General features: G+C 45.1%; 1 protein-coding gene across 1 annotated transcript; it reads right to left on the bottom strand.

Annotated features, from left to right (window-relative positions):
• Nucleotides 1–40,918: 40,918 nt before the first annotated feature.
• Nucleotides 40,919–61,946, bottom strand: LOC138299388 (keratin, type I cytoskeletal 12-like). Its single transcript, XM_069237615.1, has 8 exons — nt 61,503–61,946; nt 51,283–51,365; nt 48,913–49,069; nt 46,356–46,514; nt 45,819–45,944; nt 44,040–44,257; nt 43,761–43,804; nt 40,919–41,550 (listed from the first exon to the last, which is right to left on the bottom strand). The coding sequence occupies exons 1-8, from the start codon at nt 61,896–61,898 to the stop codon at nt 41,447–41,449; spliced, it is 1,287 nt and encodes a 428-aa protein (XP_069093716.1). The 5' UTR covers nt 61,899–61,946; the 3' UTR covers nt 40,919–41,446.
• Nucleotides 61,947–72,089: the final 10,143 nt, after the last annotated feature.

Below are 72,089 nucleotides of genomic sequence, written 5' to 3'. Positions count from 1 at the left end.
ACACGTCTTGGGGTAGACACTTTACCTCACAGACACTTCCTGGAGAAGAAACCTGAACCAGAACCGGAACCCTGACAAGAAGAACTGCCTGGCTGCCCAAAGGACTCACCTGATTGCTTTCTGAGAAGGACTGCTGCCTGCATTTTCACTGCTGTCTTTCTGCTCTTTTGCTGTGCTGCAGAAGTGCTCTCCAAGGGCTTGGATAGAGCTTGCTTCCTGTTCCCTGAAGTCTCATGACCAAAAAGACTTCTTTCCTGCCCTGCAACTGGAATCCCTGTGCAGGGAAAATCCGATGCACCGCCTGCCAAGAACGACGCACAGCCTGCTCGTGGTGAAAAATTCACCGCACGCCGAGTCCGGAATGACGCAGCCCAACTTCGCAACAGAAGATCGATGCAGTGCCAGCAACGCGACCGGAACTTCAACGCTCGGCTCTACTGGATTTACGCAAGCCGACTCAGAATGATGCAGCCCGACATCCTGAGAGGAATCGACGCAGCGTCTGCCGTGTGGTAGAAGATTCCACGCATCACCCACCGAAATCGACACAGTACCTGTGACTTCGATCTGGAATCCCAGGATTCCACGCATCGTCCCTGGGGCATCCGAAAACCCCGCAACCCGAAGAGGATCCAAGTCCACGCGCCGGAAATCAATGCAACATCTTCCCCGCATGGAAAATAACAACGCAATCCAAGTTTGAAGAGGCAAAACTAACGCACACCTACTGTTTTCCACATATCTCCTCCTCTGCGGTCCCTTGTGAGGATTCTGCAACGCAAACCAGGTACTTTGCCCTGCAAGAGACACTTGTTGTTTCTGGGAGAACTTAAGACACTTTTTATTGCTTTTCCAGTAATATTTCAATTCTAAGACGCTTTATATCACTTTTCAGTGATATCCCTACATTTGCTTATTTCATCTTTAATCGTTTTGACCTGCATCTTTTCAGATAAATATTACATATTTTTCTAAACACTATGTGGTGCATTTTTGTGGTGCTATATTGTGTTATTTTATGATTTATTGCACAAATACTTTACACATTGGCTTCTAAGTTAAGCCTGACTTCTCAGTTCCAAGCTACCAGAGGGTGGGCACAGGATAATTTGGATTGTGTGTGACTTACTCTGACTAGAGTGAGGGTCCTTGCTTGGACAGGGGGTAACCTGACTGCCAACCAAAGACCCCATTTCTAACACAGATTTAACAAACCTGCATGCTGTGCAACATAACTACATTGTAGGAGCCAGAGCACATATTTTCGCTAATCATTAACCATTGAGCAATACACCTCTTTCTCAACCTTTGCAGTGAAGGGCTGAAGGCTGAGCAATAGAGCATGCCCAAGGATCATGCAGAGTAGGGGTTGGAAACATGCTGAGGGTTGGGTGCAGGGACTGGAAACAGGTCAAACCCACCACCCAATCCTCACTCTTTATAGGATGCAGAGTATCGTGTGACACCAGACCTTGCAGTCGACAACCTCCACTATCTATGTCCAAGATCTGTCCATAGTGCCTTTTGGCCACTTGGGGAGATTAAGCCCTGTGTCAGACTTGTTTTATGTATTGATGAAAATTGTGTGCAGTGAGGTTTAATGCTTGTGAGGGTTGGAAGACGGCTCTTGCTGGAACCTAGGCACTGAGTCTAAGTTGCAATGCAGATTGAAAGCAGGGTCTGGCCAGAGGCTATAACGTATCAAATATATTTAATTATATGTTATTAGTTTAGAAATAGAATGTTTAATGTTTAAACTTCTTTATACTAATGTTAACTTAGTACATTAATTTTTAAAAATGTATTTATAAGCCATAAAATAATAATTACTTACAAATATATTCACTATAGTTTTTTTTTAATGAAGTATAAGCAATTAAAGCCTTTTGTCAAAAGAAAATACCACCCAATGTATTCCCTTAATAAATCAAATCCCTTAAGAAAAAGTTGTAATTCCTTTTTTTAATATTTAAATTAATAAAATAAATGACCATGGATCATTTTTGATCAGGCAATCGAATAGATGCTTTCACTTCCTGGCACAGGGCATTCTATCTCTGGGCTCTACCCGTCAACTCCCTCTTTTTCCTCCCTTGTGGGAGGGGTATAATCGCAATATTAGTATTAAGAAGGGTCAACCTCTGGCGTGAGGTGGAAAAACCTGGACATTGTGGAAGACAGGAAGATGGCATCTTAGACTTAGGTTAATGGTCGTGTTTTTCAAGGCAGGTGGTTCAGGAAGTGTGATATTTACATCTGGGTCACCATGGGTATAACAGCATAAAAACACATATAGAACAGTCAAACTTTGCCTCTCAGTAGTGGGACTTGCTAAAGTGTTTTTGCTATCATCAAGCTGAGCACATGGCCTACGCTTCCCTCATCTATGTTTTGTTCTCATATTCTTTTTCTTTCATATCTGTTTATACATAGTAAGATTATTGTTCCATACGTTTGATCCTCCCTCTACGTTTGCTGGCTTACACATCTTTGACTTCTGCCTGATTGTTGAGACTATCTCTTGGTCTTACACAATGATTAACACAGTACCACTGGCAGAAGTGGAGTGAAGAAGGATGCTAATTTTGTGTTATAGCGGATGAATGTATGTCGGAACAACGCATGCTGGAACAAGCATGCCTGAACAACGAGGTCGGAACAACAACCACATTGTTACCACTAATGCCTTTACCACGAATGCCTTAACGATTTTTCATTGTAAAGGCATTCCTGGGAAAGGCATTAGTGACCGGCATGCATGGTTTCAGCATGCGTCTCCCGAGCCCCCCACCCCCACCCCTAAAAATTACCATAACCCCCCACCCCTACCATAAAACCATGCCAACCCCCCACCCTTGCCCCTAAAACTACCCCAAGCCCCACCTCATCCCTAAAATTACCGCGACCCCCACCCTGCCACTAAAACAACCCCAACCCCCACCCCTAAAACCACCCCTGCCCCTAAAACTACCCGAGACCCCCACCCTGCCCCTAAAATTACCTGACCCCCAACCCACCCCTAAAACCTAAAACTACCCCAACCCCCCCTAAAACAACCCCAACCCCCACCCCATCCATAAAACCTAAACTACCCCAACCCCTACCCCTAAAACCTAAAACCACCCCAACACCCCGCCCCTAAAACTACCCTGAGCTTCCCATCCCGCCCCTAAAACCTAAAACCCCTCTAACCCCCCACCCCGCCCCTAAAATTACCTGACCCCCCAACCCAACCCACCCCTAAAACCTAAAACCACCCCAACCCCCACCCCTAAAACCACCCCAACCCCACACCCCTAAAACCTAAACCACCCCAATCCCCCACCCCACCCCTAGAAACCTAAACCACTGCGACCCCCCACCCCCAAACACTAAAAATACCCGACCCCCACCCTGTTCCTAAAAATACACTTCCCCCAAACCTAAACCGCCCGACCCCCCACCCTCCCCCTAAAACTAAAAATGCCCCTCCCCCAAACCTAAACCGCCCAACCCCCACCCGAAAAACTAAAAATACCTCGACCCCCCACCCCGGCCCTAAAACTAAAAATACCCCTCTCCACCCTCCCCTGCCCAAAACCTAAATTGCCCCGACGCCCCCTCCCATAAATTAAAAATACCTCGACCCCCCCTCCCCGCCCCTAAACCTAAACCGCCCGACGCCCCTCCCCTAAAACTGAAAATACCTCACCCCCTCCACCCGCCCCTAAAACTAAAAATACCACGACCCCACCTTCCCCGCCCCTAAACCTAAACCACCCCAAAAACAAAAAAATAACCCAACCCCCTCCCCTAAACCACCCTGACCCTCCAAATCTAAAAATATCCCAACCCCTCACCCCCGCCCCTAAAACTAAAACCCCAACCCCCCACCCCACCCCTAAAACTAAAAATACCCTGACCCCCCAGCCCCTAAAACAGCCCCACTTACCTGACTCATCACATCGTCCTCCTCAACCAACTCCCTTCTTCTGTGCCTTAACTACACATGTGCGTGGTTCAGCACATGCTCGGTTAAGGCACAAAACAATGAAGTCGTGGTTAACTAAAGCGTTGTTCTGCTTTCGTTGTCCACGACTTCGTTGTTACGGAGTCGTGGTTCAGGGCGATTCCCATAGCAGATATTGCTTTTAGACAGAGCTTCTATTGATGTGCTATTCCTCTGGATTAAAGGTGTCGTTGCACCAGTGTACACTATAAACTTCAATGCCTGTCTGCACAAAAGAAGTCTTTGAGCATTTTAAGGAGTACTTATCGGATCAACAAGCTGTCCCAGAAAGAGAGAGATCTTCGTATATCATCCTCTAAAATGACTTCATTGTAGCTGTGTTTCTCTCTTTCTCCCCTGCTCATTCTACCACTAATTTGTCTGCGAAATTTAAGGAGACAAAGGTGAGGGTCGGGTTCACATCTGATTCAAAATTATGTGGTACTTAACAAATGTACCAGCCTGTCTCCTGATTTTAGGAAAATGTCTGCTAGGAAGGTTGTATTGCGTCAATTTAATGGCAGTTCCCATGCCGGGTGTTTAATGGGCTTTTCTCTCCCAAGGGATTGTTTAATCAAGAGTTATCCCACCAATCTGCCGACTCTGCGGGGGATGGAGAGGCTGTGGAATTGTGTGATGGAGAGATGTGGAACCTGTGCTCGGGGGCCATTCCGCCAATTGATTCTTCAATGCATCTGGGTGCACCTTTCCCAGCTATCCATTTCCAGCAGCAGCTACCAATCTGTCATCCATAGCAGCAGAAAGTCTGGAGTTATATTGTGCCTTTAATAGGCTTCATCCCTATGCTATATGAATGCTCACCTCGTTTTCTATTTCACTGGTGTCCAGTGGGCTTCCTCCAGACCTTGGGTTTTTATCAGGAGAGCAACCCCCCTCTCACCAACCTAGTTCTTTTCAGGAAAATTCTATTGCAATTTTTGTAGTGCAATAATTTTTAGTTTATTAACCTTTAGTGGAAACACAGTGCTTTCTCCTCAAAAAAACAATTATTACACACTTTGTCTTCTGAAATTAAAAAATGAACATTTCAATGTTAGAAAAGGGGTTTCTTGTTGGCTAGGTTATGCACCTAAGCCAGGCAGTACCCACCACTCTAGTCAAGGCAAGTAAGTTACACATCAAGGAAAACGTGTGCTCACCCTCTGGTAACTTGGCACAGAAAAGGCAAGCTTATCATCAGGGACAATGTGTAAAGCATTTGCACAACACACTTGCATCAGTAGCACGATGAATACACCACAAAAGAGACTCCACACAGGATTATATAAAACATAAAATGCATCACAAGACCAAACCAACATGAATCACAATGACTGTGCATATTATGCAAATCCTGAGATAATACTCATTATCCTGACAGTGCAAGACAAAGTGACATGTGTCATACCATCAGGGGATGAAATGCAGCAGTTGGGTTAGGGACATTGACTCATAAATCACCAACAACCATCATAAGTACATAAATCACCTTGTATCCTCACAATTGCTTAAATCCTCACAGAATACAATAATTATGTCACTCCCCCACATGTCACCATAGACATGGGATAAATAATGGCATACATTAGAGGCACTCATACACAATGTGACAACTTTCCCACCAATAGTATTCTTATGCGCATAACATAGGTGCTGCAAATTAACAGGTAGCCTTCTGCACTGTGCAGCACTCATGGCAATGACATTTTTAAGAAACTATGGGCTGCAGGAGTACCTTTGCTCCTATTCGGTGTTGTATGGTAATTTGTATGGTGACTCCATGCCTCTCCTGGTGGGTCGCTCCAGTGATTCCCCCAATTTGCAGCAGGTAATGACCCCGGGTCCTCCACAAGGTTATGAAAGAGGGGGGAGACACATTTCTGTTAGAGTATCATTGAGGTGACCCTTCCTGGGCCCACCAAATGCAGGATCATGAATACAGCTGTGGCCTGAAAGCACACAGTGCGGGTTCGACAGAAGAAATTGACGGGAGCCAGTCTACTTATCAACCCAGGTGGTACGTAACAAGGCGCACAGCACTCAGGGACGGCTGTGCAGCTTCAGTAGTCATGCCGGCCAAGGACCGTCCATGGTGTTTGAAGTGTGGGCGAGCCTCTGGGTCTGCTCTTTCAGCCCTGTTCTCCGTCAGTGTTCATGTTGTTGTGGAAGCCTCCAACACGGCTCACTGGAGCGACGTCCACGTCGCAGTACTGCGGCTCACAAACCCTGCCCTCCACGTCCCTTGCAGCAGTGGAGTGGCCTCACTAGGGGGGTCTTGAGTAGTGATGGTCAGTTACTGCAGGCAGGTGATGTCTTCACTCGACTCGCTGGGCCCCAGTGTCAGCTGTTGCATCTCCCCTTGTATTGAAGTGGAGGGCCGTGCTAAAGAGGGTTTCCGTCATTGCACGTTGGCCATGGAAACTCAGGTTGGTAAGCAGATCGGGGATTACTCGTCCCTCTGTCTCAGGGCTCATTGCGCTGATACTAACCAAGAGCGCAAGACCCCCAGTGTTTGACAACCAAGTGGCATACCCGGGGTACACTTCAATCACAGCTCCTAAGTGCACAATGTGATATGCTGACAACACGCTGAGTGTCAGAAAGTGAAAAATTAAGCCTTCACCATGTGCTGCGTGAAAATGATTGCGGGGGCCAGTCTGAGAGTCCACACCCAAATTCTGGGGCAGCCCCCAGTCGCAAAATAACATCTGGGGCAAAAGCAGGGGGCAGTAGACAGACAGACCAGCACAGCTGTAGGAAAGTGCTTCTTTTTGCCCTGGTCACCCCCAAATCTTTTGGACAGATACTGGTGGTTACTGACTCTTGGCTGTGCCCTGGGCACTGCTTACCAGTCCTAGGGGCCAGTGCTCTGTGAAAAGTGGATATGCAAATAAGGCTAATTAAATTGGTATTATCAACCTACCTATAAGTCCCTAGTATATGGTAGGGCATGTAAGTTTACGGACCACAGCATAGGTAGTGCACACATAGGTGAACTGCTGAGGTGCCCAGTGTCATTTTAAAGGCAGGCGTGCCTTGCTGTCTGCTTTTAAACAAAATTTATATGCAAATTCGACTTTGAAATTAAAAGTACTTCCAAAGTCCTAAGCTACCTTATTCGTACATTTACGTCACCCCTTAGGTGTGCCCTTTGTGCTACTAGGGTTAGGTGCCATTTAACTATAAGCAGGGACCTTATAAAAATTGTTTTATAAGCCCTAGTGAAATGAAATAGCCAAATTCGTTTTCCCTCAGTGTAGTGAATGGCCTCCATAGGCTAAAATTGGGAGACTTTATTTTAATTAATAAAGTCCCTTAAGTGTCAGATACCTTGAGGTTGGTATCAACGTAATTGTTATAATAAATCCTACAACCTATAATTGTTTGATTTAATATAACTAGTTCAGATAAAACGTTTTATACCTCTACCTGAAAGTTGCCAACTTCAGCTCTGTAGTGCCCTTCTCTGATTGGCCAGCCTCTGGCAATCTAGCCAGGCTGCCTTGATGAGGTGTGAAGTGGCTTGGGCTGAACACAAAGGATGTTCCTGGGGGAGGAGATCTGCCTCAGCAGATGGGGAAGTAGGAAGGGGGAGGACCGCCAAACTGGTCTTCAAAGGCAGGGAAGGACATTTAGAGCATCCCAGTACCTCCCTCACATCCTGCACCCCCAGACAATTAGGTGCCCTCTTGATTAGATTAGGAAAGGCCAGGAGAGGGGGGTGTTTATGACTTTTAGCCACACCAGTGGGTGGGCTCAGACGGATCTAACCTCCACAAATCACTTTCAACCATGTTGGATTTTTGAGGAATGTTGCCCCACAGGGATTGATTTTTGCCACACTTCCCAGTAAGTGGTCATCAATGGGGGAAGGAACCTGCCTGTGATTGGATACCCAGGACCCCCCTGTTTTTCACCCAGGAGCAAGGATAAATATGGCAGAGCTGCACCCACCAACACCTCAGATCCCTACAAAGAAGAAAGTCAGAAGAAGAAGGACTGCCCTGCTGGACCCCTGACCTGCACCTGGACACTGCACTCTGAAGGACTGCATCAGCTGCACACTTGGGCTTCACCACAAGAAGGACTTTGTCTGGCTTCAACTGGTTCAAGAAGGGACTCCCTCTTTACTACAGGTGAAAACAGCTAACCAGAGTCCCCTGCATCAAATCCTGAAGAAACTGACCAGCTGACCACTGTCGAGTGACCGTTTTGGAGTTTGAGCCAGGTGCATTCTCGGAGTTGGAGTCCGCACCCTCAAGGAGCAACTCAGAGCTTTTGGAACCTTGGGGTGAGCTGTGGACTCCTAAAGGACCTTCAAAGACCTTCTGGAAGAAGATCCAGAAGTTTGGGGAAGATTGGTCAACTTTTTGGAAAAAGCTCCCAAGAGGGACCGACCTGCTGTGGTGAGTCTAACTGACTTACCTCAACCACGACCCTGCCTGACTTGCAGGTTCATCCGGCTGAAGAAAATCTCCAGAAAAGTGACCAAACCCGAATGTAGAAAGTTGACCGGGACCTCCCAGCCTCGACCGTGACGCTCTTACAGATGTGGACAGATCGTCACATCACAAGTTGTGGGGTTTGGCAGACAACAAACCTCCACAACGCCACCTGGCCCGCCAGTGCGGTTACACCGCTGTGGCCGGAGGTGAGCACCTCCGACCCGGCAGCAGGCCTCAGCCTGCTGGCCGGATTACAAGGCTGAAGACTGCCAGGCTTTCTGTGGTGGTCACCGCACCACAAAAACCCTGGCGGAAACGCACCCGGCGACAGGACTCCCCATTCCTGACGTTGGCACATGCACGCTACACGTCCACACACATGCAGACATCTCCCCACCCATCCACACACTTACAAACACCCCCGCCCCTTGACCCACACATGCATTCAAATACATGCCCCTCAGCATATGCATACATTCACACAGACACCCCACGCACTCACATACATGGACACACGACCCCCCTTCACTCACATACATGCACACACACCCCCATTCACTCGCATACATGCAGACACACAGGCCCATTCACATGCACATACATGCACACAAATATTCAAATTCAATCACATACATGCATGCATTCACCACCCTCTCCCCCCTGCACCTCATACTCACACCCGCAAACACCTCCCCAACTGTACACATCCATTTACACACCGGCACTCACACATACACACCCCCCTCATCTGCTCACTTGCACACAGACACCCGCTTCTCACTCGCTCACAAACACACACTCATACACCCCCATTTGCACACATACACGCACACACCACACACATGCACCCAACACTCCTCTCCCCCTTTCGGACGATCACTTACCTTCTCCATTGAGGAGGTTGTCCAGGAGGGGATGGGTCCTGACAATCTTGCATCGCCAGAACCACCATGCCAGCAAGACTCTGCAAAGCTGTATTACTGGCGTTGCATGGTGGTGCTGGTGATGCAATCACCTCTTCGGAGTCAGACTTCTGCCCATAAATGGGCGGAAGTCCTCCAATGACTCCTAATATGGGGGTCAGAAGACTGCCAGCACTGGTGGTCTGTTGGCTGTTGCAGCTTCGGCAGTCTTTCAAAAAGACCACCAAAGTTAAATTGAGGGCCTTTATCTCCTAAGTTAAGCTTTGTCGCTCATTGCCAAGCTACCAAAGGTTGAGCTGAGGTTAATTTATTGAGACCTAACTGAGCCTAGTCGGGGTTAGTGGCCTATTGTTAAGTGAAGGTACTTACCTGCCCTTACCAATGATCCACTTTCTAACAACAACAAAACAAGTAGTTCCAATGACAATCTCTCCTGCCAGCACCACAGCGTCCTGGCAGAACAGAGTCGGAGAGCAACTGGCAGCAGGGCAATAACAGAAAAGCAATCCTGTGAGTCCTTTAAGCCACCCAGCAAGTAGCAGGCAGCAAGGCAACAGCAGAAGAGCAGTTTGGATTAGTTTTGAGTAGCGCAGTAGTCCCTCTGTCAGAGGTTCAGTCCCAGTTCCAAAAGTACTCTGAAAACATGGTATCAGAGCCCCTATACTTATACTCAAAAATTCCTTTGATGTATGGTGTGACTTCAAAGGAACCCTTTGAAGTGTACCACAAACCCCTTTCAACCCAGACCAGGCTCCAGCCATCAGCAGGGGGCAAATTAGCCCTTTGTGTGAGAGCAGGACACAACCTTTTGACATGTAAGGTGTGAATGACCTCATTCTCTCCCCGGTCAGGAAGACTATGAGTATGCAGATGAATGCAGTTGTATCTCCTGTCACACCCAGCCCTTCCTCCGTTGTAGCTGTCTGGAAGGTATGCACAAAGTGAAACTGTCACTTAACCCTAGAAGTGGATTGGAGTCAGGCTGCAAAGCACATACAGTTATAAGTAGTTATAAGCACAGAGAAATGCCCACTTTCTGTAAGGAACGTTTCTAAAATACTAATGTAAAATCCAACTACACCAGTTAGCAGGATTTCTCACTAGCCTTCCAGATATAACAATTATGCCAATGCTACTCCTTTTAGATCAGGAATTACCATTTGAAAGTATATAAGGGGTGTTGGACTTTTGCTTATGCAGGGTCATCCTGAATCTTTTTGCCTCCTACCTCCTATTTTTTTCTGACCTGTCGCTGTTGGCTTTTGAACTCTGAGCACTTTCCCACTGCTAACCAGTGCTAAAGTGCATATGCTCTCCGTGTAAATTGTATGTAATTGGTTTATCCATGATTGGCCTATTTGATTTCCTAGTAAGTCCCTAGTAAGGTGCACTAGAGGAGCCAGGGCCTGTAAATCAAATGCTACTAGTGCCACCCACATTAGTAGCTCTCTAAACCTTCCCTTTTCTTACATGTAAGGCACCCCTAAGGTAGGGCCTAGGTAGCCCCAAGGGCAGGATGCTGTGTGTGGATAAGGTAGGACATATAGTAATGTGATTTATATGTCCTGACAGTGAAATACTGCCAACTTAGTTTTTCACTGTTGCAAGGCCTGTCTCTCTCATAGGATAATATGAGGGCTACCTTTAAATATGATTAAAGTGTACATTCCCCTAGAGAGTAGATGGACATGTGGAGTTTGGGGTCCCTGAACTCACAATTTAAAAAAACATATTTTAGTAAAGTTGATTTTAAGATTGTGCGTTTGAAAATGCCACTTTTAGAAAGTGAGCATTTTCTTGCTTAAACCATTCTGTGACTCTGCCTTGTTTGTGGATTCCCTGTCTGTGTCAGTTTGACAGTTGGGTTGTTTTTCACCTCGCACTAGACAGTGACACAACGGGGGCTGGGGTGTAACCTGCATTTCCTGATTAGCCATCTCTGCTAGGAGGGAGGGGTGGAGTGGTCGCTCTCATCTGAAAGGACTGTGCCTGCCTCTGACAATGCCGGCTCCAACCCCCTGGTGTGTGTCTGAGGCCTTGCCTGGGCAAGGCAGGATTTCACAAGTAGGTGTGAGTCCCCTTTGAAAAAAGGTGACTTCAAAGACTAAAATGGGTATAAGAAGGGCACCCAAATCTACAGACTTGAAAAACACTTCTGGAACCAAGAGGAACCTCTGCCTGGAGAAGAGCTGATAGCTGAGGAAGAAGGGCTGCCCTGCCTATGACTGTGCTTTGTGGAGCTTTCCTGCAGTGCTGCTTCTGCCAGAGTAAGAGGGCAAAGACTGGACTTTGTGTGCCTTCCATCTTGTGAAGAAACCTCCAAGGGCTTGAGTTAGAGCTTGCCTCCTGTTGTTTGAAGTCTCAGGGACAGCAAAGACTTCTCTCTGCCAGCACCTGGAGTCTCTGGAGAAAAGCTGGTGGAATCCAAGGAAATCGACTTCGGACAACTTCGGACCGACGCTGCTGCTGAATCCGGTAACGCCGCCTGCACCTGACGCCGTGACCTTCGCTGGAACGCGACGCTCTTCGCAGGCCCGACGCCGCAGCAGCTCCACTGAAGTCCGCGACTGCGTGGAAGTCACCGCGCCACGTCGTGACCGACACCGCTCGAAGTGCACGGATTCAACGTTTCGCACAGACGCCGCGATCCCCGACTTCGCGCATCGGCTTGTTTTCACTCTTCACCAAAGGTACTGTACTTGGGGGTCTACACGACTCTGTGTCCGGCGCCGCTGGTGTCAGCTTGTTGGAACGACTCCGTCATGACGCCGTGTTAACATCTCATCGAAGCATTTTTGTTTCTAAGCGCTATTTTTGAGTTTAATCTTTAAAAATTCATAACTTGACTTGTGTATGTCGGATTACTGTTGTTTTGGTCTTGTTTTGTTTAGATAAATATTTCCTATTTTTCTAAACCGGTGTTGTGTCATTTTGTAGTGTTTTCATTAAGTTACTGTGTGTGTTGGTACAAATACTTTACACCTAGCACTCTGAAGTTAAGCCTACTGCTCTGTCAAGCTACCAAGGGGGTAAGCAGGGGTTAGCTGAGGGTGATTCTCTTTTACCCTGACCTAGTGAGGGTCCTTGCTTGAACAGGGGGTAACCTGACTGTCAACCAAAGACCCCATTTCTAACATTGGTGATCAGCGGTTGGGATTTGGACTTGTATTTGTACTTGACATACAGTGATTAAGTGTACACTACTGTTTTGAGTTCAGACCACTACGTGACCACATACTACTTGTCTTGAGATTCTGCTTTTTGTTCTCTGATATCCTCCTGGAAGTATTGCTAATATTTTTGGACTTTGGTTTTTGGTTGTGAAGCCTTTGCAGAATGGAAGTCAATTTCTGGCACCTATTTATGTATAAAAAGTGGCAGCTTAAAGCATTCTGCATGGAAAGGGGACTGGCTGTGAACAAGAAATCCAGAAGGGAGGATCTTGAGTCAGCCCTGTTTCAGTATGAATTGAAACGTTGTCAGGCAACACCAACAAATGAGTCTGAGGAGGATAACTACTCTGAGGAGGAGGACTACTCTGAGGAGGAGGGCAGTGGCCCTGAGGAGGGAATAGAAAGAGATGATTGGCTCCTTGCTCGAATCCGGAGTCTGGAAGAGCTAGATGCAGAGCTTGAGAGGGCTGAGGAGAAGAGAGCCTTAGTCCTGGAAAAAGAAAGGATTACAGCTCAAGAGCTGAGCTGTGAAGAGCTGAAGCTGGAGGCCATGAGGGCTCTGTCCAGTTCAGATGGTGGCAGCAAAAATCTTGTATCCAGTACTGCTGAAGAAGTGCACATGCCCAGAGATGTGGTGCCCTACTTGAAGGGGGGAGTTAACACACGCCAGGAGGTTCAGGGGTATGAGGTAGCTCCATTGATGCACAGGGTCCTTGAGGTGGATTGGTGAACTGGCATGGGGAGTCATATTCCTACTGGTGGGAGGGACACTCTACTGACTCTAGGTGAGAGTGACAGGGAGAGGGGTTCCCCCCAGGTAGAAGTCCTGGTTATGGAGTATGAAGACATCCCAGAAGAGTGTGGGTTGAGTGTCAGGGACAGTCGGGTACTGTCTCACCAGTCTCAGGAGGGTTATGTGGGGTGCTTTTTCAAAGCAGAGTCACTGGATGGTTGGGTGAAGGGTACTTTGGTTAATTCATGTAAGGGGCTGAGTGATGTAATTGCTGAAGAGCATATGTCTAGTCCTAATTTTCCAGAGCTACGCCAACACCAGGTGGAGTGTGAGTTCTCTGACCCCAGGGAGCTTACAATGGAGGCAGATCTCTTGGTGAGTACCAGAGAGTCGGAAGAGGCATTTGGGTGGGCTCCTGAGAGGAGTGGTCTAGGTATTTCCCAACCAGGTGAGGTAGGGAAGGATTGTAGTGTCCCGGGTAGGTCCCAGTGTAGTGGGATGGGTGAGGGACCCCATGTCCAGTCTCTGAGGAGAGGGAATGGGGATGGGCTGAGGTCCAAGGTGCCCGAGATCCGGTCCCAGGTCCTGGAGGGTTCCATGAGGGAACACCAGGAGGGGAGCCTAGCCTGTACCATAGGGCCATCTGTTGAGGGAGATCCCACAGTGTCAGGAGAACTTGGGGGGGCAGCTGTAGCCAGCGTCCCACCAGTTCTGGTGTCTGTCAGTACCACTCCTAGTGAGGGGGTGCAGAAGTCCAGACAGAGGGTTGAGAGGGGGTTGCGGACCCCAGTGGAGAACCTGGAGGGTCAGGGGTCAGCTCTGAGAGAATAACCCCCCATGAATGACCTTGGTGAGACCATTTCTGGGTTGGGGGGAATCCAGACTCTGTCAGATGGGCAGAGGTCAGGAGACCTGCGCCAGCCAGACTCTTGTGCGGCCCTTCGGGACAGTGTGTCCCTTGAGGGGGGTAAGTGTGCCCCCCTGGAAGTCCTGGTGTGCCAGGCAATGGTTCAACCGCAGGGTGGTGACTCTTGGTTGAATGATCAGGTTCAGGGGGTAAACTCTGACCTGATGGGGGGTAAGTGTGCTGCCACGGAAGTCCTGGTACGCCAGGCAGTGGTTCAACCGCAGGGTCGTGAACCTGGGTTGGATGACCAGGTTCAGCGGGTAAACTCTGACCTGGTGGGGGGTAGGTATGCCCCCCAGGAATTCCTGGGTAGCCAGGCAGTGGTCCAGTCTGTGGGTACAGACCCTGGACTGGAGGATCAGGTGCAGGGGATAAACCCTGACTTGAAGGGGGGGGCGGTTTGCCCAATCACCCCCCCTGGTGTGATTTCAAGGGGTACTCTCCCTGAGGGGTGGGTGCAGAACCCTGAGAGTAGGGGAAGGGGAGAGAGGAGAGAAAGACTCACCCCTGACCCCAGAGCAATCTAAGCGTAGAGACCCTGGATTGGAAGGCCAGGTTCAGGGTGTCCCCCCTGACCTGGAGGAAGGGGCTACTGCTAACAGTGCCCCTACCATGTTGTCTTCTGGGGGGGCCACTCCTAGTTGGGTGGTTCAAGACCCCAGAAGAGAGGGCAGGGGGAGGGAAGCCTCACCCCTGGCCCTGGCCCAACCTGAAGGTACAGACCCCAGGTGGGAGGATCAGTTGCTGGTTAACATCCCTGCACTGGTGGAAGAATTGTGCAGGACTGCTTCTACAAGTACCCTGACCATTTTTTACTCTGGGGGTGCTGCTCCTGGAGGGAGGGCACAGAGCCCAGAGGGGAGGACCAGGGTCAGGTTATCTTCTCTGACCTGGTAAAGGTAGAGTGGTCAAAGGGTGTCAGGAACCTGGGGCTACCGCCCCCCACTCTCCACAGTCACAGTGGTTGGAGAGGCCTGAGGTCAGGCTCTCATCCCTGACAGTTGTCAGGGGTCACTGTGGCTTGCTGTCCTGGTGGACAGAGCTGCCCCTGGGGGGGAACGAGAGTCACACCCCACGGGTGGAGTGGGCAACACCACTGTGTTGGCCCTGGTGGTACTATCTGCCCATTGCAATACATCTGTGAGCAAAGTAAAGTTAGGCGCTCCACAGATGGTGTCTGCAGATGTGGAGAAGGGTTCCCCATGGGTTAGCTTAGTGGGCCCTGAGGGTATGGACAGAGTGATCCAACTGGAGTCAGGAAGGCGTAGAACTGGAACATGCCCCTGCTGTTGTGGGCCTGGGTCCTTGTTCTATTGCCCCAATCAGGGAAGTACATCAAGGTATTGATTGTTATCCCCTGGCTTTAGGCTGGTAGGGGGTCGTGTTGGACTTTTGCTTATGCAGTGTCATCCTGAATCTTTTTGCCTCCTGCCTCCTATTTTTTTCTGACCTGTCGCTGTTGGCTTTTGAAATCTTAGCACTTTCCCACTGCTAACCAGTGCTAAAGTGCATATGCTCTCCGTGTAAATTGTATGTAATTGGTTTATCCATGATTGGCCTATTTGATTTACTAGTAAGTCCCTAGTAAGGTGCACTAGAGGTGCCAGGGCCTGTAAATCAAATGCTACTAGTGGGCCTGCAGCACTAGTTGTGCCACCCACATAAGTAGCTCTGTAATCATTTCTCAGACCTGCCACTGCAGTGTCTGTGTGTGTATTTTTACAATGTAAATTCGACTTGACAAGTGTACCCACTTGCCGGGCCTAAACCTTCCCTTTTCTCACATGTAAGGCACCCTTAAGGTAGGCCCTAGGTAGCCCCAAGGGCAGGGTGCAGTGTATCGATAAGGTAGGACATATAGTAATGTGATTTATATGTCCTGACAGTGAAATACTGCCAACTTTGTTTTTCACTGTTGCAAGGCCTGTCTCTCTCATAGGATAATATGGGGGCTACCTTTAAATATGATTAAAGTGTACATTCCCCTAGAGAGTAGATGGACATGTGGAGTTTGGGGTCCCTGAACTCACAATTTAAAAATACATCTTTTAGTAAAGTTGATTTTAAGATTGTGCGTTTGAAAATGCCACTTTTAGAAAGTGAGCATTTTCTTGCTTAAACCATTCTGTGACTCTGCCTTGTTTGTGGATTCCCTGTCTGGGTCAGTTTGACAGTTGGGTTGTTTTTCACCTCGCACTAGACAGTGACACAAAGGGGGCTGGGCTGTAACCTGCATTTCCTGATTAGCCATCTCTGCTAGGAGGGAGGGGTGGAGTGGTCACTCTCATCTGAAAGGACTGTGCCTGCCTCTGATAATGCCGGCTCCAACCCTCTGGTGTGTGTCTGAGGTCTTGCCTGGGCAAGGCAGGATTTCACAAGTAGGTGTGAGTCCCCTTTGAAGAAAGGTGACTTCAAAGACTAAAATGGGTATAAGAAGGGCACCCAAATCTACAGACTTGAGAAACACTTCTGGAACCAAGAGGAACCTCTGCCTGGAGAAGAGCTGATAGCTGAGGAAGAAGTGCTGCCCTGCCTGTGACTGTGCTTTGTGGAGCTTTCCTGCAGTGCTGATTCTGCCAAAGTAAGAGGGCAAAGACTGAACTTTGTGTGCCTTCCATCTTGTGAAGAAATCTCCAAGGGCTTGAGTTAGTGCTTGCCTCCTGTTGTTTGAAGTCTCAGGGACAGCAAAGACTTCTCTCTGCCAGCACCTGGAGTCTCTGGAGAGACTCCTGCCCCGACAAGTGGTGCCCTATCCAGTCCCTGGGCCCTTGAAAGGAAAGCTGGTGGAATCCAAGGAAATCGACTTCGGACGACTTCGGACCGACGCCGCTGCTGAATCCGGTAACGCCGCCTGCACCTGACGCTGTGACCTTCGCTGGAACGCGACGCTCTTCGCAGGCCCGACGCCGCAGCAGCTCCGCTGAAGTCCGCGACTCCGTGGAAGTCGCTGCACCACATCGTGACCGATGCCGCTCGAAGTGCACGGATTTAACGTTTCGCACAGACGCCGTGATCCCCGACTTCGTGCATCGGCTTGTTTTCACTCTTCACCAAAGGTACTGTACTTGGGGGTCTACACGACTCCGTGTCCGGCGCCGCTGGTGTCGGCTTGTTGGGAACGACTCCGTCACAACGCCGTGTTAACATCTCATCGAAGCATTTTTGTTTCTAAGCGCTATTTTTGAGTTTAATCTTTAAAAATTCATAACTTGACTTGTGTATGTTGGATTTTTGTCGTTTTGGTCTTGTTTTGTTTAGATAAATATTTCCTATTCTTCTAAACCGGTGTTGTGTCATTTTGTAGTGTTTTCATTAAGTCACTGTGGGGGTCATTACGACCCTGGCGGAACAAGTCCGCCAGGGCCGTGGGACGCGGTGGCACCGCCGACAGGCCGGCGGTGCCCCGCGGGGCATTCTGACCGCGGCGGCTCAGCCGCGGTCAGAGAAGGGAAACCGGCGGTCTCCCGCCGGTTTCCCGCTGCCCCAAAGGAATCCTCCAAGCCGGCGCAGCATGCTGCGCCGGCATGGGGATTCCGACTCCCCCTCCCGCCATCCAGTTCCTGGCGGTTCTCCCGCCGGGAACCGGATGGCGGGAGGGGGAGTCGCGGGGCCCCTGGGGGCCCCTGCCGTGCCCATGCCTATGGCATGGGCACGGCAGGGGCCCCCGTAAGAGGGCCCCTAAAAGTATTTCAGTGTCTGCAAAGCAGACACTGAAATACGCGACGGGTGCAACTGCACCCGTCGCACCTTCCCACTCCGCCGGCTCTATTACGAGCCGGCGTCATCGTGGGAAGGGAGTTTTCCCCTGGGCTGGCGGGCGGTCTTGTGAAGACCGCCTGCCAGCCCAGGGGAAAACTCGGAATACCCTCCGCGGTCTTACGACCGCGGAGCGGTATTTCGGAGGGGGGAAGCCTGGCGGGCGGCCTCCGCCGCCCGCCAGGCTCGGAATGAGGGCCTGTGTGTGTTGGTACAAATACTTTACACCTAGCACTCTGAAGTTAAGCCTACTGCTCTGCCAAGCTACCAAGGGGGTAAGCAGGGGTTAGCTGAGGGTGATTCTCTTTTACCCTGACTAGAGTGAGGGTCCTTGCTTGAACAGGGGGTAACCTGACTGTCCACCAAAGACCCCATTTCTAACAAGGGGCTTCCTAATGCTAAACTGTGAGAGGAGCAGCCCTCACAGTAGTAAAACATGAAATCGGCTGTTTGTCACTGCTAGGACATGCAACATAAGGGTACATGTCCTACCTATTACATACACATCTCCCTGCTCATAGGGCTCCATAGGGCCTACCTTAGGGGTGGCCTATGTGTAATAAAAGGGGAGTTTAGGCCTTGACATGTAGTTTTAAATGCTAAGTCAAGGTGGAAGAAAACTGCGCAGGCAGGCCTTGCAGTGGCAGGCCTGAGTCAGTGGTAAAGTGGCCAGGGTCCAAAAGCCAACAAAAATATGGTCAGAAAAATAGGAGGAGGAAGGCAAGAGTTGGAGGATAACCCAGCCGAAAGGGCCATTTCCAACACTCATGAAGTCCTGTGAAATCTTCAAAGTTTTTCATAAAGTTGCGTATATTTTCTGAGTGATGTCTGGCTATTGTACATGTCTGTTTCATTAAGAATGTACTTTAAAGGTATTTCATATAAACTCAAATGTTAACATTTCTCTATTAGAAGTGATTCTGATGTTTGAACATTTTCTGTGAATATTTTGTTTGCCATTTTCTCTATGACAGCAGCTCCATAATGTTTAAGTAAGAAATGAGCACTTCTAAAAATTTAATTTTAAGGGCTAATTGAACTATGGAGTGGCACCACAAAGAGAGAATCATAACTTAATAGTGTGTTATGCCCAGAGTGGCATCCTCCCTTATTTAATTTAGGTATCACTTAAGGCTACTGGCATTAAAACGAGTGTTTCCTTGCAGCAATGTACTTCATCCTCTCTGTAAACAGCATTTACTTTTCAAATTGTATTGACATTAAAATGAAGCGCCTTGGTTAATAATGTAGAATCACTGTGTTGCGTAGTTGTCAGTGAAGCATTTGAGAAAGGTGCCTAGCATATGTTAAACAGGAAAGCTAAACAGATTGGACCCTGAGAAAACGTAGTTCATCTGCACATATTTAAATTCATTCCAGTGAAGCTGCACTGACATAACTCAGTCAGAAACTCAGGTTAGGGCTCTGTGCCGATGGGACCCAACTGGAACTCGACCCCCTCCCCACCCAACCGCGGGGGCTTTGGGGCGTTTGTAATTGCAGCTAGAATTACATGACATTGATATTATTAACTGAGCGCAAAGGACCGCTGGTCTCTGATGTACTCTTCAGCAACGGGTGCATCCTTGATTTTAGAACAATGATTGTAGAATGTTTTTTCTTCAAGTGTAAAAATTGTACATCACCCTATTTCTCCACTATGGTGTGTGGTCCATTCCACTTGTCTTGGAGTGTTCTAGGAGCCACAGGCTCCAGGACCCACACTTTCTGTCCTGGTTAGTACACAGCCAGGACAGCCTTCTGGTCATGATATTGCTTTTGCAATTCTTGGCTGGCCTGGAGGTTTTCACTGGCCTTCGTGTACTCAGCCATCCTTGATCTGAGGCCAAGTACATAATCTACTATGTCTTGTTTAGGGGGCTTCACAAGAACAAGTGGGCCCCCAACAGGGTGACCGAAGAGGAGTTCAAAGGGGCTGTACCCCACTCCTTTTTGGGGTACCTCCCTGTAGGTGGAGAGGGCGCATGGGAACAGGACATCCTATCTCCTCTTGAGTTTTTCAGAGAGTCCCAAAGTCATGACTGTGTTTTATTAAAACGTGCAACCATCCCATCTGTTTGGGGATGGTAACGTGTGGTGAATTTATAGGTTACACCACACTCTTTCCACATAGCATTCAAGTATGCAGACATGAAGTTAATACCTCTGACTGATACAACCTCTTTTGGGAAACCCAACCTGGCAGGAGGGCCTTGGCCACTGCAGGGGCTGTAGTGGTCCTAAGAGGTATGGCTTCTGGATACCTGGTGGCATGGTCTACCACCATCAGAATAAATTTGTTTCCAGAAGCTGTGGGAAGGTCTAGGGGGCCGACAATGCCAACCCTTACCCTTTTAAAGGGTACCCCAACCACAGGAAGTTGAATTAAGGGGGCCTTTGGAGTGTCACCTGTCTTGCCACTGGCTTGACAGGTGGCACAGGAGCAACAAAACTCCTTTGTGTCTTCTGACATATTGGGCCAGTAAAAGTGAGGGAACAGTCTGTCCCAGGTTTTGCTTTGCCCCAGGTGACCAGCTAGGGGAATGTCATGGGCTAAGGTCAACAAGAAGTCTCTGTAATGCAGAAGTACTACCAATCTCCTGGTGGCACCAGGTTTGCGTTATCTAAGTTCTGAACACAGGAGTGTGTCCTCCCAGTACACCTTGTGGGTGCCACTGACATCCTCAGCTTCCTGTTTGGCAGCTTGCTGTTCCAAATCCTCAAGTGTGGAACAAGTCTGTTGAGCCACATTTAACTCCTCCCTGACAGGACCCCTACACCTAAGAGTTCAGCTGTGTCTGGTGTAGGCTCTGTCCAAGGAGTAGGTTCTTCCTCCTCAAAGGCGAATCATCAGTGGAACGAGGGATATGGGATAATTTCTTACCCTTTCTACCCCTGCTTTTGGGAAACTCTTGGTCCCTAGTTTCAGGATCCAAGTTCCCCTGTTCTCTTTGCTTCTTGGCCTGAGCCCTGGTTAAAGCAAATATGTGCCCAGGAATGCCCAGCATGGCTGCATGGCCTCCATCTCAACTTCAGCCCAAGCTGAAATCTCCAACTCATTCCTTAGTAGACACTCTACAGGTAGGTCTGTGGACACTACAACTTTTTTAGGACCAGCGGCCCCCCTCCTCCCACCTGAGATCAACAAGTGCTATTGGGAGTCTCACAGTATTATTGTGGGCATCAGTCACTTGGTACTGGTGACCAAGTAGGTGTTGCTCTGGAGACAACAGATTTTCAGTCATCATGGTGACACTGGCACATGTGTCCCTGTAGGCCTCAACCTGAACAACATTTGTTAGGGGTTGTTGCTTGTACTTATCCATATTATGGGGATAGGTAACAAGGGTGGCAAGGTCAATGCCACCATCAGAAACTAAAACATCCTCAGTGGTTTCCCCAACTAAACCAGCCCCTACTACATTCCCAGAGTTATCCCTGCTACACCCTTGCCTTGACTATTTGTAGTATTAGTTTTCCCACCACCAATGCTATTGTTAGGAGCACTAGTTTTAGTAGTGGGGGTTGTAGTGGTGGGAGGTTTGGTGTTTTTCTTAGGACAGGAGCTGACTCCTGCACTATGACCTTTATTTCTACAAATATAGCACCAAGGCTTTGTGTTCTGATTGTTTTGGGAGGATGATTTAGACCCACCCCAGAATAGTTTTGGGGGCCTGATGAAGACTCTTTCTTATCTTTGTCCTCACCTTTGTCATGTGACTTACAATATTGCTTCTTCTTGTCTTTGTAACCCCCTGTATGAGCTTTTTTGCTCACCCTTGTCCTGACCCATTTGTCTGCATTCTTTCCCAATTTTTGGGGAGAGGTCAGATCTGAGTCTACCAAGTATTGGTGCAACAAATCAGACACACAATTATTGAAAATATGCTCTCTCAATAGCAAATAATACAAGCCCTCATAGTCAGAGACATTGCTGCCATGTAACCAGCCTTCTAAATCTTTCACAGAACAGTCCACAACGTCAACCCAAACTTGTGAGGCCTCTTTTCTGGTCTCTCTTAATTTATTTCTATATTGCTCAGTTGTGAGACAAAATCCATCTAAGAATGCAGTTTTGAGAATTATATAATTGTCTGCATCCTCTTCTCTGACAGTGAGAAGTCTATCCATCCCCTTGTCAGAGAAGAGCAACCAGAGGATAGCAGCCCACTGCCTTTGAGGGACCCTCTGAACTTTACAGGCCCTCACAAGTGCAACAAACCACTTGTAGATATAACCCCCACCTTGTATGGAGGAACAGATTTGTGCAGGGTTCTGGAATCTAAAGATTCCTCCATGACTCTGTAATCCCTTAAGCCTGAGCTGCTGCCACCATGGGGTGTTAACCCCAACCCCTGCCTCCCTCCACTGCCAAGGCCTCCCTATCTAGGGCTAGCTGTTGCTGCTGCAGCCCCAGCCTGGCCTCCTCCAGTCTCAGTTTCCTGAGCTCTCCCTCTATAGAGTCATCTCCTGGAGTTGTGCAGTGTGATCAGACACTGAAGTATTGTGAGAGTGAGCAGAGGGGGTCTATTCCTACTTTTGTAATCCTTTCTACTTGCCCTCTGGGTGTGAAAGGAGCCCTACCAGTGTGACTTCCCTTCCGACTACCAGCTATCCTAGTGGGTCTGCTAGGACTATGATGATCCTTTGAGGAACCCTCCCCCAGATCTAGAATGTCATTTTCCATGTCAGTGGAGTTAGGGTCTACTTTTTCTTCCTCCAACTGGCTACCAGCTTGATCCTGTTCATCCTGGAGAAGGAAGCCCAAGAACAGACTCTTGTTAGGGCTCCTCTCGATGTCCAACTTCCTCTCTCCACACAGCTCCTTCAATTCCTTGAAGGTCAGGTTCTCATAGGGAGAGTCCATGACCTCAGAGATTTGTCCAGCTGCAGACATGGTGTGTGTTAGGATAGTGTAGGGTGTACCTAACCTACCTAACTCCTAGTCTTTCTGAAAGATGTTTAGTGCAAGGGCTATGCCTATACATTAGCTTACCTAAACTTTAGAGACTAGCTTTCTGCACTAGGTACTATGTATACCTCTAGGTACGGAGTGGTCTTTCCTGTGGAAAGCACCAGGTGGCAGAGTGATAAGGCAATTGGATCCCCCAGAGTGCATGGAATCACACAAACAATGATTGCTAAAGCATAGGGGTATGATTTCAACATGTTTGATACAAACATGTCTATGTTCAGAGTTACTATTATGTAGCTGGACATAGGTATTGACCTATGTCCAGTACACGTGTAAAATGGCATTCCCACACTCACAATAAGGCAATTGCAAGTACTTATCCCACCATTGCACCACCAATATAGGAGGCTGGCCTGGTGTGTGGTGGGTACCTATGGTACTTACACCTTATACCAGGTCCAGGTATCCGTTATTAGTGTAGTGTAGTATAGTCAGTGTCTAGAAGCTAGGCTCTCTAGAGGTAGCTGTGGATGAGCAACCACGGCTTATCTAGGAGACATGCAAAGCTCATGGAATACCACTGAAGTCACACTTAGAGCCTGACTTATGAAAAGTTAGCACTGCCTTTGCGTCATTTTTTGATGCAAAAGTGGTGCAAACTTACAAAATATAATTATATTTTGTAAGTTTGCACCACTTTTGCATCAAAAAATGACACAAAGGCAGTGCTAACTTTTCATAAGTCAGGCTCTCAGTACTTACACGCATAAAAAGGAATCACTCAGGGGCTCATTCTGACCGCCACAGTCCAACCGCCGACAGCCTGGCGGTCCTGGTGGTTGAACAGGTGGGCAAGCAGCGTTGCCCTCCGGATTACTCCCATTGGCTGCTTCATTTTGGCCTTCTAGGAGTTGTGGATTTTATTGCTTTCTTGGCTGCTGCTATTACATTTGGCAAGACTTGAGAAGCATAATATGAGCCTCTGGTCTTGCAATAAAATTTTAATTATCTTTCATGCAAAGCGCCAGAGATGGATAAAAGTGGATTTACTTAACTTGCAATCCTGATACAAAACTTTATGCTGTTAATAAATTTAGCTAGAATCCTTATTTTACTTTCATCAAAATATATTTTTCTTAGGCTATCTGCTACACTTTGAACAGTGTTCCAGAGGCTGGTGTTGGTTGTTTTATAGGAGTGTTTGTGGTTTCCCTATATTTCCCTATATTGTTTTCCATGGCTTTATAAAACAGCTCATTTGCAGTTACCAGATTGCTTCATATTGGTAGAATACTGTGTTTCAAGTAATGAGATTCTCTTTTCTAAAATATTGATTTCCTGAAGCGCCTGACCAATTAGGTCAATTGAGGAAATTAAAACTAGGAACTACTTCCTGAATGTAGTATTTTGTTGAAGGAAAACCCAAAACACAAAGCAGGCTGTCATGGTGACATGGAGTAATCAGATGCTTACTTGCAGCCAATTCAGGGCACTATGCAAACATGACTGATTTAATGAACAAAGTGTTCTTTTGGGGAAGTATTCTTAAAGCTATCCGTGAAGCATGCAGGACCCTTTATGTGTGCCTGCCTGAAGGTTATCATTAGGGATATGTAATATATTCACTTTTGCACAGGCAAACAGTATAGAGATTTTGCATGCCACCTGACGGAATGTCTTTCGGGTATGTTTAAAAGCAATCTGACAGCCGCATTCCTTGCTGTCTAAAGTCTAAGAATGAGGCCAGCAGGAACTTTCGGATAAAGGTGGTTTGTACAGTACAATCTGAAGTTATCATGGTATGTACAATGGTTTGCTGGGTGTGGAAGGGAAGGTATTTTAGTCTCTTTTAAGTAACAAAATTATACTGGTTGTTTTGCTGTATTATCTCTAACTGCCCTGGGCTCTGCTCACTTAGCGCCTAGGCACTCCCGGATATTTGTATACGCTTTACAAATTTCAAATCAAATCTTCCTTGTACCCCCTGGTCATTTGCTTCCTAGTCTTCTTAAAGCTTATCCTTCTGGCTGTGACTGCATAAGACCCGGCCCACCTCTGTGGTCCTCTTGGCCATCGTCATATTATTGCTGTTTTTCCATAGTCCTTTTTTTGATTCTATGCCAATTGCCCTCATCCTTTTTGTCCAGGTCCTTGTAGTTTGCGTTCTCCTAGTGTAGTTTTCCTGGACCTGGTCCACCAGATATCCTATCCTTGGTTTCCTTGGTCCTGGTCATACTGCTCATTATTGACCTATTGTGGCTGGCATCATAATCCTTTTTTTATTTGCCACTAGGCACCTTCTTGGTTCCCCACAATCTTTCCCCATCTTGGTCCTGTTCCTTTCTGGTCTTCTTGGCCCTCGTCACCTTGTGCTGGTTCTTCTCACCCTGAACCTCCTAGCTCTGGCACCAGAGATCCTGGTCCTGCTGGCCCCCGCGATCCTTCTGGCATCTCATGTTGTGTCCTTCTTTTTGGATTGTCATAGTCTGTTTGGGTCTGTTCTTTGTCCTCTTTGTCCTTCTTGTAATGTACCACCTGGTCCTGGCCCTCTTGATCCAGGTTCTCCTTGTTAAGGAGCTCCTAAGGTTGGTCATTTTGGTCCTGGTCCTCATCACCACCACTGTCTAGTCCCTTTGGTCTTCCTGACTCTACTTGGTCTTCTTACACCTGAACCTTGTTACTCTGGTCCTGTTACCCAGGATATTTAACCTTCCTCACTTGGCAATACGAGCCCTAGTTACCTAGGTCATGATCTTAATGGCATCAGTGATTCCGATCTACGTGGTCATGCTCCTTTTAGTCCATCTCGTCCTCCTTGCTATTGTAGTCTGGGCATGCTTGGTCCAGGTTCCCCTGGTCTTCTTTATCCCTGTCCTGCTTATCCTAGTCTCCTGGTCTTACTGGCCTCCTGGTCCTGAGCTTCACAGTCCTCCTCAGTCTGATCCTGATTCTTCTGGCCATAGGCCTCTTGCTCTTTATTCTCATGGTTCTGCACTTGCTTGTCCTGGTCCATTACAGATTGGGGTAGCCTTTCCTAGGTCCGGTGGCCCAGGAACTCTGATTCATGCTAGATGTAGAACTTTGTGTCCCTGTACTTCCTGGTACTGCTCTGTCGTGCCATCATTCCCATCTACTCTTGCACCTGAAACTCTGGATCCTGGGTCTCTTGTTTCACAGGCTCAGGATTTTGGACATCTCCACCCTTTTGACCATAATTCTGGTCACTCAGTCCTCCTGGTCCTGCTCCCATGGCACAGTTAGTCCCCCTGGTTTGCCTATTCCTAATCTTTCTGCTCTTGATTCCCTGGTCCATGTGGTTGTATCTTATTTTTAGTACACCTTCCTCTGGCCCTCCTGTATCAGGTCATCTGGTGCTGGCCCCACTGGTCTTGGGTTCCCTAGTTCTCCTAGTCCCCTGATCCTCCTGTCATATCCTTGTCCTAGTAGTCCTCCTGCTCTCATGGTTTTCCTATTCTGCCTTGGTCTTGCTCAGCTGACCTTGGTGCCCTCAGTCACATAATGGCCCTCCTGAGTTAGATCTTCCTTTCCCACGTGGCACTGGTCCTCCTAGTTCCCTCTTGTGGATCTTCCTGGTTCCTGTGGTTCTTGCCACCCTAGCTTAGTGTCCCCCTGACCCTCAGAAGCCTTCTGATCCTGGTTCCATTGTTTTTGTTTTGGACTTTCTGGTTCTTTATATTCCTCCTAAGCATGTTCATTTAGGGTCTCCTAGTCCTGCTAGCCATGCTAATTTCTGGTTGTGATCTTCCTATTACCTCATCCATTTGCTTCTAGCTCTTTGGTCCTACATGATCTCTGTGGTCTTGCTCCTGGTGATTCTGGTCCTTTTTTTCTAAGGTTCTCCTAGTACTGGTTCCCTTTGGTTGGTCCACCTGGGTTTGTTTCTCCTGGTTGTCCTCATCCTTCTGGTCCTAGTCGGTGTGCTTGGGTCCACACATCCCTCCTCTTCGCGCTGACCAGGGCCTTCTGTTCCTTCTACCTGTGGTCCTTTCATTCGTGTGGACTCTTGTCCATTGGCCAATGATCCTGTCTTCCAAAATTCGCCTGGTCCTCCTGATCTTTCTCACCCTTGTCTCTGTACTTCTAGTCCTGTTTTTCATTGTTCTGTTCCTTTGCATCTGTTTGTTCCAGATCCCCTTTGGCCTTAGTCACTATGGTTCTCTTGGATGTGGTCTCTTTGGTCTTTCCTGTGCTGGTCCTCGTGACTCTGGTTATCCCAGCCATCTGGGTGATCCACCTCCTTGGCCTTATCATTCTGCTGGTTATCATCTTCTTCCTACCTGTCCTACTTCTGCTTTTCCCAGGTCCCTTCCCTCTCCTATTTATTTTTTAGCTTCCAGATTTATTTTGCTGAATCAACACTGTCAAGGTCAGAAATGAAGGCACATTCAAGACAGGACTTTGCCTACTTAAGGCACTGTTTGATATTTTAAAAACAAACTATCATTCCCAAGATACATCGGGCTGGTGACTAAAATGTCACTGTGACTGAAGGGGCTAATCATGACATGGGACCAGTAAGCATCTATGACTCCAACCCATCATACTGGGTGAATAGTATGGAAAAGGGTGTTAATTTAGCAGCCATCTGAGTGCATATGCCTTTCTTTTGTGAAATACCAGATGCATCACATACCTCTCTCTTGCTTTCATTTCCCTTGTTCGACACAAGTGCAGTTGCTGTGTCTCACTCAATTTACCTCCTGCAAGTGTCCCGGAGTACTGTGCTCCAGTCCTTAATTTGTAAATACAAACGTGCCAGTGCCCTAAGCCCTCCTCTTAAACATGCATCTGCAACAATTAAATGTACGAGCACAGAATACTGAGGCAGCTTAACCCTGAAGCCATCTCGGGCCTCTTCAATCCATTTACAGCCACTCCCTGCCCCTTCAGATCACTCTTTCAGCTTTCTGCGTTCTCCCATTGTGACGCTTTGTCGGTTTTCTCTTCCTCCCTATTTCCCATATGTGTCTATTGCTCACAGTAAATGCTTGAGGCAGAAGAATAAGTGCCAGCCCTCAAAAATAAGTGCTGGTGCTCCGCACCTGAAACAACAAGCACAAATTAAGCACTGCTGTGCTCGCAAACACCAATTGCCTACGGTTTCTCCCTCTGTGGCCCAGATATTACCTATTTCTCTGGATTCCCTGTTCGCTACTGCTTCTCGACTGCTGCTGTGTGACCAAGCCTGAATTACTAAATACTCACAATCCTTCTTAAAAAGAAACCCGAAACTACCACATGCCCTTCCATAAGAAGTCCAAAATGAGCACTACCCTCACAGATCATCAAAAGGGAGGACAGGGGCATTGAACAAATCCAATGAATTCTCATAAGTGGAGAAAACATTAAGGGCCAGATGTAGGAACATTCCGAATTGCGACCCTCAAATTGCGAGTCAGAGCGAGTCGCACTATGCGAGTCGCAATTCGGAATGGTGGATGGTGTCCCTGACACCATTTGCGACTCGCAAAGGGGTCGCAAAGGCCCACCACATGAATAATCATGAGGTGGGTCGCAATTTAAAGGAAAATGTGATGCATTACAAAAATTAAAAATGACGGACCACTGCCTGCTCTGAAAAAATGTTTGCAGTGCCATTCACAACGGTGAAGGGGTCAATGGGTTACCACCCATTTCAAAAGGGTGCCAACTGTGATTGGTTTGCGACCACGTTCGCGGCCACAAAGCAATCCTGCATTGCACTGCAACTCGCAATTAGGAAGGGAACACCCCATCCTAATTGCGACTCGCAAACCCGTTTTGCGATTCGGTAACCAGGTTACTGAATCGCAAAATGGGGTTTGTGCATTGCAAAGTTTTTTTTGCACGTCGCAAACAGCGAAATTCGCTGTTTGCGACGTGCAAAAAGCTTTGTACATCTGGCCCTTCGTAACATATTTTAAAACCATACTCATTATTATTTGCAGACAACCAAATACTCCTAGAATTCAGCACAAAATATCCCTGTGCCATCTCCTGAAGATCTTGAAACAGAAGTGTGGTTCCTACATTTTATATGTTAATATTGTAATAACATGAATGTTTCTATTAAAGATTGATATTACTGTTTTTAACAGTGAACAACTTAACTTGCTTCAGGCACTTGTTCAAGAACTTATTTTCAAATGCTTTACACATGCTGCATCCCTATTACAAGATGGGCACTACCCTATCATTGCCTGGAGTCCTTTTTGCTTTGTGTCCCACTAAATAAAGACCTCCTTCGCACAAATAGTACATAATTCGCTACCCATAAACATAAGATCCACTGACAACCATTTCAGCTTCAGAAGATAATCCAAGAGCTTGCTGTTCCCCACATGACAACTATACTCACAATATAACAGCGTACCACAGCGTAAACTCAGACATGACAAACTATGCTTCTCGTGGTACGGAGATGAGGTTGTTGTTATACACGTGTAAATTGAACTATGCTTCCTGTTATAAGCAGATACATTTATATAAGGGGAAAATATTTGTATATCAAACCACAAGATACATGTGTATATCAGACCACTTCATAATTGCTGCTTCTGTGTACATATACTGTAGGTGCATATATAGAGAGATTTATGCCTGCTACTAAACTTTTATGAAGTGTCATATCTACATATGTATGTCTATGTTAATTGCAGTTATCTGATTAAAAAAATGAACACTTCCCCCAAGATACATGTGCACATCACACAATGTAAATAATGCTGATTCTATGTACACAGGGGTATTCCTGTAGAGGGTTTTACTCTAGCCATTTAAACTTTACCAAGTGTGATGCGTATATATGTATGTGTAAGGTAATTTCAGTTTTGTGATAAAAAACAACTCCCTTTAACCTTTGGCCCATCCATCCTCTCGCTGACCCATCCCAAATATTTTTACGACTGTGAACTCACATCCCTCTCAAACATTTCCCCCAACTAAAAGACACACATGATCAGTACTTATGAAAACAACTTACTACTTTTTTCAAATCGACTCCCATCATTCTGGCCCTACTTTAAACTCTACTAAACACACAAGAAATCAAAAGCACAACCTTAACAAAACTAATGCACAAGGAAACTGAAAAAGAAAGCATGTATGACTGATTTACTAACTATCATACTCTAATTTGGGTTGAGGAGTAGCGTGCCTCTCACCACAAAGCACTTCAACACATTGTCAAGGGTAGTAAATGCTATACAATTAAAATTTTTAATTACAATTACAATATCTACTATTTAGCCTGTGGCCAGATTAACACTGACGTTGCAGGTATTTAGTTCCCCTCTTGTTAAATAGCAGAGATTATGCACTCTTTTATCGGCTGGTGTGTAAATAGGATAGATTATGCACTATTAGGTCAGCAACCAGATAAACAGGCTGTTCCTTACATTAATGGGCAGGCATGTACTACTAGGCTACTGTGGGAAAACAGGGCTCTCTGCAGAGGCCCCCTGACGTTTTGCCCCCATTTTTCACTTTTTGCTGGTGTTTTCCTGACTCTAATGGTGCGCTGGGTACTGCTCTGGGTGCGCTGGGTACTGCTAACCAGTCCCAGTCCAGTGCTCTGTGTAAAATGAGTTTGCAAATTAGGCTAATTATAATTAGCTAAGTCAACCTGCCTATAAGTCCCTAGTATATGGTAGGGCATGTAGGTTTGGGGACCCCAGAATAGGTGGTGCCCCCATAGGTGCACTGCTGAGGTGCCCAGTGTCATTTTAAGAGCAGGCCTGCCTTGCTGGCTGTTTATAAATTAAAGATACATGCACATTTGACTTTAGAACTAAAAGTAGTTCCAAAGTCTTAAACTACCTTATTGTCACATATGAGTCACCCCTAAGGTATGCCCTATGTGCCCCTAGGGTTGGGTGACATGTAACTATAAGCAGCAACCTTATAAAAATGATGTGATAAGCCCTGGTGAGGTAAAACAGCCAAATGTGTTTTTCCCTCATTGTAGTGAATGGCCTCCATATGATAGAATGGGGAGACTTTATTTTAATTTATGAAGTCCCCTTAAGTGACGGATACCACAAGTTTGGTATCAAATTAATTGTTACATTAAATCCCACAACTTACAATTGCTGGGTTTAATATAACTTGTTCCAGTAAATAGTTTTAAACTTTACCTAAAACGTTACCAACTTCAGCCCTGTAGTGCTTTGCTCTGATTGACCAGCCTCTGGCAGCCTGGCCAGGCGACCTTGATGAGGTGTGAAGTGGCCTGGGCTCAACACATAGGAATGTGCTTGTGGGAGGAGATCGTCCGTCAGCATATGGAAAGGCAGGAAGGGGGAGGGCTGCCAAACTGGTCTTCAAAGGCAGGGAAGGACATTTGGAGCAACCCAGCACCTCCCTCACATCCTGCAAACCCAGACAATTAGGTGCCCCCCTGATTAAATTAGGAGAGGGCAGGAGAAAGGTGCGTTTAAGATTTTTAGCCACACCAGTGGGTGGGCTCAGATAGATGTAGCCTCCAAAAATCAGTTTCAGGCATGATGGATTTTTGAGGAATGTTGCTCCCTGGGATTGATTTTTGCCACACTTCCCAGGAAGTGGTCAGCACAGGAGGAAGGACCCTACATCTGATTGGAGAATCAGGACCCCCTGTTTTTCATCCGTATTCATTTTGGTGTCATTTTACAAGAGAACAATTTAAGCTATTTTGATAAATTGGTGTTGGATTTTTATTGAGTTTTGTGTTTTACTTATTTACTGTTTTGTGATTTTTAAAAGCTTTACACATATGTCTCCTAAGTTAAGCCTTGTTGCTCGCTGCCAAGCTACCAAGGGTTGAGCTGGGTTTAATTTATTGAGACCTAACTGGACCTAAGTGGAGGTTAATGGCCTATTGCTAAGTGTAGGTACTTGCATCCCCTTACCAATAACCCATTTTCCAACATTTTTGGTGAGCAGTGGCGGGATCCAGAACTTATGTTTAATATCACATTACAGTTTTAAGTGAAATAAATTGAAAATCCTCTAAACTGACCTAGAGCTAAAGTATTTTTCATTCTTCAAATTTGGACTATTTTTTTATTTACTTCATTTTTGATTTTTCTAAATTGTTCTGACCAATTGGTGTCAAAGTTTTTTTAAGTGACGCAAAACTTAAGGAAGACCATGGAGCTTGATCTGTCTAGCCTACCCACACTTACTGCAGCTGAGCTTGGGGTGTTGTGTAGAAAGAGGGGATTACCTGCTACTAGCAACCTTAGGAAGGCTGTGATGATTAAGTCCCTTAAAGCCTGGGTAGAGCAGAAAGAGACAGAGGAAGCTTCAGAGGTAGGAAGGGAGAGGGAAGATGTCCTCTCTATTCTCCAGGAGGAGGAGGGTGATTTCCTTACTGTGATCTCAGCAGCTAGGGTCCCATCCAGAGCTAGTGGGAGAGGAGGGTCTGTGGAATCAGACCAGGAGGAAGCAGAGCTGGACCTCAGGGAAAGGGAACTTAAGGGCGAGGTAGCCCTCAGAGCTTTGGAGGCAGAGAAGTTGGCCCTAGATAAGGAGAAGTGGGCAAGAACTGAACAGAGAGATGGTGGCAGCAACAGAGCAGTAGAGGTGTCTATCAGTGGGGATTTTTGTCCCAGACTACCCAAGAGGGTGGTTCCTGCTTATGTACAGGGGGATGACATAGACAAGTGTCTGGGGGCCTTTGAGAAGGGTTAAGCCTCAATACTGGGGTTCACTTCTATGGGAGTACTGTTTTGTGATTTTTAAATGCTTTACACACATGTCTCCTAAATTAATCCTTGTCGCTCGTTGTCAAGCTACCAAGGGTTGAGCTGGGTTAAATTTATTGAGACCTAACTGGACCTAACTGGAGGTTAGTGGCCTATTGCTAAGTGTAGGTACTTACCTGCCCTTACCAATAACCCATTTCCCAACGTACATTATGGTCATGCTTGGTTCTAACTTCATCTAAATGGCTAATGGGGTAATCTTTCTCCGCATAATTCCTATAATTAAGACCTTTTAAATTAAAAGAGTTCAATCCAAGGTCGCCTTAGTCCTAGGATCTTACCTTGTTCAAACAACTTTACTGCCTTTCTCTTGTCCCTAGAGATGATGGACTTTTGCTGGATGATTTTATCCAGGTAGTCAGTAAACACAGTTTAAAATAAGGATAAACTATTATCCAGATGCAGATCCCCGACGAGACACTCTAGTACAATACTTTGAAAATGCTTACAATACCATAGGCTCTCAGAGCTCAATGTTTCTCTGCATTCCCTGGGTTGTTTTATTGTTTCCTTTGTTACATTTGTCATGTTACATCATATATATAAAATATGTTGTGAAGTTGTGCACACCATGCCAACTGAATAGAAATGAAAACTAGTATTTAACAGTGTCATTGGCAGATGTCTAAATGGTGAGGCAGTCCCAATTTACATAACTCTGATGAGTTTAAAACGACTGTTGAATTTCATGGATTTAGGATTAGTAAATCTATACTTCCACATATGCACTTACCTTTCGATATTTTATCCCTCAGTATACTTTCCCTGATATTCTTAGTTCACAATATTCTACGAGGGGTTGATATTCATTAGTACAATCATTTAGAAATATTATGTGAAAGCTTACAACTGTGCCTTGTCACATGAATAGTCAATGCACCATTTGTCACACTATCGCATGCAATTGTACCCACTCATGCTGTGTCCTGATGTATAAAAAAGGAGTGTTCCGTCTATTATCTCTGAACACCACGTCCACAATGGATACACTCATCATTGCTAACTTAAGGAGAGTTATGATTTTATTCAAAATTTTATATTTCTAACTGACTGGGAAGAAATTAAAAACAGGATCTTTTTAGTTCTTAATATTAGCTAATCATTATTTTGTTCACGTTTTAATACACATCTGTACTAAAGTGCTACTTACTTTTAATGTAATAGCCTTGCATCTTTAGTATCAAAGAATTCCCTGAAAACTATACAATCATGGCTGTCTTTTTCTCATAACAAAGTTGAGAAATCCAATGTATCTAAACTTACCATACAAATTTCCATTCTGAAATGTGGAGGTAGGGAGTTCTTGTAGGGAGTTCTCCAAGAAAGTGTAGTAGGATATGATCCACCTAGTCCATATAAGGTCAGTAAGCCAGAGATAAACAAGGGCATTCCGAATGGATCAGCAGCAATTTTGGCAAAGACAGGTGTCCTATTCAATTAGCACTCCAGTGATGGAGAAGTTAATGAGGTGGACTAGTTCACTTCTTTAGAAATTTTAGGCTGTTCTCTTTTAAATAATAGATGTCAGCATTTCATATCACTAAAAGGAAAAAGAGATTTTATGGCACCACATATTTTTTTATTGCATTTCAGGTGCTTGAGTCTGAAAACTACCTCCACTCTTTCCAGAGGTTTGAAATTGAGGGTCTGAGGAAATTAGCTGTAGATTGTTCCTCTACAAGCGTTCCTTAGGCAGACACTTTCAGTTAGTAATAGCAAATGCATGCAGAATTGCTTTCTTCTGGTTTACCTTTTGTGCTGTAAATTTAGAAAGTATAGAGATGTTCACTAAAATGTGGGAAAGCAGCATCACTTTGCAGAAAATTGTGTATGTTGTGTGCAGATGGAAAATGTATGCATACCTTATCTCTGTTAGTGTAACTTTTGAAGATTTGTTACCACATTTTAGGGCAAATTTATGCAGATTTTTTTTTTGTGCATCTCAGACAGCGTAAAACTTTGTTTTTGGCAATACACATGCCTACATAAATGTTTCAAATATTTAAATATTTGTATTTAAATATGACTTTGCAAGTATGTGTGTGTATATAAGTATATATATATATATATATATATATATATATATACATATATATATATATATATATATGTATGCATATGGAATACATATACACACATCCAGATTTAACTTTAGACATTTTAAGTAAATATGTGCACATGTGTATATATATATATATGTGTGTGTGTCTGTGTGTGTGTGTGTGTGTGTGTGTTTGCATATGTGGTGTGCACTTACCCTTTACAATTCCCCTTTGCAACTGGCCCCACTAACTAGTTTTATTGTGGCCTACTGTTTGCCTCCCTAAGTATGTGGGGGTGTGTGTATATATATATATATATATGTGGCTTCATCGCTCTCTCTCTCTCTACATATATATTTATATATCCACATATATATACATATAAATATATATATATATTTACTGAAAAAACAAAGTTTACATGGACGTTATAGTTAGGTTCTGAATTTACTCAGACAAAACCAAAGAAATTCAGCAGTTATAGTTATAGCTTTTTAAGTAACTATAACTCGCACCCTAAGGTAACTAGAACTTGCACCCTTGCCATGCACAGTTTTCTTATCAATAATTTTATTGCAAATGTTGCAGTGATAATATTAAAGATGCCATACAAGATCTCATCAGTGATATAATATGTGGAGTAATTAGCTGAGCATGGAGAAGGCGCGAGTTATAGTTACCTTAGGGTGCGAGTTATAGTTACTTAAAAGAACTCTAACTATAACTGAATTTCTATGATTTTGTACAAGTAAATTCAGAACCTAACTGTAACATCGCTGTAACCTTTGTTTTTTTCAGTGAATTTCAATGGTTTTTTATTGTAAAGCAATTTTTATTACTATACATTATTCCAACCCCGGTGGAAGTTGGTCATAAGGCCTGGACAACAGCCAGGCCTTGCAGCCAAGCCCTTATAACTACCCACCCCCACACCACGCACGTCCTGGCTGTGGGTAGTGCAGGTTGGCCACAAGGCCTGTCTCTGTCAGCGGATCTGTCAGTGGGTGTGTGAGTGTTTGAGAGGGTCTGAAAGTGGGTGTATGAGTCTGAGTGGTTGTGAGGGGATGCATGAGTCTGAGTGTGTGAGTGGAAGCATGAGTCTCTGAGTGCATGTATGAGTGAATGAATTTGTGTATGAATGAGTCTGTTGTTTTTTTTCGAATTTTTCCATATTTGCAAAAATTTTTGAATTTTCATGAATATCGCGGATGGTGATGCAAAATTATTTAAAACTCATAATTTGCACCAAAAACATACCTTTATCACACCTCTTGGGTCAGGGTACCTTCACCCTGACCCCTTATGCCACTTTCAATTTGGAATTTCATCCCTGGGGACTGTTTCATGTGAATGAAAATAACGGCCACAACTTTGTATTCAGGTTGTAGTCAGCCAATTGCAGCACTTCTTTTGGTATGCGTATGCAAATAAATTTGCACATTTCACAACTTATTTGAGAAATATTCGTGGCCAAAGATATACAAATGTATTTTCCCTTTAGTATCTCGAAAACTACTGAACAGATTAATACCAAATAAGCGAAAGTGTAATCTGCTTACGGACAGCTAGCTTTCTGCAAAATCTGGAGTCATTCCGTCCAGTGGTTCGGCCTGTGTGGTGTCTAAAGGATCCTATAGGACTTAACATGGGAAATGCAACTTATTTTAGCCCCCTTTTTCTAGGCCCTCACTTGACGGATCACCCTGAAACTTTCTATGAGCAACAGGAATCACTGCAACACTTTTTTGGGGGAAATTCTGTGAAGATTCAGCAAACGTGCCAAAGATACATGCAAGTCAAAAAATGCTTTTTCTATGGAAACATGGTCCTATCATATATATATATATATATATATATATATATATATATATATATATGTGTGAATATATGTGAATGTATATATATATATATATATATATAAACAAATTGGTCCTCATTGCGGTGCACTTCTAAATGCTGGTGCACATGTAAGGGACGGACCTCCCCTTCTTCATTTTTACAAACCAAACAACAGACCGTTGCACTCCAGGAGAGTCTCTCTTCTATACTTTTTATCACACAAAGCCATATCAATGCATTATGGAAAAATAGTAATTAAAAATGTATAAAAAATGTGTTCAGTTCAAACATTTCTGTGCATATTCAATATATATTTCCATGTATTATTCAACGTAAGAAAGTTCAGAAAATTGCTAGCAATGATGTATTCAATAAACTCATTAGTAATAATATATTCAGTAACTCTTATTTATGAGACTGTTCATCAAATTGACCTTTTACCGTTTAACATTTGTACCCCAAATCCAGCACTTGTGTACCCAGTCTGATGATTAGTTATATTGGGTCATCTATAAACAAGTTTCTACATGCAGTATTCATCCTGATCCAGTGACATTCTCCTTCTAATTTTTCTACTCACTCTATTGGTCTCTATCTAGAGAAACCCATAAGATTGTGAAAACGATTTACTCTATATTTCTCAATATTGTCCCTCTAAGTTCACTGATCTATTTTAACCATTCAACTGTCCAATATTTTAAGATTCTCCTTTTATAAGTGACTGTAAAGTTCTTCATCCCCATTAAGACCCAGCTGTATTATTAATCGTGATTCCGATCACCATAGTTTAAATTCACGATCTCCTCCTCTTTCATCTTTATCAATACTTACGATACCAAAGAATCTCATATTTGTTCACTCCTTTCCATCATGTGTTGTCAAATGTCTTACCATGGCATAATTCAAGTCTTTATTCTGTACGGCTCAAATATGCTCCAAAATACATTTTAACAGGGGACATATCGTGCTTTCCCACATATCGTCATCCACAAAAGCATTCAATTATATACACCACATGAGTGGTATTGCATGTGATCCTTTTATTAATCACCATCTTAATGCCTTTGGAATCTTGATATTCTTTTGTGTTTGTCCTTATATGACATGATTTACATTTCCTCACCATATAAAGCTGTTTGCCTGAATCATTAGTCAATTTGACGGTTTGTTCATTTGAAAGTGACTCCTTACCAAGAGATCTTGCGGGAACGGTACCTTCTTGTATGTGATCATCGGTCTGCCTCCAACCAGTTTTCTTTATTACATCCCAATATTTGTTGAGAATGTTAAGAATCAAATGATTTTCTTTATTATATGTCATCACCATTAGACTCTTTGTTCATTGCCTTTGTCACTGGCCTATTCAATATCTCCATTCTTGTTAAAGACCTTGCTTTTTGTTCACCGGATTTGATATCTTTATATTTATATTTTCTCTGGATGAATGTTTGTTTGGTTTCAGCGAATTTCACCTCCATTTCCTGTTCAGTAGAGCAATTACGTTTCATCCTGATGAACTCACCACATGGTATGCTTTTCTTTGATGATTTTGGAGGAAAGCTCACTCCATGCAATATACTGTTTGTTGATGTTGTTTTTCTATATAGTGTGGTTTCAATCTTATTAATCTCTACATATACTAATATGTCCAGAAATTGATTATTGTTACTCATATTGTATGTAAATTGTAGTCCCACCTCATTACTCTTCAACTTTTCAAAATATTGCGTGAAATCTGTCTCTGTTCCATTCCAAACAGTGAATAAATCATCTATATATCTAAACCAAATTATTGCTTTCTCTGCCTATTTTTTATTTTCCTCTCCCCAGGCTGTATGGTTTTCCCACCAACCAATAGTGAGGTTGGCGTAACTCGGTGAAAAGGAAACTCCCATCGCAGTCCCACATATTTGTGCATAAACTTGGTGATTAAAAAGAAAAACATTATTGCTCAAGCACAATTGATCGTCATCAGTAGCATTTGTGAATGCTAAAAATTCCTTCATATCTCGCTGTTGTAAAAAGTATTGTACTGCTGTTAAACCTAGCTCATGGCTTATCTATGTATATAAGGATACTACATCAATAGTTATTAACTTGTACCCATCCTATTCCAGCCAGTAAACTCTGAAAATCACTAGTATCTTTTATATATGGGCTAAGATTCATTACTAGAGAAGCTAGAAAGTGATCCACATATATTGAGACGTTCTCATATAGGATCCACAGCTTGATATTATTGGTCACCCAGGAGGTTTCTTCAGACACTTATGTATTTTAGGAAGAAAATATATTGTGGGTACAATGAGGCTGTCATTCTTTAAGAATGATCTTTCACCGTCATTTAATAGGCCTTCCTTATACCATTTATCCAAATATTTGTTCAATTCCATAGTGAGCTCATTAATGCGATTCATCTTGAGTTTTGAATAGTGATTACTTACATTAAGTTGGCGATGTGCTTGCTCCATATATTTTTCTTTTTCCATAATCATTATATTGCTGCCTTTATCGGCTGGTTTAAATTCCAAGTTGTAATTCTTCATGAGTCCCTTTAGAGCCTCTCGTTCTTGCAGAGTGATGTTCTCTGTTTTTGTCTGCTTGATCTTTTCTAATCTGTCTAGTTCTTCCAGAGAGAAATGTATCAATCCTATTACCTGGTGACAGTGCTGGGCAAGATTTAGATCTTGGCTTGAAATTAGTGTGACAATATCCTTCTGTATTAATTTCTAATACTTCCAGTACTTGAGTTTCAGATAACTCATGGTCTTCTAGATCATGTATCAAATCATATGCTGTTTTGATATCTGAATTTTGTTCAATAGTCAAATTGGTTGTCAAGGGTCCATGCTCATCTTGTGGTCGTTCCTTAAGGGCATGTTTGGAAAATAATTTTGTCAATTTTAGTTTCCGTACGAACTTGTATAGCTCAATTCTAGTCTCTACATAATCATAATGCTTTTACGGGCAGAAAATTAAGCCTTTGTTTAAAAGAGTTGTTTCTTGTTTCGTCAGTTGATGATTAGAGAGATTAACAATCAAGTTCTCATTCTGTTTTATGTCCACTAATTTGCTTTGTTCTTTTGTTTGCTCCTCAAGGGATATCCTCTTGTTCTTTCTAGAGCTCCTTCTTGTTTTCGATATTTCCTCTGTAGGATACATGCTTTCTTCCACATTTTTAATTTTTAATTACAATTTTTTCACTAGGTTTCCCATAATGCATTGATATGGCTATGTGTGATAAAAAGTATAAAAGAGAGTCATAGAAAATGCACTTACAAACTGTGAACAAGACCTTTTGGTTGAAACGTGTTGGTGGTGGCTTTGGTGTTGTACATTAGTTCAATAAAGCAAATAACTCTCCTGGAGTGCAACGGTCTGCAATTGTTTACAATTGTTTGGTTTGGAAAAAATAATAATAATATATATATATATATATTCCAAAGTAGTACTGAATTCAGTACTGAATTCCCAAATTTTCACTCCCTCGTGTTCTGGAGTTCGGCGGTTACTGCAGTATCTCAGAGTTATGATATATATATATATATATTAATACATATACATCATAACTCTGAGATACTGCAGTAACCGCCGAACTCCAGAACACGAGGGAGTGAAAATTTGGGAATTCAGTACTGAATTCAGTACTACTTTGGATACCAATGGCGGATCCCAGTGGAAGCTAGACCCGGCAAGTTTGTGAAGAAAGGGAAGGAGGAGGATGGGATTGGTGGGGTTTGTGGGAAGAGGGAGTGAGGAGGGGGCACATGCACATAAGGAGTCAGAAAGAGAAGTGACAACCCTTTCCGACTCCGTTACGGGCCTGGGACAGCAGCAGCAATTAAGGGCTGACCACCCACCCACCTGGCAGTTTTTTAGTTACTGGACAGGGTAGCTGGGGGATGCCATGGTAGGATAGGTTGCAGGGTGATGGGGCGGTAGTAGGGGGATAGAGAGTCAGATGCAGGCAGATCCACCCATTGGGGCAAGAATGAAGTACAGCTGGATTAATAGGTTTGGGTAGGATTCCCAGAGCAGGAGAAAGAGGTAGAGTTTGGAGTTCATTTGGGTAAGGAAGCGATTAAAACATAAACGATGGGACAAAGTGACTGAGAGCAAGGTGCAAGGAATGCATAAAGCTGGATGGAGAAGAGACTGGTGGAAAGACAAAGAGGGTACAGGTTCAATACGTTTAAGATTGCAGTAGGTTTAAGGCTTCAAGAAATGTTATTTGGTTAAATGTTACAATGTGTATGCAATCCTGTCCCAATAAATGTCCTCCTGCACAAAACATTTGGAGTCCGAATGTGACTACCTTGCGAACTAACTTCCAGAAAATACAATTAAATAATAGTTTCTAGATATGTAAATAGCTAAAGTGAGGAGGTGTTTTCTACACATTTGGGACCAGTAAATACACCATTTTATTTAGCATTAAAAAAATAGTTTATTTAATAGTAATGGCACAGAACCAGAGATTTATATTTTCTGGTAAAGAAAGGCAAAGAAACTGAGATAAATTCCAAAGAAAGAGCGTTGGCAGAGTGAATAGTCCCAATTCCGATCCGGTGCCCCTGCCGAGGTGGCACTTTGCGGAGTCTTCAGAAGTAAAGTCACAACGGATATGACATTTAAAATGCTCTACATAGGTCCAAGTTTTAAAATGTTGGTAACCAATTATTCACTGTGTATTACCGCCGTGACGGACATATTGGGCGCCCTCTCGTTTTCGTAGGTGTCTCTCATTCATTTTGGGTGTCCCCTCGTTTGCTTGTAGGCTCGGTGGGTGGTGTGTTGCTCAGTGCATGAAATTGTCCAGAACATTGTGCAGGTATGTTTGGTGAAACGAAAAAGCCGTAGGAAAATCAGAAGAGCGGGAGAGGTAGGATTATAGAAGGTGTTCCTCCTCCCGAGTTATGCATCTTGATGAAGGTTTCCCGGTAGATTAGCGGTTTCATAAGGACAGTATCAGCTTCTGGCTATATTTTCTGTTCACTTAGTTTCTCCTCTTGTGAGACAACTCTGCCGCCAATCACTTCCTGGACGATGGTCTTTACAACTCGGCTTCTCACTGGCTCTGGGGCTGAAACAAGAAATTAAATGAAGAGGTCAACAATGGAATGCGGGTAGGATGTCTGGCGAAGAGAACAAATGGTATATAAAATGGCAGAGAAGACCGTGGACATGGTGGATAAAGTATGGAATTCTGTGCTCTTTTTTAAAATCAGGAATTAGATTTTGTCCTCTGCAATTCATTGATTTTTGTATCTAAATTAAACTCAGGTAGGCAAATAACTCTCTAAATCGAATCCAGGGCGTAAATATTCTAGTTGACGCATGAACTGCGTTAGAATGTTCAAACAGTGTTGCAAGTACCTTGTGAGAAGGTTCTCCTGATGGGGAATGTGCTTTGTGTGAACTTTATAGTTGGTGCATGCGCATTTGCAGACTGTTCTATTTGCCGCATGTGCAAAATATGGATATAAAAATAAAATCAGTAGATACTCAAGTAAACATTCTAATGGCGATTCATGTTTCTCATGGAGGCATCCTAATGTCGCTGTCTGTACACTATTTGAACATTGTATTAGTGGTACTTTTTGGTCATGTGACCATCCTGACCTCTCTGGCCCCAACAGTCCTACACTGAGATGAACAGCTTTAGTAACCTAGTCATCAGCCCCCCCTCAGTGTCTCCTGTCCTTCATTCAGGAGTCATAGTTAGGCTAAAGGTCATCTCCACCTTCAAACCATAGTAAAGCGACTTACTAGGAGTGAGTGTGTGCTTGAGTGAGAAGGTACTGTAGTATATGATAAATGAAGAAGATTGAGTGGGCCTCCCCACTGTATCAGGTGTATTGAATCCAATGCTCCGAGTAAGTATGTGTGTTTGGAAGGTGAGAGTAATTTCAATTGTTTATGATGGGAAAAAATAATTCTCATTGCTAAAGGGGTGACGTTTCATAAGGCAGAAATGTAATGCAATTCCTGTTTTATATGTCACTTATAGTTCATGTAAAAGAAATGTTTTCACTCTTCCAAGAGGAAGTTCACCCAAACAGTTATGAGGCATTAAGCAGCCCACAAACAAAATCCCCAAATCATCCAATCATTTTATTGTTTCCATCTTTTTCCATCTTGTTTTTCACTGTCACATTTCAGGTGGAATAGAAGCACATGTTACTTTGTTACTTTAGGCGACATTCTCCTCAATACTTGAGTTCTGCAAGAAACTAAACACCTGGTTCTTCTCCTAGACACAGTTTACTCAGCACATGCTTACCAGCACCAGGATACACTCCCGGGTAGGCCATGTGTTCTATAATTACCCATATGTATAGCAATGTATCATGTGGCACTTTAGCACTATCAGAGAACAGGAAAGAGGGAACAAGATACCCTCTTGCTAAGGGTGCCATAAATTGCATTGGAAAAAAAGAAAATGACTAGATAATTCTAGTGTTTTTTAATGTGGGACATTTAATCCCACAAAAATGTGAAGGGTGGAACTAAATTTTTAATTCCCTGCTTGGATTAGGCTTGCTTGATCAGTGACACCTCTGTTTTTACTAATCCACACAGAGAATTTAGGCAATGCAGGTCAAAATCTTTGAAGGGCAAGTTCTTTCCCCCATCTGGTGTGATTTCACAACCTACTGCAGCCACTGAGGAACTATGGCCCTGATTTAGGAGGGCCCAGCGCCTCCTTGCGCCACACTAGCGTCATTTCTTTTATGCTAATATGTCCCAACAAGGCCAAAATTGCAGTGCCAGATTTACAAAGTGGCGAAATGCATTCATTGTGCCACTTTGTAACCCCTTGTGCCACATTACGCGTGTGCCAGGCATAATGTATGCAAGGGGGACATTCCCCCATTAGGGGTTCTGAAGAAAATGAAGCTGTATTTTTTGCTGTATTTTTAACGCCTGCACAGCGCAAGCTTTAAAAGGGGGCACACCATTGTTTTAAATGGGCTTTGCAGGATTAGCGTCAACATTTTTTATGCTAATGCTGCAAATGAAAAAGTAATGTAAAAAATGTTGATGCTAGTTTCCTAATTATCGGCCTGTTGCGACGTATGTTAAATACGGCACACACATGATGACGTTAGGAGGGCGCAAAGGGGCTCAAGAAAAGTGGCGCTGCACTTCTCTTAAATCAGGCCCTATATGTTCCATAGGAACCCTTCGGTGGCTAAGTTTTATTATACTAGGAAAACACACAGGTGGGAATACTCGCCACTTTGATTACCAGCCATTTTCACAAAACAAATAGAAAGAGGGGACACTTACCTTTTGATGACTGAGAGCCATAACTCTTGGTCTTTTTTTCGACACTGAAAGGAAGAAACATAAATGCACATGACTCTCTTATAATCATTCTACAAGCAAGGTTTGGGGTTTAGTGACATGATATGTTTCTAACAAGGTTTTATCAAGGGGTTCCCTGTGTCACTTACTTGGAAACTTTAGGGCACCTCTCTTCCCTCCAAAGGCACCCAGGGTGAAGGACTTTGTTCAGAACCTAAATATTTCTACAGTGTAGATATTCAGGATTAGACATGTTCTTACCTTCCCTGACCCTCCAGCAGGCACCGGTAGGTCTCAATCTCCCTCTCCAGACGGCTCTTGATATCCAGGAGTTGCTCATACTCAGCCATATTGTTCTCCATCTCTTCCTTGATTCCTGCAACTTCTTCCTCCAAATGACTGACCTTCTCTTGAAGGTGTGCCAGCTGGAGGCAGTAGGACCCCTCTGTTTCTGCCAAGTTGGCTTCAAGGGATATTTTCTGTGTTTAAAAAAAGAAAAGAGGGTCACCTGACACAAAGTGATAGAATGTTCTAAAGACAGCAATTGGCCAAGTGTGATGAAGAAGGAGTCTAGCATACATCCCTTCCCACAAGTCCCGAAAAGGTATTACAATCAAGTACATATAGGTGTGGAACTTCCCTGAATTAGTATCAGAAAAATATGCATTTGCTGATTAAGTACATTCAATAGGTCTTAGCGGTCTTAGAGCGTACTGCCTCATGCCCAAGAATGGTCTAGGGTACCTTTAAAGCAGCATGGAGGCATTATTAAAGGGTAGATGTTGTGAAGATGGCTACACGCTTCATGCTTTCTTTCCATTCCCATTCTGAATGCAACCTTGGAATAGTCTCTACGCTCCGCTAGTTCATGGTATGAACTCAGTGCACTTACTACTCCCCCTTCAAGCTTCTGATGCAGCTGTGTCTATGCTAAAGCCATCCCACTGCCTCTGCAACTCTTCCCTGGTTTCTCAGAGCCAGTGTCAGTCCCTCTGCCTTAGCAAGGGGTCTCAACACTCCTAATGCCTCAGAGTCAGCTCCAGTCTCTCTGTCTTAGCAAGGGGTCTCAACACTCCTAATGCCTCCTCCCCACCCTTATGTTATCAGTATGTTTGGGCTTTCAAAATGTAGACTAGTTTTAAAATATCCAAATCTCATTTACTCTCATTCATACCATATATACTCCTTTCAGATACAGTAGACACTGAAATAATAGCCAATGGCCATGACGACTGCTAGCTTACTCTCCAGTTACGCTTTTCCTCTAACACTGTTATTTAGGGATTTGTGTCTTTTATTTGAGGAAATAAATTGTCTCAGTTTTAAATGTTGAATTTATGTTCTGATTATTTGTATGATTCTTTGAATAGCTTATATTTTATTTTATGTATAATTTTGTGTATAGGTGCCTGGAACTTAAATTTATTCGTTACATTTATGTGCATTGTAAATAAATTAAATAAAGTTATATAATGAGTATTGCCGAAGGGTTAGGCATAGGGAATTTTACTTCAATGCTCAAATAATGTGGCAAAGATAACTTCCAAAGTATGCATTAGAAATCACATTTTCTCTTGGAGCTGTTAATGGAAATGCTCAGTCGTCAGCTACTATGAGAAACATTCAGATTGGAGGGTCAACACCTGATTCCAAAGTCAAATTTAGATTTCCCTCTTTCCACGGTTTCCAAAATGAGAATTAAATCCAATTCAGTTACAGAGTTTTGACTAATATTAATAGGCGCAGCTCTGACAAGATTTCAGGCTCCATGGTGACTAGCTGCTGCAGCTCAGATTTTTTCTTTGCATTCTGAGACTTGTAGATATATTTTCTCCTATAATAAAACCAGTACTACGTGCTCTGGAAAGCAAAGAACTGGACAGGGACAGATACCTACGTATGGACCTAGGAACCTTGGCAGGTATGTAAGTGTCTTCACTACGGGACCTTCCTCAAAGAACGGGGAATCAATTATGCTTGAAAAGAATTCTCACCAGCAAAGTCTCTTTAGAAAGAACTTGAATAATTGACAGAACTTACCATTGCCAGAGCTGCTTGTAAGTCAATTTCAAAGGCCTGTAGGGAGCGTTTTAAGTCATAGACCTCTCTCTTGCTGGTCTGTACCTCCTCAGCCCCGGCAGAGATATCTTGCTTGATTGCAATGCTCTAAGAGAAAGCATGGGCAAAGGTAACTTTCACATATTCAGACAGCAAAAAAATGACAGATAGACTGCTTGAATTAATCTCAGCCATGGCTAGTTCTGCTGGGGTGTATTCCATTCCAGCAGTTTAGATTGTCTCTGTCATTACACATAGGGAGCGACCATATGCACATTCATATTTAAAGAACACATCTTTCCAAACCCAAGGCATCAGAGCGGACTGATCTATATGGACCCTGTTTGGCTGGTAAGCCCTGGGTATAATTAGTGATATATTATGTAGAGTCTGAAATGGGAGTGACGTGGCGACAGCCTTGCAGGTATTTCAGAGTACATTAGCATGTTGGAAAATATCTAGGTTTCCCTTGGTTCACTCCTTATCCCACAGACCAGAAGACATCCCTCCCCTTCTCACCGCTTCCAGGAACTTTGCTTCGGCATCCTGTCGATTCTTTTCCGCCATCTCCTCATACTGGCATCGCATGTTGCTGAGGAGCTTCAACAGGTTGATGCCTGGGGCGGCATTCATCTTTACGCTGAGCTGTCCTTCGGCTCGTAATACTCCCTTCAATTCCTGCAGGGGGAATAGCAAGAAATCAGGGTATTAACCGGGGTTAAAAGAAGGCAGGGATAAAAAGGTACTATTCTCTGCTATTTTTATGGTTGATTTTGTATAAGTCAACTCACCAAAATCCCAAAGCAGCAGATGTGACGTCATGCATCATTTGATCCCCAATGCCATCTCAGGTTTGACCAGTAGTCTACCTTTGGCCCCTCTAGCACCTCTGATTGGCTTGTGAGATGGGGTGGGAGGTCAATGATTGTACATCACAATGGCTCCTAGAACTATATTTAGTTTGTTTCTCCCATTCTGTTTTGATTCCTGACATCAGTGATGGCAAGAGCAGTGATAGGAGTACCAAAGGGTATGTCAGTGGATGCAGCTGCTATCCCTGGCCACCACTAATTCACATCCATTGTTAAGTTCAGTAAACAAATCTTAACCTAGTTGGCTGCTGCAGATCACCATACGTCAAATACCCCTATATATCAGAACACTGTTACTGTTTTGAAGCTCCATCTGCTTCTCCAAGGGGGCTGTGTGTACTTTAAAATGTAGCACTGCTTTTGTTTTCTTAATGCCACCTTGGGCATTGCCCTAAGTGCAAATTTTAGCACTTTGACAGCAGCAGATGAATTGGTGTGTCTGATTTAATAGACACAATTGCAAGGAGGTTGTAGTCTAGAAATAGGAAGTGATGTTGTTTAGCAAGAGTTTTGTAAGTTGTGCTGATAAGGAGACGCACGCAGACGGCTCAGGTTAATTGCTTGATGCTAATATCTGGTGCAACCCGCAAGCCACATGTTCAAAATCCTTCACAGCCCAACCCTGTGTTTCACTCTTCTGATGTTAGTATATTTAGTATCATAAAATTGAAAAACGGTATCTACTGCTAATAGCACCAGCATGTTTGAAGTGCTTTTACAAACTGGCTAGAATTTTAGAGTATATAAAGTTGAGGTTTGAGAAAATGTTGTATAGTGTAATGGAAAAACCAATGCTGTATTAGACAACAGTAAGTTCATGAGTTGTAAGACCTGACACAGGCTGGGAGAATGTGTGGACTAGTATGAAAAAAATGTGGTTTGGAGGGACTATGATCTAGCAGGAAGTTGAAACAGACCTGTCAAATAGTTTCATCTATCAGTAGGAGATATGATCTAACAGAACACAGGAGATGTGGCCTATCATTAGGGAGCAAGATATGGTAACGCAGACAGAGATATGCTGTACGAAGGAAATCTAGCCTAGCATGAAGAAGGAGATGTGTCCAAACTTAATTAAGCAGAAGTGGTCTAGGAGAAAAGGTTTAGCAGGAACATGTGACGTTACCTAGCAGAAGAAGATAACCCCTATTAAGAAGGCAATGTGGTCTACCGAGAAGAACAAACTGTAGTATAGCATAAAAAAGGCAATCCAGACTAGCTAAATTAAGTTTTTTTTTTGTCTCACAAGAAATATATATACTCTAGTAGAAAAAAAGGTAATATGGACTACCAAAAAATGCATGGCAGGTGATGAACTCAATTACAAGTACACATCACCTACAGAATGAAGATATCGTCTTAGAAGAAGAAGAAGGATATGTGCCCTAGGAAAAAGAGGTAGTACAGTAATCAGGCCTCTGAATTCGAATTCATGAGTTTCAAACTCCATTGCTGAGCACTCGTATCCCAGATGCTTTCTCCCCATGTGCCCAAACCACTTAATACTGAAAGTCTCCATTTTGATGACATCAGAATCATATGTATAATAATGTTTTCTAATCTAATACATTTACACTTTCCTTGTTTACCAATCTGATTTGTCCCCATGGCTTCTGAAAATGATTGAATTATTTGGCTGAATTATAGTCCACCCTTTCAACATATCCTCTCTCCAGAATCATCAAAAACTAAATATCTGAAACGTGGCCAGGACTGCAACAGGTTAAGAAACAAAAGTGCCTCCAAGGCTAAAGTCCTCACGAGAACCACAAGATATGTTTTTCTTAGATCTAGAGTAGAAACACACATGTTAGACAATAAGATACATGTCAGTGCATTGGCCGTAGGTCAATTGTCGGCCAAGGTGTTAAGAACTGGCTTTCTGTTGCACTAACTCCTTGTATATATCATCCCTGGCATGAGAAATGGGAATCATTTGGCCCTTTTCATACAAAAACGACCGAAAATAGTCAAAGTGTGATAAATGTTCTCAGCTATTAGCAAAATTCAGTTTCCTGTATGAGATTGTGTACCAACCCTTTAAAGAAAGTTAGTTCAAAACAAATTACAAAAGCATTTTTACAGTAGACACACAACTAAGGGCAAACTTTGATGAATCAGAAATCACATTTCAAACAGGTGTAACACAAGTTTTGGATTCCATCTACGTTAATACCTGCACTTTCATGTCACATTGCTCTTACCTCTTCGTGGTTCCTCTTGAGGCAAGCCAGTTCCTCTGTCAGGCTCTCTACCTCTGCCTCAAGGTCACACTTGGCCACAGTCAGCTCATCAAGCACCTTGCGCAGCCCATTGATGTCAGCCTCCACGCTCTGGCGCAAGAACAGCTCATTCTCATACCTGGAGAAAAAAGTAACTTGACATCTGAATACCAGAAAAAGCTATAACAAATATGAAAGAGTAAGTTCTAACAACTGAGGCTCCAAGCAAGTAAATTAAAGATGGCAACAACAAATTGCCAGAAGCCCTGTGACACTCTAAATATGCAACTAAGTCTGTATGCTTTTTTATTAAAGATATATCAGTACAATATTGTGAAAGACAGCTATGTATCCATTGGAGAAATATGTAGTTTCCCTTTAAATATCCTTCAGCTTTTTGGTCTTTGAATGCAAGATTAGTGTTTAAGAACCCTCCCATCATGCACATCACATCTGGCTGATGGCACAGTAAGGTAAAAGAACAAGGTTAAGATGGATCTTATGTTTTATGTACTCCTGATACATGTCTGCAAAGTGAAAAGGGCCAAATAGGGCTTGCGTCATTCTGAGTTCAATGTAACCAGTAGTATTGAATTGCTTACTATGTAACACCTACTGACATCTCCTATAGAGATGGAGTTTGTAGTGGGTGCTGTATTGCTTGAATATTAAGTGTTTAATGTGCCAGACGTTATTCTTAATTAATAAAGGCAAGTATGTCAAGAGATTCTGCTAATCTAAAATCTTTCCCATTCGGAAGTCCTTTCTACAGTATACAATTGTGCAGACGGCATTGCTATCCAGAGAAGTAAGTGCCATATGTTCCACCCCCACTATCCTCATGTGAGTCTTCAGCATATATTTTCAATTGATCTCTGTTGCTAAAAATAATTCAAGCATGACATCCACCTCTGTTTTTTCAGTGAGGGAACTCTAATCCTGTACTTATCTCCTGAAAAAAGATTAATTCACAAGTAAGAAGACAGGGAAAGGTAATTTACAGATTATCCAGTGGAAAGAAAATATATAGGTTAAAAGTAAAAATAATTGCCCTTTTTATTGTTTTGAAATTTATTTGAATGGGTAATTTTCTTAACATGTATGGCTTTACATACAGTGGCACAGATTACGAGGTGATATAGTGAGGAAGGTAAGTGAGGTGATAAGTGGTCATTGAGATAAGAAGACATGCACAGAATAAACTAACTTTGTAGGGCACAAGGGCGAGGGAAAGAGTGGAAAGAGAAAGGTAGTCTTCCATTTTAATGTTTATGAGTAACTGCTTGCAAGTCCAATGATTGGGCCTTTTCTCAAGGGCGAACATCTCTGTAACTCACAAGGTACTTCAAGGAAAGTAAAAAAAAATATTTACGCTGATTGCAGATTTCAAGAGTAAACATATCTTGCTATAGTTTGTGACAGGTACATTGAAACACAGCCATGGAGAATTTTAAATAAAAATGGCCTGATTTAGAGTATTCTGTCACAAATGAGATGGAGTACTCTGTCTGCCAAAACTTAAGTCTACCCGCACTATTTTGAATTAGAAGGGTCATCAGTTTTTCGACGGCAGTGCCTTTGTGGGCTCCACCATTGGAAAACTTACTTCAAAAGCCCAACAGAGTAGGGGAGATGCCAGGGTAAGGGCATCAGACCATCCTCCCTATTTAGAGCAGGCAGTCTGGTGTACTGTTTTTTATCTGTCCATCTATCATGATTAATAAAAATAAAAACCACTCACATCTTTCTCCTAAGATGTGGGGGTCATTCGTTGTTTTGTTTTTCAGGAAGGAACTTTGCCTTGTGAGTCTGATTCTGAAAGCAAAACAACTTGGTGATCAGCTGATGATGGTAGTTATCCACCAGATTTTCAGCTACGGTGGCAGTGGTACCGGCAGAGAGATCACAGAAGGGTGATAGTGATCTTGTGCTTTGACAGGTGGCATTCCAGTCAGGATGGTGGAGGAGATATCTCCTGCCACCCTGATGGAAAGCTGTCCGTCTGTGAAGGTCTAAATCGTGTCCTTAGATTTCAAGATTTATGAGAGGGATTAGTGCTTCTTGGATACTTAGTTATCCTGATATTGGCAAGTGGAGGTCCTGGTGTGGTGTGTCTGGCAAGGTAAGATAGAGTCCATGTGACAATGATAATAACTTTATCAGGGGGACAAGCAGGTAGTGCGGCACCTAATTAAAAGGCTGTTACCATGATCTAGTCTATTCTAGACCAGACCATGAAGATGTATTGGCGGTGAAGAAAGGAAGGTGAGGCAGACATGAATATATTGACATTTGGGTAGCTGTGCCTCTTTTCTAAGGAATAGCCGCAGATAAAGGAATTTACTGACTTACTTAAGTTTGAGGTCTTCAGCAGCTAGTCTGGCATTGTCGATTTGCAGTACAATGCTGGCTTTCTCCATAGATACAGCAATGATCTAGAAGACAATAAAAGTTCACATTGCAGGTTATGGTGCAACAGTCTCACTGTAATTTCTAAGAGGGCAAGTCACCTGACCTTCAAATCAAAAGTCAATAATCCTCCAGAAAAAGAACGTTTGGAGACGTACACATCTTTTATTAAGCATTTCTGATAATTCAAGAAATATCCTTACAGACGAGGTTCATGCACATAATAACCAGTTGCTTCGCTTCCTAATTTAATTAATATTTCAGGCACCACCATGCAATATCAGTACAATCATCAGATGGCTTCATAACTCCTGGAAACCATGTTTAGCTTATTTTTTTTGCAGTTTTATATAATGTGAACTCAACCCCGTGGCATTGGAGAGCTTTACATGAACACCAATTACACTACACAAGGTTAGATTCATCTTTTAGGCAGAGAGAGATTAAGGGGCATGTTTGCAAAAAAAGTGGCACATCAGGACTGATGTACCACTTTTGCTGCTTGCCCCTATTGCCACCTAACGACACCATGGTTGTGCCATATTTGCAATATGGTACACTGTTAGAAATGGGGTTTTTGGTTGGCAGTTAGGTTGCCCTCTGTCCAAGCAAGAACCCTCACTCTAGTCAGGGTAAGTCACACACAATCCAAAATCAGCCTGTGCTCACCCTCCGGTAGCTTGGCACGAGCAGTCAGGCTTAACTTAGAAGGCAATGTGTAAAGCATTTGTGCAATAAATCATACAACACCATAGCATAACACCACAAAAATACACCACACAGTATTTAGAAAAATATATAATATTTATCTGGGTATCTTCAGGTCAAAACGATCAAAGTTGCAATATGAATTTGTAAAGATATCACTGAAAAGTGATATAAAGTGTCTTAAGTCTTTAGACAGTAAACAGAGTCTCTTTCAAACACAAAGTACCTGGTTTCTGGTGGAAAATCTCCTCAGAGGGCCACAAAGGAAGAGGTGCGTGGAAAAAGGGTGTGTGTGTCGATTTCTCCCCAGCACACACGGACTTGCGTCGTTATTTTCCACGCGGGGAAGTCGGGCGTCGTTTTCTGGCGCGCGGACAGTCTCTTTCTGTGGGTCGCGGGGATTACCAGATGTCCCGGGTCTGTGCGTGGATTTTCCTGCTTGTTTTCCGGCTGCGCGTCGTTCTGCAGGGCTGCGCGTCGAAGTTTCGATCTCACGGCAGGCGTCGCGTCGATTTCTCCTGCGGAGTCGGGCGGCGTTGTCCTTGCGAGGCCAATGCGTCAAAGTTTTGATCTCACGGCAGGCGTCGCGTCGATTTCTCCTGCGGAGTCGGGCGGCGTTGTCCTTGCGAGGCCGTGCGTCAAAGTTTTGATCTCACGGCAGGCGTCACGTCGATTTCTCCTGCGGAGTCGGGCGGCGTTGTCCTTGCGAGGCCGTGCGTCAAAGTTTTGATCTCACGGCAGGCGTCGCGTCGATTTCTCCCGGGAAGTCGGGCGGCGTTGTCCTTGCGAGGCCGTGCGTCAAAGTTTCGGTCGTCCCGAAGGCGTCGCGTTGATCAGCGTCGGTGTGCGGCGTTTTTCTTGCCGCGGAACAAGCTGTGCGTCGAAAAGTTCGGCTCACGGAGCGTCCAAGAGGAAGAGTGAAGTCTTTTTGGTCCTGAGACTTCAGGGAACAGGAGGCAAGCTCTATCCAAGCCCTTGGACAGCACTTTTACAGCCAGGCAAGAGTTCAGCAAGGCAGCAGGCCAACAGCAAGGCAGCAGTCCTTTGTAGAAAAGCAGACAGGTGAGTCCTTTGAGCAGCCAGGCAGTTCTTCTTGGCAGGATGTAGTTTCTGGTTCAGGTTTCTTCTCCAGCAAGTGTCTGATGAGGTAGGGCAGAGGCCCTGTTTTATACTAAGTTGTGCCTTTGAAGTGGGGTGACTTCAAAGAGTCTCTAAGAAATGCACCAAGTTCCCTTTCAGCTCAATCCTGTCTGCCAGAGTCCCAGTAGGGGGTGTGGCAGTCCTTTGTGTGAGGGCAGGCCCTCCACCCTCCCAGCCCAGGAAGACCCATTCAAAATGCAGATGTATGCAAGTGAGGCTGAGTACCCTGTGTTTGGGGTGTGTCTGAGTGAATGCACAAGGAGCTGTCAACTAAACCTAGCCAGACGTGGATTGAAGGGCACAACAAGATTTTAGTGCAAAGAAATGCTCACTTTCTAAAAGTGGCATTTCTAGAATAGTAATATTAAATCCGACTTCACCAGTCAGCAGGATTTTGTATTACCATTCTGGCCATACTAAATATGACCTTCCTGCTCCTTTCAGATCAGCAGCTGCCACTTCAACAGTGTATGAGGGCAGCCCCAATGTTAGCCTATGAAAGGAGCAGGCCTCACAGTAGTGTAAAAACGAATTTAGGAGTTTCACACTACCAGGACATATAACTACACAGGTACATGTCCTGCCTTTTACCTACACCGCACCCTGCTCTAGGGGTTACCTAGGGCACACATTAGGGATGACTTATATGTAGTAAAAGGGGAGTTCTAGGCTTGGCAAGTACTTTTAAATGCCAAGTCGAAGTGGCAGTGAAACTGCACACACAGGCCTTGCAATGGCAGGCCTGAGACAGGGTTAAGGGGCTACTGAGGTGGGTGGCACAACCAGTGCTGCAGGCCCACTAGTAGCATTTAATCTACCTGCCCTAGGCACATGTAGTGCACTCTACCAGGGACTTACAAGTAAATTAAATAGTCAATCATGGATAAACCAATCAGTAGTACAATTTACCCAGAGAGCATATGCACTTTAGCACTGGTTAGCAGTGGTAAAGTGCCCAGAGGTCAAAAGCCAACAACAACAGGTCAGAAAAAATAGGAGGAAGGAGGCAAAAAGTTTGGGGATGTCCCTGTCAAAAAGCCAGGTCCAACATGACCCCCTACCAGCCTAAAGCCAGGGGAGAACAATCACTATCCTGATGTACTTCCCTGTTTGAGGCGACAGAACAAGGACCCAGGCCCACAACAGCAGGGGCATGCTCCAGTTCTTCGCCTTCCTGACTCCAATTGGATCACTCTGTCCATACTCTCAGGGCCCACTAAGCCAACCCATGGGGAACCTTTCTCCTTACCTGCGGATCCCATCTGTGCAGCACCTAACCTTACTTTGCTCACAGATGTATCCCAGGAGCAGGATAGTACCACCATGACCAACACAGTGGTGTTGCCCACTCTACCCCTGGGGTGTGACACTTGTCCCCTCCCCAGGGATAACTCTGTCCACCCGGACAGCAAGCCACAGTGATTACTGACAGCTGCCAGGGATGAGAGCCAGGCCCCAGGCCTCTCAAAGCTCTCCAACCACTGTGGCTGTGGAGAGTGGGGGGCGGTAGCCCCAGGTGCTGGGCACCCTTTAACCACTCTCCCTTCCACCAGGTCAGGGATGACAGCCTGAACCTTGTCCTCCCCTCTGGGGCTTTGTACCCTCCCTCCTGGAGCGGTACCCCCAGAGTCCAACATGGTCAGGGTGCTTACAGAAGTCACCCTGTACCATTCCTCCACCAGTGCAGGGCTGTTAACCTGCAACTGGCCCTCCAACCTGGGGCCTGTACCTTCAGGTTGGACTAGGGCCCGGGGTGAGGCTTCCCTCCCCCTGCCCTCCCTTCTGGGGTCCAGCACCCTCCAACTAAGAGTGGCCTCCTCAGAAGACAACATGGTAGGGGCACTGTTATCAGTAGCCCCTCCCTCCAGGTCCGGGGGGACACCCTGAACCTGGTCTTCCAGCCCAGGGTCTGTACCCTCAGACTGGATCACTGCCTGGCAAACCAGGACTTCCTGGGAGGCACACCTACCCCCCACCAGGTCAGAGTTTAACCTCTGCACCTGCCCATTCAACTCAGAGTCACCACCCTGAAGTTGAACAATTGCCTGGCACGCCAGGACTTCCTGGAGGGCACACTGACCCTCCACCAGGTCAGAGTTTAACCTCTGCACCTGACCATTCAACTCAGAGTCACCACCCTGAAGTTGAACAATTGCCTGGCACGTCAGGACTTCCTGGAGGGCACACTGACCCTCCACCAGGTCAGAGTTTAACCTCTGAACTTGGCCATTCAACTCAGAGTCATCACCCTGAAGTTGAACAATTGCCTGGCACACCAGGACTTCCTGGAGGGCACACTGACCCTCCACCAGGTCAGAGTTTAACCTCTGAACTGGGCCATTCAACTCAGAATCACCCCCCTGAAGTTGAACAATTGCCTGGCGCACCAGGACTTTCTGGGAGGCACACCTACCTCCCACCAGGTCAGAATTTAACCTCTGAGCCTGGTTCCCCAACCCAGGGTCACCACCCTGAGGTTGGGCAATTGCCTGGCACGCCAGGACTTTCTGGGGGGCACACCTACCCCCCACCAGGTCAGAGTTTAACCTCTGAACCTGGTCTTCCAACCCAGAGTCAACACCCTGAGGTTGGACAATTGCCTGGCACGCCAGGACTTTCTGGGGGGCACACCTACCCCCCACCAGGTCAGAGTTTAACCTCTGAACCCGGTTATCCAACCCAGAGTCAGCACTCTGAGGTTGGACCACTGCCTGGTACACCAGGACTTTCTGGGGGGCACGCCTACCCCCCAACAGGTCAGAGCTTATCCCCTGAACCTGGTTAGCCAACCCAGAGTCACCACCCTGAGGTTGAACCATTGCCTGGCAGGCCAGGACTTCCAGGGAGGCACACCTACCTCCCACCAGGTCAGAGTTTAACCTCTGAGCCTGGTTCCCCAACCCAGGGTCACCACCCTGAGGTTAGGCAATTGCCTGGCACGCCAGGACTTTCTGAGGGGCACACCTACCCCCCACCAGGTCAGAGTTTAACCTCTGAACCTGGTCATCCAATGCAGAGTCAACACCCTGAGGTTGGACAATTGCCTGGCACAGCAGGACTTCTTGGGAGGCACATCTACCTCCTACCAGGTCAGAGTTTAACCTCTGAACCTGGGTATCCAACCCAGAGTCACCACCCTGAGGTTGAATCTTTGCCTGGCATGCCAGGACTTCCTGGGGGGCACTCTCACCCCCCACAAGGGACACACCGTCCCCAAGGGCCACACAAGAGTCTGGTTGGCGCAGGTCTCCCGACCTCTGCCCATCCGGCAGAGTCTGGGTTTCCCCCAAACCAGAAACAGTTTCACCTGGGTCATTCCTGGGGGGCTCTGCTCTCAGAGCGGTCCCCTGACTCTCAAGGTCCTCCACTGGGGTCTGCAACCCCCTCTCAACCCAATGTCTGGACTTCTGCACCCCCTCACTAGGAGGGGTACTGCCAGACACCAGAACTGTTGGGATGCTGGCTACAGTCACCCCCCCAAGTTCTTCTGACACTGCGGGGCTTCCCTCAAAAGGTGGCCCTACGGTACAGGCTAGGCTTCCCTCCTGGTGTTCCCTCATGGAACCCTCTAGGACCTGGGACCTACCTGGGACACTACAATCCTCTCCCACCACACTTGGTTGGGACCCACCTAGACCACTCCCTTCAGGAGCACCCCCAAATGCCTCTTCAGACTCTCTGGTACTCACCCAGAAGTCTGCCTCCATTGTAAGTTCCCTGGGGTCAGAGAACTCACACTCCACCTGGTGTTGGCGTAGCTCTGGAAAATAAGGACCAGACATATGCTCTCCAGCAATTACATCACTCTGCCCTTCACATGTATTAACCACAGTACCCTTCACCCAACCACCCAGTAACTCAACCTTGGAAAAGCACTCTACTTCACCCTCCTGAGACTGGTGAGACAGTATCTGTCTGTCCCTGACACTCAACCCAAACTCTTCTGGGATGTCTCTACACTCTATATCCAGGACGTCCACCAGGGGGGAACCCTTTTCTCTGTCACTCTCTGCTAGAGTCAGTAAAGTGTCCCTCCCCCCAGTAGGAATATGACTCCCTGTGCCAGTTCCCCAATCCTTCTCAGGGACCCTGTGCATAACGGGAACTACCTCATACCCTTGAACTGCCTGGGGTGTGTCAACTCCCTTCTTCAAGTTGGGCACCACATCTCTGGGCTTGTGCCCTTCTTCAGCAGTACTAGATGCAAGATTTTTGCTGCCACCATCTGAACTGGACTCAGCCCTTCCGGCCTCCAGTTTCAGCTCTTTACAGCTCAGCTCTTGAGCTGCAATCTTTTCTTCTTCCAGGGCTATGAGTCTTTTTGCCTCAACCTCTGCAAGATACTCCTCTAATTGTTGCTCCTGTCGCCTTTGACTTCGGAGCCATTCATCTATTTCTGGGTCACTGTCCAACTCGGAGTAGTCTTCCTCCTCATCTGAGTAGTCTTCCTCCTCATGTGCGTAGTCCTCCTCCTCATCTGAGGGGTACTTAGTCATTTGGTTTCTTGCTGCCTCTCTCTCTGCCCATCTTTCCTCCCCCCAGACTATGTAGTGATGGAGCATCTCCGCTTTAGTAGATCTCCTTGCTACAGGAAGGCCCCATTGTCTGCAAAGCTTCCTTAGGTCAGCCTTAGTGAGGTGGTCAGTACGAACAAAGAATGAGTAGGTACACAATCCCATTTTGATAAGATCTTATCAGCAAAAACCAAAATCCAAAGTCCAAAATATCAATAGTATATCCAGGAGGACATCAGAGAACCAAGAGCCAAAAAAGATGAAAAATCAAGTTGACCTTCAACTGTGGGTAGGTAGTGAAATACTTAGCTACTGTATGTCACTGCACAAACACAAGTCCTATCCTCACCGCTGCCACCAATGTTAGAAATGGGGTTTTTGGTTGGCAGTTAGGTTGCCCTCTGTCCAAGCAAGAACCCTCACTCTAGTCAGGGTAAGTCACACACAATCCAAAATCAGCCTGTGCTCACCCTCCGGTAGCTTGGCACGAGCAGTCAGGCTTAACTTAGAAGGCAATGTGTAAAGCATTTGTGCAATAAATCATACAACACCATAGCATAACACCACAAAAATACACCACACAGTATTTAGAAAAATATATAATATTTATCTGGGTATCTTCAGGTCAAAACGATCAAAGTTGCAATATGAATTTGTAAAGATATCACTGAAAAGTGATATAAAGTGTCTTAAGTCTTTAGACAGTAAACAGAGTCTCTTTCAAACACAAAGTACCTGGTTTCTGGTGGAAAATCTCCTCAGAGGGCCACAAAGGAAGAGGTGCGTGGAAAAAGGGTGTGTGCGTCGATTTCTCCCCAGCACACACGGACTTGCGTCGTTATTTTCCACGCGGGGAAGTCGGGCGTCGTTTTCTGGCGCGCGGACAGTCTCTTTCTGTGGGTCGCGGGGATTACCAGATGTCCCGGGTCTGTGCGTGGATTTTCCTGCTTGTTTTCCGGCTGCGCGTCGTTCTGCGGGGCTGCGCGTCGAAGTTTCGATCTCACGGCAGGCGTCGCGTCGATTTCTCCTGCGGAGTCGGGCGGCGTTGTCCTTGCGAGGCCATGCGTCAAAGTTTTGATCTCACGGCAGGCGTCGCGTCGATTTCTCCTGCGGAGTCGGGCGGCGTTGTCCTTGCGAGGCCGTGCGTCAAAGTTTTGATCTCACGGCAGGCGTCACGTCGATTTCTCCTGCGGAGTCGGGCGGCGTTGTCCTTGCGAGGCCGTGCGTCAAAGTTTTGATCTTACGGCAGGCGTCGCGTCGATTTCTCCCGGGAAGTCGGGCGGCATTGTCCTTGCGAGGCCGTGCGTCAAAGTTTCGGTCGTCCCGAAGGCGTCGCATTGATCAGCGTCGGTGTGCGGCGTTTTTCATGCCGCGGAACAAGCTGTGCGTCGAGAAGTTCGGCGCACGGAGCGTCCAAGAGGAAGAGTGAAGTCTTTTTGGTCCTGAGACTTCAGGGAACAGGAGGCAAGCTCTATCCAAGCCCTTGGAGAGCACTTTTACAGCCAGGCAAGAGTTCAGCAAGGCAGCAGGCCAACAGCAAGGCAGCAGTCCTTTGTAGAAAAGCAGACAGGTGAGTCCTTTGAGCAGCCAGGCAGTTCTTCTTGGCAGGATGTAGTTTCTGGTTCAGGTTTCTTCTCCAGCAAGTGTCTGATGAGGTAGGGCAGAGGCCCTGTTTTATACTAAGTTGTGCCTTTGAAGTGGGGGTGACTTCAAAGAGTCTCTAAGAAATGCACCAAGTTCCCTTTCAGCTCAATCCTGTCTGCCAGAGTCCCAGTAGGGGGTGTGGCAGTCCTTTGTGTGAGGGCAGGCCCTCCACCCTCCCAGCCCAGGAAGACCCATTCAAAATGCAGATGTATGCAAGTGAGGCTGAGTACCCTGTGTTTGGGGTGTGTCTGAGTGAATGCACAAGGAGCTGTCAACTAAACCTAGCCAGACGTGGATTGAAGGGCACAACAAGATTTTAGTGCAAAGAAATGCTCACTTTCTAAAAGTGGCATTTCTAGAATAGTAATATTAAATCCGACTTCACCAGTCAGCAGGATTTTGTATTACCATTCTGGCCATACTAAATATGACCTTCCTGCTCCTTTCAGATCAGCAGCTGCCACTTCAACAGTGTATGAGGGCAGCCCCAATGTTAGCCTATGAAAGGAGCAGGCCTCACAGTAGTGTAAAAACGAATTTAGGAGTTTCACACTACCAGGACATATAACTACACAGGTACATGTCCTGCCTTTTACCTACACCGCACCCTGCTCTAGGGGTTACCTAGGGCACACATTAGGGATGACTTATATGTAGTAAAAGGGGAGTTCTAGGCTTGGCAAGTACTTTTAAATGCCAAGTCGAAGTGGCAGTGAAACTGCACACACAGGCCTTGCAATGGCAGGCCTGAGACAGGGTTAAGGGGCTACTGAGGTGGGTGGCACAACCAGTGCTGCAGGCCCACTAGTAGCATTTAATCTACCTGCCCTAGGCACATGTAGTGCACTCTACCAGGGACTTACAAGTAAATTAAATAGTCAATCATGGATAAACCAATCAGTAGTACAATTTACCCAGAGAGCATATGCACTTTAGCACTGGTTAGCAGTGGTAAAGTGCCCAGAGGTCAAAAGCCAACAACAACAGGTCAGAAAAAATAGGAGGAAGGAGGCAAAAAGTTTGGGGATGTCCCTGTCAAAAAGCCAGGTCCAACATACACCATAGCGGTCGTTATCACAATAGCATCAACATTTTGACACTATTGTGAGGCTTTGCTACACTAGCATCAAAAATGTTGATGCTGGTGCAGCAAAGCACAGGGAGGATGATTGATTCAAATGGGTGCGTCATGTTAACGACTACCCAGAGCAGGAAAAATGATGGAAAAATGGCTCAGCGAAATCTTGTCAATTTCACTGTGCCATTTGTTCGGGCCTCCTAACAAGGGAACGCCCCCCCTTGTATACATTATGCATGGAGCACGTGGCGCAAGGGGTTACAAAGTGGCCCAATGCTTGTATTCCACCACTTTGTAAATATGGTGCAGGAACAGTGCCACCTTAGAGTAAAAAAAAATAAAGCTAAGGTGGCGTAAGGGGCTTGTAAATATGCCTCTAAGTGTTATGCACAATATTACAGTAAGTTGAATAGACACAGGGACTCGAACCTGGTTCCCAGCTCCAATATCAGCAGGTCTGGCCATAAAACCATTTCCTGTCCTCTAATCCTGTCACAAAATCAATGTAATTAGGTACTGTAGTCAAAGAGATTCTATAGAAGAAAATCAAGGCTACATCTTACAGAGTGCATTAAGTCCACCTGTTCTAGAGTCTGGGACTGGAAACATGGTGTTGCAAACCACAAAACAGTCTGAAGGTACCACTCCAATGATCTAACAGAAACCTAATCGAACAGATTTGTTTGTCATTTATCTCTCATAATTGTGAAAGGTGCTACAAATATTTCCCACCTGTGAGTAGTACTGGAAACATCAGGGAAGATTTTAATGATCTGGTATATGCTAGAGTTTGATCACAATTGCATTCAAGGAAGTTGTTGGTCCATAATTAGGGCTTATTAGAAATGTACTGCAGTGACGAAGTACAGAGAAAGAATGCCTGCTGTACACATCTGGAGAAGAAAATGTGCTGTATCCAATATACAGCTACACCTGATACTAGGAGAGACGAAAGCCCCAGCTCTAAACACTTTAAAAGTAAATATTAATTTCTGCATTACACACTGTACCAATAGCATGGAGCAAAGTAATCAGGGATGCCATTAGTCCAAGTTTTTAATGATTTACAATCTTCCTACCTTTTTTTTAAGCTCTGCAATTATTGCATAATATTTGCTGTAGTCATGAGCTGTTGGTGGACGGTGTTTTGCATACCACTCCTTGATTTTGTTCTCAAGCTCCAAGTTGGCACTTTCCAGTTGTTTGACTTTGTCCAGGTAGCTAGCAAGGCGGTCATTGAGGTTTTGCATGGTCTCCTTTTCCCCAGCAGAGAGGAGGCCCTCGTTGCTGAGCTGACCCACACCAGCTACAATGCCAAATCCCACAGCAGGTCCACCAACAAGTCCACCAGCACCAAAGCCACCACAATAGCCCTCTTGGGCTGCTCCAACACTGCCTTGGAAACCACCAAAGCTGGCTCCACCACCAGTTACTGAGACCCAGGTGGATCCAGCACTATGTTGAATGAAAGACATGATCCTCCTGAAGAATTGCTACCCTTCAAAGTGCCACTGAGGAGAAGAGTGGAGGATGCTGGTGCAATGGCTGGAATTCTGAGCCCTTATATGCAAAGTGTAATGGGTGTTTCATTTCTATGATTAATCAATTAAATAAGCAGTTTTGTTTCAAAGTCAGACTCTCCCTCTCATTACTATAGGTGTGATTAATTAATATTCAAACCTTGTTTGCCATATCCATTTCTCATCAAATTGTGAATCAAGATAAAGTAGGTGGGGCAACGCTAAGCATTCACTTTATTTGATGTAATTTTTTGATCTTAAGTAGTTAAAGCACTGCCCCTTTTCCTATGAATTCATTTGTATGCGAGGATCATTAATAGACAGTTTGCAAAAGTCACTTTGAAGTGAAGGAACACTGGCTTCCAAATGAAATGAACAATTTAAGAGGCAACATTTTGTGCATCATTTGTGATCCCACTGTACTGCTGGTTTCCTGGTATCTAGTCTTAAACAGACTCTACCTGCATATACGAGGATTCCATGTAAAGCGCCTCAGATGTGAGATGTTACTTCTGTAATAAAAAATATAATCTTGATAGTGCTCAACTAGTCTTTAAAGCTAGGTTTAGTTTGACTAGAATACAGACTACGGAAAAAAAAGTAAATGAACAGTAAACCTCTATCAACTTTTAGAGAATCATTATTATTTTACAGGTGCATTTCTTTCTTCACACACAAAGGCCAAAATGTACTATGATTTAGCATGAGGGAGGGGTCACTTTCCTGGCGCAGCACAGGCTCATAATTATTTTTGGTATTTACTAAGCCATGCAAAGCCACTTTCAGTGACCTTGCATATGTTAGTAAATACAAAGTAAAACTAGGCTGCTGAATATGCTGCCTTGTGGTACTTTGCAGAGGGTAGGCGCTTCATGGGTGGTGTATGGGCGTTCCCATGCATCAACATGGTTTTTGACTCAAACCAAGATTTACCAAGACTTGTATCCTGAGTTTGTACCAAAATTATGTGCCTACCTGACAGAGGTTTAACATGGAGAAATATCTTAATTTCTTATCTACATACTTTTTCCATGTGTGCTGCCAGTGGCAACACATAAGCCCACACAGCCCTCGTGATGCGGAAGGGACTGGGAGTTCCAGGGGGCCCCCTCAGCAGAGTACACTGACTGGGTCTGGAACCAGTTAGTTTGATATGCTTGTGCACGCAGTCATGCACCGCACACTGGCTTAAACTGCACACAGACGTCTGGCCCCTGGCCTGAGAGGTCCTGACTGGTTTCAGGTAGGAGGGGGGTCGCTCCATGTACTTTGCAGGGGGTCCTGTGGTTCTAAAAATTCTGGACCCATGTAATTTACTTTGCCACAGCAGTACGATTTTAGTATCAAAAGACCGATAATGACTAGTACACTAAGCATGAGCATTTTCGCTCAATTCCAGCAGCGTTTTCACCTCGAAATCGCCATTTTCGTCCTGCACTCGTGGCTCCCATTTTATACACGACAGCCATTTTAAAAGTTGCCCTCACATAGGCTTATAATACAGTCAGATTTGATTCCAAGGACACGTACACCTTGATTGACTTTTCTCTGACCTGGGCAAGCTGGAACCATTGCCTCAGGCCAAACCTGTTTGGTCAGTCCCTCTCCCAGTGGCCGAATCAGATAGCATCAAGGTACACCATGCCATAAAACCCTTATTATCGCTAACACACCCTGCCTAATCTTGCTCACACCTGCACCTGCTCTTTTCTTCTTCTTACTTTACGAGGGGGAGGTGCCCGTTTTTATTGGGGGTCCACACTTATCTGATGTGAAATTCTAGGCCTTGCCGGGTAATTTATTATGGGTTGGATGACATGAAATATGAGGTTTCATCATGACACTGTTTTTTCCTTTGTAGTGAAAACATGTGAATGACCAACCAAAATGTCAAGAATGTTTGCCTGAAGCTTAAAAAACTGTATATAAGGAAACCTGATTTTGCATTGACACACAGTCTCCTGAGAACATACAAACCGTGCTGTTGTACTCCTAGGACGCTTGTTACTTGGTTGCAGCCAATAAATTCGATCTTTGACTTCACCTGGAAGACTCTGAGTTTCTGTGGTCTGAATCAGGAAAGTACCCGAGGTCTTTGGGTGTACCCTGGCACCGCTGGGTTACCGGATCAGTACCGGTTCTGAAAAACCCAGTACCTCAGTTGGCGCCAAACATGGGGCGATACCAGCGGTACCGGTCCAAGCCTGAGGTCCGTGAGGAGCTTCGTGTGAAAATTCTGGAGGAAGGCCGCCACTTCATCGACCCCTGCATGTCGACGTGGTCCGAAAGTCTTTGCTGCGAGGTTCCCCGCTTCCCGACAGCTACGAAGGACTGCTGCCCTGGCTATCGTTCTGATTTGGACCCTTGATGTTTGGTAGAGCGAAACGATAAGACGAGTCTTCTGGTGACGTCATCGATATTTTCAGTTAAGTATAAGTGGAGCGTCTCCCAGTCCTTAGTTGGACACTTGGTTTGGTCCTTAGTTGGACATTTGGGGGGTCATTCTGACCCTGGCGGCCGGTGACCGCCAGGGTCACCGACCACGGGAGCACCGCCAACAGGCTGGCGGTGCTCCCTCGAGCATTCTGACCGCGGCGGTTCAGCCGCGGTCAGAAACGGAAAGTCGGCGGTCTCCCGCCGACTTTCCGCTGCTCGGGGGAATCCTCCATGGCGGCGGAGCGCGCTCCGCCGCCATGGGGATTCTGACACCCCCTACCGCCATCCTGTTCCTGGCGGGTCTCCCGCCAGGAACAGGATGGCAGTAGGGGGTGCTGCGGGGGCCCTGGGGGCCCCTGCAGTGCCCATGCCAATGGCATGGGCACTGCAGGGGCCCCCGTAAGAGGGCCCCGCAAAGTATTTCAGTGTCTGCAAAGCAGACACTGAAATACGCGACGGGTGCAACTGCACCCGTCGCACCTTCCCACTACGCCGGCTCCATTCGGAGCCGGCGTCCTCGTGGGAAGGTAGATTTGCCCTGGGCTGGCGGGCGGCCTTTTGGCGGCCGCCCGCCAGCCCAGGGCAAATCTCAAAATACCCTCAGCGGTCTTGTGACCGCGGAGCGGTATTTTGTCGGGGGAACATTGGCGGGCGGCCTCCGCCGCCCGCCAATGTTAGAATCACCCCCTTGGTTTGGTATCCCTTCGGGATCACTTTGATTTGGAACTTGCAAGTACCAAAGCCGAAGGACTCGTGTATTCACGAGACTATCGTAAACGATAATCCTTTGAAGTTTGAAGCTAGACTAGTGAGCGAAGATGCCTGGTCTTAGCAGACTTGGAAATTTGTTTTGTCTTGGTTGTAAAAGGGACTCCCGGTTGGAGGACTCATGTCCGGTTCCTCAGATTGGAACTCCAACCTATGAACTATATGTGAAGCACGGAGTAGGCCCCATCACATATAATGAAGTATGGATCCGTTACACCAGAAAAGATGGTGTTTTAAAATGGCCCCAAAATGGTAGCTTTGACACAGAAATCTTAGATAACCTCGAAGTTAGACTTTTTAAGAAGAAAGCCCGGCCGGCAATGTTTGATTCTTTCCACTTATGGCGTAAGGAAGCCAAGCAAAAGGAAATTAAATTAGCTAAGAAAAATAAGAGAGAAAAAGGTATTTCGATTATGCAAGCTGCTATACAGTTTAAAGATAACGAGGTAGAACAGTTGAATGAGCAGTTGCATAGGCGACATAAAATGACAATAGATAAATGCTATCCAGTTTTGCCGCCTCTTCAGCAAGATGCAGCAAAAGACTCTGAAAAAGATCCCCTAATGTCGCATTTGCTGAGATCGCCACCACCCTATGCGCAGAATGCCACGGCACCTCCGCAACCTCTAGTTGCACAACCAGTGGTTGCATTGCCTCCTGCTCCTCCACAGCACCCACCAGCTATTCTTCAGTTGGTTCCTATTCCTCCGGTGCAGCCTCCTCAAGGGCCACCGGCTTTGACATCTGCTCTGCCTTTACTTCCTACAACTTTGACTACTATAGCGACTACCACTCCTGGTATTGTTTCTGACACTGCTTCTGTCTCTGCCTTGTCTCATTCTGTTTTTCCTCCTGTTCATTTGTCAACCTCTCCCTCTATCCGTCAGAGAATGACAAACACTGTGACTAGTCTTTTATCCCCTCTCTTTGGGTCATTAGCTACGACCCCAGTTTCAGAGCGTAAACAATTGCGTAGCCAATTGCCTGATGGTATGGAGAAAGAGACACTGAATTATTTGGCGCATAAATGGGTTACTGAACCAGCGAGATATGAACTAGAGTCTGTTATGGATGTCTTCCATCAGTGGGAAGAACCGAAACAGAGATACGTTTTTGAAAAAATGTGTACTTTTCTTTCTGAGGATTTAGAGGAAAATGGTTTGGAGCCCAATCCGCCTAAGTTGTGTCGTGTACGGTTCGATTTTTCGACAGGTTTGATTGTGGGTTCAGATGTCGAGAAACAGTTGCGATGTTATTGTCGTTTAGGACTGAAGGTGTTTCCAGGTTATTGTTTAAATATGATTCTTCTGCTAAAAAGAAAGGGAAACAGTACCCCATGAGGGAAGTTCCCCCACAGTGGAGGGAAGGGGACCCAAATGCTAATCCACCTGTCCTGCCTCATTTCCAGCGTGTATAGGTACACGTTCCATGGAAGCGAGCTGAAGTTTTAGCCCTTAAGCAGACATTGCCTGATCCCCGTAAGAATCCTACAGGGTATTACAAGGAATTGTCACAGACTGCGGGGTCTTGCATTATGAATTTAGCTGACATAGACATGTTGTTTGGGAATGTTGTTCCACAGCCTTTATGGGGAAAGATTCGCCATACAGACCATGCTCAAGAGTTAGGTGACACATGGACTAATATTGCTGCTGCAGATGCCCGACAAATTGGTGGTGCTAAACCTGAGCCTTTAGTGACAGAGCTTCCTGGTAGGATTATTGATTACATGAAAACTATAATGCCTGCGATGCGTGTAAACTGGGATAAATTGTCTGCATGTAAGCAAAAGAAAGAAGAAACGGTATCAGATTTCTTCACCAGGTTTGAAGAAACGTTTGTGGACCACAGTGGTCAAGATATGAGCACGGAAGGTGGTCAACGTTTGTTTGTCGATAAATTTGTGCATAATCTGCTTCCTGAGTTGTGTAAAAAGTTAAAAGACTCAGAAAGTTCTTGGGCAGTTTCCTCTTCAGCTCAGATATTGGCTACTGCACAGTACTACGAAAATAGAGATAAAGATGAGAGAGATAGAGTAGAGAAGAAAACAAAAGAATTGAAAACGAAGGTTCTGTTACAACAAGCGTACCCGCCACGTGGTGGTCAGAATAGTGGTGCACAGAACAACTATCAGAATAACTATCAGCCCCAACCGTTTCAGAGAAACTCGCAAAGAACAGAGTATGCTCAACCACGTATCCCAGTAGGTCCCAATCAGTGTTCATATTGCAAGGAAGAGGGTCATTTCAAGTATAGTTGCCCTGCTTTGCTACAGCACGCAAATGGTACTTCTGGTTTGAGAGGTCGAGGTGTTCCACAAGCACCTAGAGGAAGAGGACGTGGATATGTTCCCCAGAGCGCGCGCCCATTCCTCCCTCAAAACTCAATGAACAGATTTGATCAACAGGTTAATGCATCTGGTAGGACGGCTCAGTACTATACTGATGATTACTATACAGAGGATGAGCATTTGGACAGTAATGATTGCTAGGACAGCCATAGACAAAGAGAGGGAGTTGTTTCGGTTCCAGTAGATCAGAGTGGGCCTTATGTTAAGGTGATCGCATCAGGTGTGTCAGAACCTTTTCTGTTGGATACTGGTGCTACCAAGAGTTCTATTATGCACTCAAAACTCCCTGGCGCACCTTTGTCTGGCGAAACAAATGTATCAGTAGGGTTTTCCGGCGCCCCAGTTAGAAATCCGATTTCTAACCCTATATCTCTTTCTGTTGGACCTTGTAAATTTGAAACACCCCTTATTTTGACGACAGGTTGTGGCGAGAACTTGTTAGGATTAGACCTGTTAAAGAGATTGTATGCAACATTGTATTGCTCTCCTTCTGGAGTGCAACTCACATTGGGTAAGAAAGTGGTTTCACCAATGTATTTGTCAAAGGACAGATTTCCACCAGAATTTTCGTCTCTTCCTAATACTCTTTGGGCTACTGGACCTAATGATGTAGGTCTTTTGGAAATTCAGCCATATGTGATAACATTAAAAGCCAATGTTAAAATGCCACGTATTCCCCAATACAAGATCTCTAGTGAAGGGGAAAAAGCGTTGTTGGCAATTATTCGTGATCTGATTGAGAAGGATGTAATTGAGGAGACAAGAGGCAACATTTGCAATAGTCCTGTTTTGCCTGTCTTGAAGCATACTGACCCTACTCAGCCACCTGTTTATAGGTTTGTAATTGATCTGAGGTGAGAGGAGAGGTGAACAAAATAGTTGTGCCACAGTTTCCAGTCGTCCCCGATATCACTGCATTGTTGACAATGATTCCAGCTTCAGCCACTTGGTTTTCAGTAATAGACCTGAAAAATGCTTTCTTCAGCATCCCTATTGCAGAAGAGAGCAGGGCCATTTTTGGCTTCAATTTGGGAGGACGAAGTTTCAGATTTAAGAGAGCTCCTCAAGGCTATTGTGAAAGTCCATCTATCTATAGTCAGGCTTTGAAAGCACAACTTGACACTCTTATGTTACCTGATGGCGTCACTCTCATTCAATATGTAGATGATTTGCTAGTTGCCGCAGATACTAAGGAAATCTGCAAAGAAGCAACATTGTCATTATTGCGTCATTTGTCTGATTTACACCACAAAGTGTCCCTTTCAAAGTTACAGTATTGTCAAAAAGAAGTGACCTATTTAGGTCATCTCTTTTCGAAGGAGGGAAGGCAACTGACCCCAGAGAGAATCAGGGCTGTTGCAGCAATGAGTGTGCCAAGAACACAAAGAGAAGTGCGTGCTTTCTTGGGTATTACATCATATTGCAGACAATGGATACCTAATTTTTCGTTAATAGCCAAACCCTTGGTGGCATTAACTTGTAAAGATATACCAAATCCCGTCCCATGGTCTGAAGATTGTCAGAAAAGTTTTGTCGAATTACGTGATGCATTATGTTCAGCTCCTGTGTTGGGTACCCCCAACTACAGCAAGCCTTTTACATTGTATGTCCATGAGAAAGAAGGTTGTGCGTTAGCAGTTTTGACACAACAGTTTGGAGACAGGGAGCGTCCATGCGCCTATTTCTCTTCAACCTTAGACCCAGTAGCTAAGGCACTACCGAGCTGCTTAAGAGCGGCAGCGGCAGCTGCTGTTTCTATCCGACAGTCTGCTGGTTTAGTGATGCATAACACATTAATCGTAATGGTTCCACATGCAGTGGACACGTTGTTAAACAGAACCAAGACACAGCATTTAACTAGTGCTCGATTGTCAGGTTACGAGTTGACATTGTTAGCAAGCCATGTACATATAAAAAGATGCACTACACTTAACCCAGCTACGTTATTGCCAATTGTGACGGAGTTAGATACTTCTGAACAACATGATTGTCTCCATAGAACAGAAGAAGAAACAAAAGGGAGAATAGACCTTCTGGACACTCCCATTGCAAAGAGTGATGGTACTTTGTGGGTGGATGGGTCATGCTTTAAGCTCCCGAATGGTGACACGACTGCGGCGTATGCTGTGACAACTTTGTGTACGATTGTTGAAGCCGCACGTATCCCACATAATTCAGCCCAAGCAGCTGAGTTAATAGCCCTAACAAGAGCATGTACAGTATCAAAAGGAATGAAAGTGACTATCTATACCGATAGCCAATATGCGTTTGGTGTGGCCCATAGTTTTGGGCGTTTGTGGAAGGAACGTGGGTTCCTGACCTCGCATGGAACTAAAATACAGCATGGTCAGTTGGTAAATGAGCTCCTTGATTCACTTACTTTACCGTTGCAAGTTGCGATTGTGAAGTGTAGCGCACATAAAAAGGTGACTGATGATGTTGGTCGTGGGAATGCATTTGCTGACGAGGTCGCAAAAGAAACGGCAAGGAATGTGATGAGCCGAATGTATGTCGCGGGCCCTGCAAGATGGATTGGTGATGTTGGAATGTGTGAAGACACGATAGAAAGCGTGAAATCTATTCAAGCTGAAGCCACAGAGAGAGAATTGAGTGTGTGGAGAGAAAGTACGGGTAAATTGGATGCGAATGGTTGTTGGGTCGAGTTGTCAGAACATCAAAGATGGTTGCTACCCAATGCGTATGTGCTTGCAGTAGTTACAATGGCTCATGGAATGGCTCACATCAGTGTGAAAGGGATTTGTAAGTTGTTGGCCCCAGTATGGCAAAATGCAGGAATTCCCAAGTGCGCAGAAAATGTGGTTAAAAATTGCATGGTATGCCTGAAACACAACCCTGGTAGAGGAACCCCAACTCCAGCTGGTCATTTTGCACCTCCTACGTATCCGTTTGAGGTTTTGCAGCTAGATTTCATCCACATGGAGAGGTGCAACAACTTAAAATACGTACTCGTTGTTGTTTGTGCCTTTTCAAGATGGGTGGAAGCCTATCCCCTAAAAGACAATACTGCACTATCCACAGCCAAAGCCCTTGTGAAAGAGTTCTTCCCTAGATTCGGAATGCCGAGAATGATCTGGAGTGACAATGGAAGTGAATTTGTGGGTCAAGTGATGAAGAAAGTATGCGAAGGGCTAGGCATAAACCAAAAGTTTCACGCTGCAAATCACCCCCAATCAGCTGGATTAGTGGAGTGCTATAATGGCACTCTAAAGCTAAAATTGGCCAAGATACAAGCGAGCTTTGGTCTCAAATGGCCTGACGCTCTACCCTTAGCACTCCTATCAACCAGAATGACTGTGCATTCATGAGTGAAACTTAGTCCTTATGAAATAGTCTTCGGCCGCCCGGCCAATATATGGGGAGTGCCTAGGCCCAAGAAGTTCAGCGAGATAGAGCATCCTGTCTTGCTTGACTATCTGTATGAATTGACGGCTAAATTGCGTGTCTTACATCAACAGGTCCACAACACCCTGCCTCCGGTCTCTGAATCTCCAGTTCATCCCATTGAGCCTGGATCCTGGGTTTTAATAAAGAACTTTCAGCGAACCAAAAACGAGCAGCCCAGGTGGACCGGACCGCACCTCGTTCTTCTCTCCACAAGATCAGCTGTTCGAGTAGAAGGGAAGAAACACTGGATCCATGGGACCCATTGCAAAAGGGTACCTCTACCTCTGCCATTTGACCGGTGGGTCCAGGAAGGTGTCACCGACTCAGAGACTGAAACCGTGCCACGTTTTCTGCCTTTCAGCGATGCACGAATAAAAGGAACACTCACTGAGAAAGAAAGTGATGACATTTTACAATCAGCAGTATCACCGTCAGTTCGATTGGACACTACAGAACCTGAACTCCTTTTTCAGGACCACACGATACCTGGGACTAACCGTTATAATCTACGACCAAGAATAAAGGACAAATAAAACAGTTTACTTTTCTTCCCTTTAGCAAAGTTCTCCAATATGGAAAATTATTTTTGAATGACTTTTTGCTTTTTGTGTTTTTTTGAACCTCCATCCGGGTTCAGCTGTAGGATCGTGGCTGAAAAGACTTAGGGGGGTAGCCTGTGGACGCAAGGTCTACAGGTCTGGTTTGTTCTAGGGCGGCCTGGAACATTCAGAACACTCCTAAGTGAAGTAAACCAACCGCCACGAACGGCAACGGTTAGAGGATGGAATCTTTCCAAAATGGAGAACATGTTGAAAGACTGAGTTTCAAGAAGAGAATATGTGAAACGATAACCAGGAAACGGTTTTTGCTGCTGTGCATTTTTATATTATTTAGTATACTTATGTTTTTTATAGGATATATTTTATTCTGTTTTAACGTGATATTGGCACCTACTACCTCGTCTACACCTCCTCCTTCCACTGTTTCCCCACATTCTTTTCAACTCCTCCCTAAACATGAATCTGCTAGGAGACTAGAGTTCATTAATAACTCCTTCATCCAGCTTTTGCACCAACACCAACTAGTGATAAATACAACTAACTGTTGGGTGTGTGGCCTTATGCCTCACACAGCAGATAAAGGTATCCCTTATCTGATCCTGCCTTTCAGCCACAATGGTTCCGTGT

Source organism: Pleurodeles waltl, chromosome 6 (genome assembly GCF_031143425.1).
Source record: "Pleurodeles waltl isolate 20211129_DDA chromosome 6, aPleWal1.hap1.20221129, whole genome shotgun sequence".
NCBI lineage: Eukaryota > Metazoa > Chordata > Amphibia > Caudata > Salamandridae > Pleurodeles > Pleurodeles waltl.
The sequence above is the reverse complement of the archived record's forward strand: the minus strand, read 5'-3'. Positions and strand labels throughout refer to the sequence as shown.

Coding starts and splice junctions, on each gene's coding strand:
- LOC138299388 (XM_069237615.1), bottom strand. CDS start 61,898: ATGTCTTTCATTCAACATAGTGCTGGATCCACCTGGGTCTCAGTAACT. Junction 44,258..45,818: donor TACAAGCAGCTCTGGCAATG/GTAAGTTCTGTC, acceptor TTTTAAACACAG/AAAATATCCCTTGAAGCCAA. Junction 43,805..44,039: donor CTGCTGGAGGGTCAGGGAAG/GTAAGAACATGT, acceptor TCTTCCTTTCAG/TGTCGAAAAAAAGACCAAGA.